The 72,089-nt window shown below is 46.2% G+C and overlaps 1 protein-coding gene and 1 pseudogene across 1 annotated transcript; both read right to left on the bottom strand.

The window, feature by feature from the left end:
• Nucleotides 1-5,372: 5,372 nt before the first annotated feature.
• LOC123172152 (peroxidase 1-like) lies at nt 5,373-6,374 on the bottom strand (annotated as a pseudogene).
• Nucleotides 6,375-45,056: 38,682 nt separating this feature from the next.
• LOC123172143 (peroxidase 1-like) lies at nt 45,057-46,308 on the bottom strand. Its single transcript, XM_044589165.1, has 3 exons — nt 46,140-46,308; nt 45,868-46,053; nt 45,057-45,774 (listed from the first exon to the last, which is right to left on the bottom strand). The coding sequence occupies exons 1-3, from the start codon at nt 46,215-46,217 to the stop codon at nt 45,187-45,189; spliced, it is 852 nt and encodes a 283-aa protein (XP_044445100.1). The 5' UTR covers nt 46,218-46,308; the 3' UTR covers nt 45,057-45,186.
• Between the last annotated feature and the right edge of the window lie 25,781 nt (nt 46,309-72,089).

Raw genomic sequence — 72,089 nt, 5'->3', positions numbered from 1 at the left:
CACAGGGTTGCACTCAATGCCGCGTTCGGAGACCAGAAAGCCTAGAAGCTGGCCGGCTGGTACTCCGAACACGCATTTCTCGGGGTTGAGCTTGATCTGGAATCGGCGCAAGTTGGCAAATGTTTCTTTGAGGTCTTCCAGCAGGGTGCCGCGCTTCTCTGTCTTCACCACAATATCGTCTACGTAGACGTGGGCATTTCTGCCGAGTTGCTTGAGGAGGCATTTCTGCATGCAACGCTGAAAAGTGGCACCGGCATTCCTCAAGCCGAATGTCATAGTCAGGTAACAGAAAGCTCCAAATGGTGTGATGAAGGCGGTCTTCAGGCGGTCTGCTGGGTCCAACTTAATCTGGTGGTATCCTGAGTAGGCATCCAAGAAACTCAACAGCTCGCATCCGGCTGTGGAGTCTATTACTTGATCAATCCGTGGCAGAGCAAACGGATCTTTGGGGCAGGCCTTGTTGAGGCTAGTGTAGTCTATACACATACGCCATTTGTTATTCTTCTTCAACACCAAGACTGGGTTGGCAAGCCACTCTGGGAAAAATACTTCCGTAATAAAGCCGGCGGCAAGGAGCCGGGCTATCTCTTCTCCTACGATTCTTCTCTTCTCTTCTGACAGTCGGCGGAGAGGCTGCTTGACCGGCTTCGCGTCGGCTCGGACGTGTAACTTGTGCTCGGCGAAATCCTTCGGAACACCCGGCATGTCCTTTGGGGACCATGCAAAGATGTCTCGATTCTCACGGAGGAAGTCGACGAGCTCGCCTTCCTATTTACTGTCCAGGTTTGCACCAATGACTGCAAACCTCTCCGGGTTCTCCGGGTCCAGAGGTATCTTCTTCGTCTCCTTGGCCGGCTGGAAGGAGCCCTGCGCATCATATTCCTTGGGGTTGGGGGACAAGGCCGGCTGCTTGCCGGCCATGGCCACAACTCGCTCCAGCATCTTCTTCTCTTCTGCCACTACGAGGGACTCGGGCAGCCGACTGCTGGCTGCAGCGCACTCGATGGACTTCTTGTAGTCGCCGGCTACAGTGATGATCCCCTTTGAGCTCGGCATCTTCATCTTCAGGTAGGCGTAGTGGGGCACAGCCATGAACTTGGCCAGAGCAGGTCGGCCAAGCAAGGCGTGGTAAGGGCTTTCCAGATCCACTACCTCGAACCAGATTGCTTCTCGGCGAAAGTGATCCTTGTCTCCGAAGAGAACATCCATCTTGATCTTGCCGATCGGGGAACAGGACAGGCTGGGTACGATGCCATGGAAAACGGTCCGGCTCGGCATGAGCTGCTTCACCTTGAGGTTCAGCTTCTCCATGGTGTCGCGGTACAGTATGTTGATACTGCTTCCGCCATCAATCAGAACGCGGGAGAATCGGGCAGCCCGCCTCTCTGTTGCGAGAGTGACATCCAACACTAGTGCGTAGGAGCCGGGGGACGGCATCACTTCTGGGTGGTCGGCCCGGCTCCAGTTGATAGGCCTTTCGGACCAATGCATGAACTCAGGGCTGCCGGAGGCGACTGCATTGACCTCTTGGTGCTGTCGGTGCCGACCGCGCCTGTCTTCAACCTGGCTTCTGAAGACGACGTAGGCGGCGTGCTCTTCAGGGAACTCATCTTGAATGGCTCCAACTGCTGGTCGAGCAGCCGGCTGCTGGGGGGCTGGAGGCGGCGGGCCGGGAGGCGGAGGCGGCACTAGCCCCTCGCCCTTGGAGATCCGGGTGAGCCAGTGGCACTTTCGGGTCGTGTGGTTGGATGGCTTCGCGCCGCTGTGGAACAGGCAGGGGGCATCGAGAGGCCGCTCGTAGGAGAAGGTCGGTTGCCAAGCCGGCCTGCCGCCCTTCTTCTTGGGAGTGGGCCGCTCTTCGGGCTGCTCGTCTTCGACCGTGGCCACCTGCCGACTGGTGGAAGGCGGCGTTGGGGCCTTGCGCTTGCGGTCGGTCTGGTAGGGGCGCCGATTGGAGTCGCCAGCTGGCGTCTTAGGAGCTGGAGCGAGCATCTTCCCAGAGGCGCCTATTCAGAGATCGGTCTTCATCGAGGAGTCGGCTGTGGCGTACTTGTCTGCAATGACCAGCAGCTCGTCGAGGGTAGCCGGCTCGTCGCAGAGGAGTCAGTGCTTGAGGAGGGTGCCCTCTCGGCACCCGGCGGTGAAGTATTCGATAGCTTGAACCTCGTGCACCCCCTCGCAGGAGTTGCGGAGCTCGGCCCACCGTGTGAGGTAGTCGCGGATCGACTCGTCGGGCCCTTGGACGCATAGGGAGCTGGCGGGGCTTGTGAGGCCGCTTGTACGTGCTGGTGAAGTTGCGGACGAAGACCTCCGTGAAGTCCAGCCAGCTGTTGACGCTGTAGGGCTTGAGGCTGTTGAGCCAGGTGCGCGCCGTGCCTTGCAGCATGAGAGGGACGTACTTCACGGCGATGCGCCTGTTGCCGTTCGCTATACTGACAGCAGTGGAGTAGTCGATGAGCCAATCTTCCGACTTCACAGAGCCGTTGTACTTGGGCGTGTCTCTGGGGAGCGAAAATCCTTTGGGGAAGGGCTCATCGCGGATGCGGGGGCCAAAGCAGGGCGGGCCGATATCGTCTTCTTCTTCTAGCGCCAGGGATCGAGCTAGGCGGTCGATCCGGTGGCGGGCGTCGTTCTCGCCGACTCCTTCGCGGTGGCCCAGTCGGCCACCGAGAGTCGGATGCGTGACAGGTGGAGGGGTGGGATATCTCTCCCCTCGAGGCGGGGGAGGAGGCGGATTGCCTTGGTGCTCCACTGCTTGAGGGCGGCCTTCCGCATTGCGCTCGATGGTGATCCGAGTCCGGCTGCGGCTAGCAGCCGGCTCCTTGTCTTTCCTTGCTCGGGCGCCGCTCGCAGTCGGTGACCGGGAAGTCGCGGCGTGCTCTCGGCGTGGGGGAGGACTCTCAGCGCGGGCGCCGGCTTCATGTCGTTCTGCGGCCGCGTCGATCAGCTGCTGGATGCGCCTTGTCATGCAGGGGAGCTCATCAACCCCCAGCCCATTTAGCTCTTCAGCGGCCACCTGAGCGGCTCGCAGATTCTCGAGCGGTGTGGCGTCGACGGGGCGATCTGCCCCCGGCATGCTGGCGATGGCCGCGCCGCGCTTTTTGACGAGGCCGGCTCGGCTCGGCCGCCGTGAGGCGTCGTACCGAAGGCAGCGCGGTCGACTTCGCGCTAGTGAGCCTCGGTGAGGCGTCTCACGGTGGCTATCTTCTGGCCCTCCGTGATGAGGGCAAGGCGGCGTGCCTCCAGGGTCTCGGCGTCGGCGTCGGCCGGGATAGGGGCGGACAAGTCACACATCGCCGCTTGCAGGGCGTCATGGGCGTTCTCGCCCGAGTCGGCGACGTGGCTGATGACCAGCACCTCAGTGACAGCGCTGCTGCCGCTGTCAGCTCGAGGGAGGGGGTCGTTGAAGACTACCACGTCGGAGGGGTAGGCGTCGAGCGATGCCGTGTCGGAGTCGACAAGCATCGGGTCGGTGGAGCCGACCGACTCCAAGTCTACCGCAAGCTCGCTGGAGATGTGAAGTTGGTCGAGGAGGCTGATGAGGCGGCTCTCGGGGCAGTCCGTGCCTGCGTCAGACGTGGGCTCGTCGGAGATGGGAGTCTCGCCAAGAAGATCGGCGAGGCAGCTCGCTGCGCAGGCGTCATCAACGCCTTGCAGCGCGTCGGGGCAAACACCATCGGGTGCAGCAGGCTGGTTGCGCTCGCGGGGGAGGAAAAGGGTTCCCGTCCAGAACAGGTCTCCGGACGACGGTGCACCTGGCCCCACGGTGGGCGCCAAATGTCGGGTGGTAGGTGCGACATATGCCAACGGGTGGCTTATCATTGTGGGAGCCAGTAAGACGTCGCCGGTGCCTGGAAACGGGATGAGGCGAAGACATGCACGCCGGCGGATCTTACCCAGGTTCGGGGCTCTCCGTGGAGATAACACCCCTAGTCCTGCTCTGCGGGGTCTCCGCATGATCACTAGATCAATACAAGTAGCTACAAGTGCTCCTTGAGCTGTTTGGCTAGAGGAAGAAGAAGGGCAAGGCTAGCTCTCCTTTTCTCTCTATGTGGTGTGTGGAATTCTATGAGATCAACCCTTTGCATGGGTGTCCCGGGGGGTTTATATAGGCCTACCCCCGGGGGTACAATGGTAATCCGGCTGGGCGCGGGTCCCAGCCGTCAGCGTCTATGCTCGCCGGCTTCTCCGCCGGTCAGTGGGGCCCGCCGACTGGTGGGTCCCGCCGGCTGCCGGCCTCTTGGCCGACAGACCGGCCCACCGCTTGGGGCTTTGTCGGCGGCTGGTTACTGTCGCCTCGCCTCTGATGACGAGGGCTTTGTCGAGGTAAGCGTGGCTACAGTGCCGCCGCCTCGCGGGCTCTCACTGTAGCCTTACCTCGTCTTGTCTTCTTAATGAGGCACATGTTTCGAGGGAGGGAGATGGCCGGCTATTGGGAGCCGGCCACACCCCTGGCCGACTAGAGGTGGCAGGCCGCCTTCGGACGTCTCTCTGCCAAAAGGGGCCCGCCACCTGCATGCCGTACTGGCACCTGTCGTGGGTGACAGCAAGGCCAACACGGCTACAGTGTTGCGCCGGACGGGGGATGGCTGGCCCGTACGGCGCCATGTGGCCATGCCTGCTCCAGGATTCGGGGGTAGTGGGCCGTACTGCGGCCACGCCCCGTCCTATCGCCGTTACGTAGGTACAGTCTTAGTAGGTGCAGTCTTGGCCGGTACCTGGGGGCCGGCTTTCTCCATGGCCGGCTTCTGGGAGTCGGCTTGCCTCATGGCCGGCTTCTGGGAGTCGGTCCTCTTCGGGCCGGCTTCCTGGAGTCGGCTATCTCGTATCTTCCTCTTGGGGAGGTTTATGTGGTTGGGTCGCCTTCTGGGGGTCGACCCTGGGGACAGCCGGTCGGGGGAAGGCGGCCCTATGCTTTGTATGCTTGAAGGTTTGAATGGCCTGATAATTGTTCGAAGAGTCAGGGGGAGTTGGTTAGGCTACCCGTGACCATTTACTCCGACAACGGCCCAAAAAGTAACTAAATAACAATATTCTGACTATAACTCTTCCTTTTACTAGCACATGTGAAACATTATGATATACTCTGAGATGAAACAAAGAACACTACAAAACATTATGTAACAATAAATAAAACAAAACAAACATAGACAGAACTAGTAAGTGTGACATGATCTCCAGGTGACAACGGATGGCATGTTGGGTGTGGCAATATTGAATTGTTCATCGTGTGTACAAGGAATTAACATGGTCGTAACGAAACAATAAATTAACAAAAGAAAAAGATTTGGGAGAGAAAGGAGCTATGACAATCTTACAGTAATTTACAGGGGGAAAAGATGTTCACAAATCAAAACAGCCTTGTACTTCGTCGGTGGTTTAATGGTTGACCACGCTGCACTTCTTCCTGATCTCACCCTGGCTTCCGGTGAGCGGGTTGGCGTTGCCCATCTTGATCATGGAGGCGGCGAAGTCCGCGAAGAACTCGTCCTTGAAGGTCCCGGTGGCATGGAGCTGGACGTAGGCGCGGGTGAAGGGGTCGGTGAGGAGGGCGCCGTCGGAGTGGAAGAGGCCCCGCCGCTTGCTCACCAGCTTGAAGTAGTCGGTGTCGAAGGTCTTGAAGCTACCGGGGTCCATCTCCAAGAGGGTGGTGTTGTCGTTGAGGCTGGCACACTTGCTCTTTAGCCGCATCATGTACTGCGGCTCCAGTGTGGGGTCGATGTCGCTGGGGTTCTCCATGCCGGTGAAGTTGTAGAGCCGGTCGGAGAAGGAGAAGCAGTGCGACGTCCCGATGGTGTGCCCGGCGGACAAGACGACAAGGTCCTTTGCGTCGAGGTTCACGGCGGCGAAGAGCTGGGTGAGTACGGTGAAGTTGGAGGTCGGGGGTGGCAGAGCGTCGGTCTCGTTGGAAATGGACACGCTGCCGTCTCGCCGGCCGAGAGGAACTGTCCAGAATGGACCCTTGCTCTGGAGAAACCATGATCGAGCAGCATTAGAATTTGGCTTCCACACGTATATACCGTGTCATTTGCAAAAGAGAACGGCCTAGTACTCTACTCACCAGCCATACTGCGTCCCGGGCAATGAGGGCGAGGATGTCACTGGTCAGGCCACAGCACACATCGGGGTACGGGCAGATACTGATGCATGCAAATGCAGCTTACCCTGACGAAGCAGTCGTGGAAGTGCATCCGGAGGAGCGGCCCGGCGAGGCTGGGCGCCAGTGACAGCGCCCTCACCATCTCCTTCCTCACGACGTCCTCCACGCTGGGGCACGACTCGCTGTAGGACTTGTCGTGCAGCTGCGCCCGCGCGCACGTCGCCGCCACCGCCGCGAGCAGCAGCGCCACCATCGTCGCAGCCCTAGACGCCATATTCTCGGCCAAGAAGGTTGTTTCTTGCTTGGCTATGCAAGAAACGACGATGGCTAGGTGGCTAGTTGATCAGGGGAAGCTTGAGCTGCTGCTGCTGCTGATGGACTGGCGCCGGGGAAATATATAGCGCCGGAGTGTCCCCACGCCTGCATGTGGTGGGCTGTCCTCCAGAGCAGCAGGTAAAATTCCCATGGTTTAATGAGTTGTTCCTTGTTTGCGCTCTTCGGCGGTCTCCGTACGTATAATGGAGGCGGACGGACAGCCAGACGGAAGCACATCATTAGATGAATTCACTAATTTTCTCTAGACAACAATCTGCTCACTAACTTACTAACTAGCCATCACGGAGCAAACTGCGGTGCCAAGTTCTAATCAACAAAGGATACGTGCAACAAATGAATGCCACCACCTACTGGTAGGTTGAAGATATGGAAATATCATGATCCGTATATTTATACCGGCACCACATGCTATCCCGAATCAGTTTTGCTAAGTCTGAGTCGATGCTATATTCGTTTGGTCTGAAATACTTGTAACCCCGGAATTTTGAGCCAGATTCAAACAAACTTGAAAATAAATTTAAATTATGTTAGAAGTCATTGAAAGGTAGTAATTTTTTTAAAGAATTTTCACACATGTCATCCAAAATTGCTTTGTTTTTTAGATTAAAAAGCTTGCCAAGAATTAGGCTAATCTGATGCCTTTGTCGAGGCCCTGGCCCAAAAGACCAGGAGAATTTAAATATCATGTTTTGATCAACATATAATTTGAATAATGACGTTTAAATTCCAAACATGGTTAAAATGATATTTATAAATTTGGAGATCTAGTTTTTATAAGTATCAAGCTTGGCACCTGATTCAGTATTTAAACCCGAATATTAATCTAGAGATCCTACACCTACGAAAATCTAGGTAAACCCGCCATAGCAATCATACAGACATTCTAGAACACAAGAAAAATAGTTGCCGAGGCAAGATCCTAAACATGCCCATTACCCGGTTGCATCTTATTGCTTGGTCATCTTGTCATCGACCGTCACCTAAGAAAATCATACACTATAGAAAATGGCTTATAGGTGAACACAAATTTGTGACGGGCGAGACGTGTCACCTGCCACAGCTAATTTGGAAATATAGCAGTGACGGGTACCAAAGCTTACCCGCCACTGCTAGTAACAGAGCAGTGGCAGGCAGGAATACGTGCCCGCCACTGGTAGACCGTTTCAGAGCTGGATGCGTAATGCGACCTAATTGTGATGAGCAGTAACAAAGTCCCGCCATTGCTTATCTGTACATCAGTGGCGAGTGTGACTGTTGCTTGCCACAGCTAAATTATGGTAAGCACTCTTACCAGGCACGAAGGAAGTACATATTATACACTTGTAGTAGTGGCCGGTCCAGTCGGCCGCCCGCCAGTGTTGTCCACTTACGTGTAGCAGGCGCCCTGCCGTGCCCGTCACACGTAGACCCACGACGCTAGCTGCAGTTCACTTTTCCCCCACCTGAAAAACGGTTCCAAAATTTGGCATTTCCCCCGCCCCTGCCCCCCCCCCCCCCCCCCGCCTTTCCCCCAAATCTTGCCCGACTCAGCGTCGCGCCCCTCGTTGCCGCCTCTCATCCTCGCTGCTGCTGCTCCCCTCGTTGCCGCCTCTCCTCCTCACCGGCACCGCCACACCCCTCGTTGTTGTCAGCCCCTTCGTCGATGCTGCGTCGCGGCCTTCCTCGCCGCCACGGGCATGGACTCCTTCTCCAACACTGGAGGCATCTCGCTGCCACCGCCACCGCGAAGCTCCTCCGCGATGGCTACAACTCCGACCATTGTGCCCTCCTCCGCCAACATCGGATACCTCGCGCCTCCTTCGGACGCCAAGCGAGCCACCTCTCTGGTATGGTCAAAGTTGTGTTTAGGGTCATTGCGGCGGCCCCTCGGCGAAAATGTTTTGGCAAAACGTCGATTCATTTCCGTTTTGCCGAGTTCCTGGACTCGTTATGTCCTCTTTTTAGCATAGGTCATGTCGAATTTTTCTTTCTTTTTTAACTAGGATCCATTGTAGTATCGTTGGCTTATATTTGCAGGTATTAACATGAGTGCCTATGTTTTGGCGAAATGTCGATCCATTTCTATTGGCCTTACTTTGAAACGTAAGTTCATTTCTTTATGCTTGCACATATACACCTGAGTACTTTGATTTCAACCTTATTAATTTACATTGTTCAATTGTTCCCCGAGACGGCCGAGCTTATTTCTTCGATTCCAGGAGAGACCCTAAGAAGCCATGGACCGATCTGAAGAAACTTATCAATGCTGCTCTTTTGATGTGTCATAAGTCCGACCGTAAGAACATGCCACATTCACAGTACAAATTTAACACTAGCTTCTATTGCCGGCAACAACCGAAAGGCGAAACCATGCACATGGCTGGCTACTATGCCATGGTCTTGATGGATGACTATGTGCGTGCAGGACCACTGTTGAGGAGTGATTCAATGTTGTAGAAATGGTCCAAAGAGAATGAGAAGGAACTTAAGCTAGCTCACTTTTGGACAGAGCACGAGCGCTTTCAGAGGGTGCTCATGAACATCATCAATCGCCATGTAGTAGGGGATGAGAGGAGATATTCTGCTGCGGGGCAGAGAGTCAAGAAGAACAAGAGATGAGAATGAAACATTGACATGGCCATATATATGCTCCTTTCTAGTCTAGCAAACCGTCAAAAACCATTAAACTATGTCATGACACAATGCTTGTTACCTTGTGATCTCTAGTTTATATGTACGCATGTCATATGTTTATATATTAACCTTGTGATCTTTTCCATATGTATATATTTTGAATTTTATTGTCTGCTAAAAATAACAGATGGGACCGCCAGAAGATTTGTGGGAGGGGGTCTCTGCGGCGGACATGGAGAAGCACTATCTATGAACGTGGGAAAAGTATCGGGCAGAGCACCTCAGGGAGGCGATGTTAGTTGGGTTAGAAGTATTCCAATGGCCAGGTGTTCTCTCCCAGCGATTGAGAAGATTGCAGAGAGGCCGTTTAGTGACCTCACGGCGTGCATATCCTTATGGAGGCAACCCTGGATGAGAGGCTAAGGATCTGGCCGGGTATGAGTCCAACCACCATACCCATAACCGCTGAGGTTGTTGTGGGCTCTTTGAGAGGCCAAATCTCCAATTCTAGAGCAAGCGGCCCGTTGGTCCCCATTCGTTCCATCAAGTAATAATTCATGTAGTATGTGCGGCTTCTACTAACAGTCTATGCGTTGAACATTGGCTGACACTCATTTCAATCCAGAACAACTCGTCAAAGCATTAATTATGTGATGAGCGACGGCATATATATGCTTATTAATTATTGTAATGCACTTGTTATATTTGCTTTATAACTACTACTTTTCATTAATCTAACATCATTGTAATGTGGTTCAAACCAGCATTTATGTATCAAATGCAATATGATGATATAATTGAGGTGCAATATGCTGCAATCCAATCAATTCGGCATGCGACAATAGCAGTGGCGAGCACAACACACTCTGGCAGATCATAGAAAAGGACCGCATTCACTACTCGGTACGGTCTTTATGAATATACAGTGATGTCCTTTGGTCTCACCAATGCCCCTGCTTTCTTCATGCGTATGATGAACAAAGTATTCATGGACTTCCTCGACAAATTCGTGGTAGTCTTCATCGATGACATCCTCATTTACTCCAAGGGTGAAGAAGAGCACAAGGATCACCTCCGAGCAGTGCTACAACGACTCCGCGACCATCAACTATACGCCAAATTCAGTAAATGCGAATTTCGGCTCAAGCAAGTTGGGTTTCTCGGACATGTACTATCCGCCGAAGGTATAGCCGTGGACCCGAGCAAAGTAAAGGATGTGCTCGATTGGTTGCCGCCCACGACCGTGACGCAGATCCAGAGTTTTCTCGGATTAGCTGTATATTACCGTCGTTTCATTCAAGGGTTTTCCAAGATTGCTAAACCCATGACGGAGCTGCTCAAAAAGGATAAGAAGTTTGAATGGACGGAGGACTGTGAGAAAAGTTTCAATGAGCCAAAGATACGGCTGACAACCGCACATGTATTGACTCTTCCAGACATTTATCGCAGTTTTGATGTGTATTGTGACGCCTCCAGGCAAGGCCTTGGTTGCGTACTTATGCAAGACAGCAAGGTAGTAGCATATGCATCACGACAGCTACGACCCCACGAGGGAAATTATCCTACTCGTGATTTGGAATTGGCTGCGGTGGTTCATCCGCTAAAAATTTGGAGACACTACCTGATTGGAAAAAGGTGCCAAAGTTTTATCGATCACAAAAATCTTAAATACATATTTACTCAGCCAGATTTAAATCTCCGTCAATGAAGATGGCTAGACTTGGTCAAGGATTATGATCTTGGAATAAATTACCACCCGGGTAAGGTCAACGTGGTTGCCGATGCACTCAGTCAAAAGCCTGTCAGCTTAAATGTCATATTGAAATCCTTGCCTCCCGAACTCCAAGAGGAGATCGCTCAGCTCAACCTAGTCATAGTGGATGCTGGCCTCGCTAATATTTTGGAAGTTACCCCCACACTTGAGGAAGAGATCCGCAGGGCCCAGCCAGCTGACATCAAGCTGCAAAAACGTGCCAAGAGCCCGATGGCTGAGCAGACCCCAGATTTCTCCAAGGACAAATTCGGTACCCTCCGATTCCGTAGAAGGATTTGTGTACCCAATCAGCCTAACTTAAAGCAGAAAATCTTGTCGGAAGCAAACGAATCCTCATATTCCGTTCACCCGGGAGGTACGGAAATGTATGAAGACCTTAGACAAATATTCTGGTGGGATGGAATGAAGAAAGACATTGCCTATTTTGTGGCCTGTTGCGACATATGCAACAAGGTGAAGGCAGAACATCATAAGCCAGCTGGACTTCTCCAACCGCTGCCAGTTTCGCAGTGGAAATGGGATGACGTTTGCATGGATTTCATTATAGGACTGCCTAAGACTCAGCGAGGGAAGGATGCAATCTGTGTCATAGTGGACACCTTAACCAAGGTTGCTCACTTCATTCCGATCAGCACCAGATACCGAGCAGATCAACTTGAACAGCTGTATGTATCCAGAATAGTCAGTCTGCATGGAGTACCCCGAACCATCACTTCCGACCGAGGTTCCCTATTTACGTCCGCTTTTTGGTCACGTCTCCATCAAGCCTTGGGGACAGCGCTGAAATATAGTACTGCTTATCATCCTCAGACAGATGGACAGACAGAGCGGGTAAATCAAATACTCGGAGATATGTTGCGAGCCTGTGCTTTAGCCCAGGGACCTAAATAGGAAGACTGCTTGCCATATGCCGAGTTTTCTTATAACAACAACTTCCAGACCAGTCTAAAGACGTCACCGTATGAAGCTCTGTATGGCCGTAAGTGCCGGACTCCTTTAAATTGGTCTCAAACTGAGAAACAAGTTAAGGAAATCAGAGACAGAGTGCAATTGGCCAAATCTCGACAGAAAAGTTATTATGATGCAAAGCACCGACAGATCAATTTTGAACCCGGAGAACACCTATACCTCCATGTAACTCCTATGAAAGGCGTCAAGAGATTCCAGACCCGTGGAAAATTGGCACCCAGATTTATTGGTCCATTCCCGGTTATGTCCCGAGTGGGTACTATTGCATATCAGTTGGAACTACCCGCTGAATTGGCAGACGTGCATAACGTGTTTCATGTTTCACAATTAAGACGTTGCATATCCCCGCCTGAGAAAAGGACTGCTATGGCTGAGGTAGAATTGGCAAATGATTTGACCTATGAAGAAAGACCGTTTAGAATTTTGGATCAGATGGAAAGGGTCACTCTCAGTAAAGTAAGAAAATTCTACAAGGTTCAGTGGGAGCATCACATAGAATTAGAATCAAGTTGGGAGCGGGAAGAATTCCTAAGGGCTCATTATCCAGAGTGGTTTTCCCAAGCAACCGAATCTCGAGGACGAGATTCATTCTAAGTGGGGGAGGTGTGTGACAGCCTGGTTTTTGCCCCCTCTTATTTGCCTGGTTTTTATTTGGAGTTATTCTGAAATTTGGAATATTTGAATCTTTTCATATGGATTTAAACACTTGGGTATCCTTGTCTTGCACCCAAGTGCTTCATTTCCCTCCCTAATCATCATTTCCCTTCTGATCCACCCCAAAAATAATCTTTGGAATATTTTTCTTAAATGAAAAATATTCATTTTTCCTCTCAAAAACCCTAGCCAGTTCAATATGCTCCAAAGCAACCCCAATTTTTATGGCCCAGAAAAATCTGAGATAATTCACAAATATTGTTTGAACCCTTGGAGAGCAAAAATATTTCATCACTTTTTGGAATATTTTTGCTACAGAAAATATTTTATGTTCTGGACAGAAATGGTGGTTTCTACAGCAACTACCATTTTACTTGCTCCATTGTGCCTGGACTTTCTTGTGCATCTTCACCTTAGTAGATCGTGGCTAACATCCAAAGCACAGCCCCCAACTCCCAGCCATTTGACCTTAGTAACCTCTCAAAGTTACTGATCAGAAACTTACTTGGCTTGTAAAAACTCCTCTACTGCACCTGAATCCAAACCAAAGCGTGGTAAACTTCAAAACCACCACGAACAACAAGCCAGACATGATTTTTGGACGTAGGCTGGTCTGAGGGAAGAGTTCGCGCGGTGACCACGCGTGTCCACCATGCCATGCCTACGTGTCGACGCGCTCTGAGTGCCGCCGAGCGCTCTGTTCGCGCGTGCTCGCTTCCCCCGTCTGCCCGAGCATGCCAAACTTCGCCACCATCCTTGTCTCAACGCCATTAACTCCCCCCTAGCGCTCGCCGACGCCGGAGCTCGCCGCAGCGAGCATGGGCACGGTCCGGCCAACACAATAGTGCGGTGCACACTGTGCTCGTCGCCTTCTCCTCGCTCCTGTGCTCGTCCTCGTTCGCCAACAGTCGCCGCGTGAGCTGCGTCGCCTTCTCCCCCTCACACTAACGCCACTCGTCGCCGGCGCCGTGGACAGGTGTCCACCGGCGGAGCCCGACCCCCCCCCCCCCTCTCCGCTCGCCTATAAATGGAGCCGCCCCCAGCCTCCTCGAGCACCATCCACCACTCCCACCCACTCCTCTAGCACGTAGGCAACCGTAGCCCGGCCGGGCAGGCCGCGGGTCACCGTCCCCGAGCTCGAGCTCGCCGGTGATCCCCTCTGGTCATCGCGGTAGCTCCAGCCCCTCTCAGGCCAGGGCGAACCTTCCAAAGCCTCCTCCTCTCGTCCGTGAAGCTATTCCGACCTCTTGGAGCCCCTGGAGTTGCCTCTGCTCGCCGTCTTCCTCATCTCCGGCGACCACCGAGTTCTTCCTCCACTTGCGAGGTCGATTCTGACGCCGTCCGACCACCCCTAGCTACGCTACGGGTACGGGTAGGTGCGCCTCCGTCCCCTCTCTCAATCCCTCCCTCTCGTTTTGGCCAAGGAGCCCTCGTCGCCGGCGAGAGCTCCGGCGAAGCCGCGACCCCCTCTGTTTCCTTCTCCCCCTCCTCCTCACCTGACTAGCGGGGCCCGCTAGTCAGCCACTCTATACGTGTGCGAAGCAGTACGACTGGTGGCGCCCCTGGGCTTTACGCCTTCGATGTCACCCCCAAGTTTGTTTTATTTTTGTTCAAATTCATTTGAATTTACAGAAAGCTTCAAACTGCCATAACTCTTCAACCATAAGTCCAAATGAATTGATTATGTTTGCATTGTGTTCTTTGCAAAGAAATCTAGCAGCTCACCAAAAATGAGATTTTTCTGTGATGCCTAGATTTTCTGGTGATTTTCAGAAGTGTTCTTGATATCTTCTTCTTGTATTTAAAATTATTTTCAGAGGGTGAGGCTTGTCTTGAGGATCACCAGAAGGCTTGTGAACCTCATCTGCACTAAGGCAAGCCACAGCAACATTTTCATGGTGTCATTTCAATATTTATGATTTTCTTACATGAATGAAATAATTAATCCATGCATTTAAATAACTATTATGTTATTTATATTCTGTTAAGCGTTTGTTAGTTATTATGCTTGATTTACAGAATGTTTTAAACTAGCTTAGTTGGTAAAGAAGCTAAGATCTACTTGTGGAAGTTATTTCCTTGCACAAATAAAATAGTAAAATTTGCTAGAAAGTATTCTGTTAAGTGCTTGTTTAGCCATTTTGCTTGATTTACAGAATGTTTGAACCTAACTTGGTTGGTACAGAAATTAGGATTTGCTTGTGGTGATGGTAGTATAATTTTTGCTATGCATATGAGAAATTAATCGAAGTTATTTTCTTGCATGAGAAAAATAATAAAACTTGCTACAAAATATCTTGTTAAAGTGAGAGTTACCCTGACCAGGAAAGTAATATAAGTTGTTGATGTTTATGCTTAGTGTGAATATGGTTGACATCATTCATTTTCGTTAATATGTGATGCATGTCTAGTATTGCATTTCATGGCATGCTATGACACCGGTCATTTTCATTTTAAGTTGAACCTGAATATAACTCAACTTGAATATATCGTTCACTCGGTCATGGTGACGCTGAATCGAGTTTTTGCCAGTGCAACCACATTTGCCTTTGTGGGAAGGCCTTGATTCGGTCCATTGACATGCCTCTGGTCGGTGCCTCCAACTAGGGAAGGTTATGGGCATGCTTACCCTGGCCCGGTAAGCAGGCATAATCTTGTGTGCCCGTTGTTGAGATTATGGTACCGGGTCCCTGAGTGGGACCGTTTTGGCCACGACGGTGGTCGTTGTGTCTTTGGTAGACACGGGGCCAAACAAGACTAGCCCGTTGGGGATTGGGTCGGAGTGGCCGGGAGAGTGTCATGGCAATGGAGGGGTTTTGTCGGAATGCCGTTGGTCCACGCAAATGGGAGTGCGAGGCCATGGGTTCCATGGTGTGGGTACAGTGTGGTACCTCTGCAGAGTATATAATCTATCGATAGCCGAGTCCACGGTCACGGACGCCTCGTAGTAGGTCCCACCATGAGTCAACGTTTAATAAATTTGCACACTAAGTTATGAACTTTCACTGTTGATGATGGCGGAAAGGCCATCAAGATGTTCGAGACCAAATATTGGTCGTGGTTGTGATCGCCGTAAGGATCACGAGTTACTCTTGTCAAGACCACGATGGTGATTTGTTTGTGATCCGTAAATGATCACGGTTGGTAAGTCCGTCCCAAGGGACGTTCGAGCATGATCACAGCATGTTGGATATATGGTGTTGCATTATTATTAATTGGTTAATTATCATGATATTGTTTGTCATTATGATTATGCCTGTTGTGAGCTTGCAAGTACATTCAATGTACTGACCTGGCGTATCATGCCAAATTTCAGGAAAGTCTCGTTGGAAAGGAGTGTTGTCCGGGTCTAGATCGTGTCCACATCGTTGTCCTTGTGCTATGGAGCTTTTGCTACGACGTTGTTCCGCTGCCGCGTAGTTTTCATGATCGAGGCCCCTTTATGTTCACTAAATAATGTACATATTGTTCAGCCGCACTGTGCGTGACGCTTGGCCTCGACATCTGTTGTAATATAAACTCTGATCCGCTAGCATCAATAAAGCGGTTGTTTTCTATACCAAGATGTTGTGTGTTGCTAGAAGACAGGGTCTATGGGCTGGCAATGCAGGGTAAACCGGTCGCTCTGAGCCGAGGTGCCACAACTACGATCAGAGACCCTTCGAAGAAACTATGTGCGATGGAATAATCGCAAACTGTGGTGTAAAAAACCCGTCAAAAAGGTGCAAAACATTTGCGATGACAGATGCATCAAACAAGGTTCAGATTTTAGTTGCGTGTGCGATGCACGGCATACGGTTCAGTTCAATGAACTGGTTGCGATGAGGAAGAAGAACAGAAATGGGCAGTCAGATGAAGGCGTGTGCGATATACGGCATACAGTTCAATCGGATTTACTGTTTGTGATGAGGCGGAACAAGAGAAATAGACAGCTAGATAAAGTGTGTGCGATTGAGGGCATACAATTCAGAAGGATTAACTGTTTGTGATTAGGCAATAGAACAGAAACGGTCTGCCAGATCAAAGGTGTGTGTGATTGATGGCATACACTTCATACAGATGAATTGTTTGCGATTAGCCACAACAAACCGAAACAATTAGATAGATCAACATGTGTCCGCTAGACGAGCACACATTCTAATTAAAAGAAGCGTGTGCGATGGTAATAACGAGCGCGGACGGTTCTTGGAACAAGATGTGTGCTGACATTGCCTATTGTGGTGCACCAAACGCCACGTACGCGACTGAGAAAGCGTGCCCACGTGTTGGTGTACAAAAGTAGGGGCACACCTTTGTACCCCTTAACTTGTGCACGGGCAGTCGGAGCCGCGCGCCATGACCACCCGTAGCAGGGCAAGGGAGGGAAGCTAGAGAAAAGCCGAAGTACAAGACAGCCAAGGCAACACCAGGGCCAAGAACACAAATAAACAGAGAGGCGAAGCAGGTTCCCCCCGGCAAGACCCTTGCCGGGGGCAGCCTCAGCGGCCCCGACAAGACCCTTACCGGGGCGGCTCGTCCTCATCAACAGAGTGAGCCACCCTCGAGCCCATGGGTTCCAACTCAACCAACCACGTTGGAACTAGGGCTCAGGAGGCACCTCTGTGGTAGCATGCAGATCTTTGTGAAGACAAGGAATATTCAAGATCATATGAGGATTAAAAGACAACGGTCCTCGGCAAGATCCTTGCCGAGGAGAGCCACAAGACCCCTGGCAGGATCCTTGCCGGGGACGACAGCGCGCCACGGCAAGACCCTTGCCGGGCCACCCGGCAAGGCCCTTGCCGAGGGCGTCAGCGGGGCCACTGCCAGGCCCGCACCAACCAAGCCTCCACCGCTGTTCGCATGCAGCTGCCAGCCCAACCAGCTGGACAGGCACCTGCGTGGCAACATGCAGCTTCTAGGCCAACTCAGCACACGCATGCGTGGCGGCATGCAGATCTTCGTGAAGGCTCCACCACCGCGCCACCTCAGCAGCCTGCCTGCCTACATGGCGCCGCATTTATCGCTGGCCCGGGCGCGTGTCGAAGCAAGGCAGAGCGGCGACGGACGGGACGGGCCTCGTTCCCATCCCCAATAAAGCAAGGGGACACCTAAGCGATGCATTAAATGCATGTTGTCCTGTAATACGAGCGATAAGCTCATAGCACTGTAGGCCTTTCCACCTCCTGTGTGCCACTGTGGCAGCCCCTTTCGACTATAAAAGGAGGCCCATGGCATACTGGAGAGGGATTCGGCTCTTTGAAACCACGCATCCACCATAGCTAGTTCGAGAGCCTAAGAACTCTCTGAAATACAGCCACCAAAGCAGGACTAGGGTATTACGCATCCTCGCGGCCCAAACCTAGGTAAACGAACCTTGTGTTGACTGCTAATCCTGCTCCTCTCACAACCCTGCACCCCGGCAACCGTAGTAGGGATTCTCGTGATCCCATAGGTGTCGTTTCTCACCGACATCTTTGGCGCGCCAGGTAGGGTACGCGATTGTGAGAATCTTGTTTAGTAGTTAGCCTAGCAGATATCCATCGACATGGCTCCCAAGAAGAAGACGGCCACAGCGATCGGCTTGTCGGGAGCCGAATGACCCGTGCCAGTGCGGGCAAGCAGCGGGCCGGTCGTGGACAGGACCCGGGCCGCGGTCCGTGAGCATCAGCATCGCCCTGGCAGTCAGTGCCTCAGGAGCGGCGTCGTTCGTGCACCAGACGACGGGCCGCACGCTGCCAGATCCAACGACGGGGCTGGGCCCCCTACAAGCGGCGCGGGGCCCTCCAAGAGTGTCGTTCTGCCACCCACGGGTGGCGCAGCAACCTCCAAGACGCCCACGTCGGCGCCCATGGCGCGCTCTTCCCACGGTGCACGCGACGAGCAGCATCACCACGCGGAAGACCCCGGACACCGCTGTGGGAAGAGCCCTGTGCATCGTCCGCGGGACGAAGGAGTCTAGCATGCTCGCCGAAGTACTGGCGAAAATGGCACGCAGCCGCTGGGCCATGGTAGAGCTCCTTCTAACGTAGTTAGAAGTCGAAGCGCGCCACGGTCCACATAGTTGAAACCACCGCCCACGCCAGCGGAAGCTTTGGCGCGCGCGCAGCTGCTCCTCGACTTCCCTCCGGCTGCGGAGAAGCTCGACGAGTGGAGATCCATCATCCAGAGCCTCGTCGCCATCGCCAATAAAGATGATCCGCGACCGGTGGGGCTCTCGGGCCGGCGCTCCATCGAGCCACCACATGTCGACGGTGGAAGGACCGGGGGTGCTGTGGTCACGGTGCACACTCCTCCTCCACACCAGCCATCGCGGGTGACAGCCCGTCGTGACGACGCTTGTGATAACATCTCCATAGCGTCGTCCGACCTGCGGGCTCACCGCGACCAACACCAAGTTCTTCGAGAACGAGCCCACGAAGATGCTCGAACCACCATCGAGCGCCGGCGCGACATGCGCCACCAGTCGGACAAGCGGGCGGGACCCGCTATGGACCACCCAGCGCCGGGGAGCTCCGGCGGCTTACCTTACGAGGTGGGGTGCCCAGCTTTTACCCATGAGCTGCGGCAGTTCCAGTGGCCGTCCCACCGCACATTCAAGCCCGACGTTGGTGAGAAGTACAATGGCAAGTCCCATCTGTCGGAGTTCCTCAGCATCTACACCATCGTGATGCAAGCTGCTGGAGCTCACGACGACAAGGTGCTTGCCAATTACTTCCCGTTGGCATTGAAGCCCAACGTCATGTCTTGGTTGATGCACTTGCCGGCGGATTCCATTTCCTCTTGGTCAGACCTGTGTCATGAGTTCATTGGTGCCTTCACTTGAGGCCACCAAGCTCACGGCCAGGTGAGTGATTTGCATATCATTCCCCAGAAGGATGGAGAAACCCTGTGCAAGTACATCCAGAGGTTCAGCCGGGTGCAGTACAACATCCCCGATGTTCATCCCGCCGCCCTGATCAGCGCGTTCCATCAGAACGTGCGCAACCGCAAGATGCACGAAGAGCTGGCGATGAACAAGGTTAAGGATGTGGCCGAACTTTATGTTCTGGCCGACAGGTGCGCCCGGGCTGAAGAGGGAAGGAAGTATCCCGGCGAGGATGCCGACGCGGAAACCGACTCTACTGATGAAGACACCGCCGCCCCGACGAAGAAGGGCCGGCATCGCAACAGGAAACGCAAGGGCAAGATCGTGCTTGCCGTCGAGGGATCCGACAGCACCGGCGCTGCCAAGAAGACCAAGGCAGACGACCCCGGCAAGGAGATTGCCGGGTGCACCACCTGCCGGGCCTTAGCGGCCGCCGACAAGACAGGGAGTTCCGACAACCAGTACTGCCAGATCCACCGCACCATGGGCCACGACCTCCAGAACTGCCGACAAGTCGAGCTGCTTGCCGAGAAGCAAAAAGCTGAGTACGAGAGGCGGGCAAGGAGAAGGGCCAGGATGGTGCCGAGGGATCCGGCAAGAAGCGCGGCGGCCAAGGAGGCTATCGCGGCAAGGATAATCAAAAAGAGAGGCCCGCTCGGGGCCGCGACAAGAAGCAAGAAGATGATGATCACAACGAGGACGACGAGTCCAGTGAGCAAGAGTTCCAGAAGGCTATAGAGGCCATGTGCGTCGACGGTGGCGCCTCGCTGCATACTTCTCACCGCCAGCTCAAACAGTGGGCGCGTGAGATTACAGCAGCGGAACCCTCGTTCGACGCTCAGAAGCCGCTGAGGTGGTCCAGCACGCCCCTCATCTTTGACGCCGAGGATCACCCTGACCGCACAACTGCGGTCGGGTGTTTGCCATTGTTGGTTTCACCAACGATACGCAACCTCAAGGTGAACAAGATGCTGGTTGACGGCGGGGCCGGTCTGAACTTGATGTCACCCGTTGTGATCAAAAGGCTGCAAATTCCTGATGAGGACCTCGAGGAAACGAGTACATTTCAAGAGGTAAACCCGGGGAGGAGCCAGCCAAAAGGGAAGGTCACGTTGCCCGTGACGTTTGGAGGTGAGCTGAACTACAGGACAGAGAGGATTGTCTTTGACGTAGCCGAGATCCCCTTGCCCTACAACGGGATCCTCGGCCGCCCGGCACTGGCCATGTTCATGGAGGCGTCGCACTACGCTTACAACACGCTGAAGATGCCTGGGCCGATGAACATCATCACCGTCCCCTCCGACAAGAAGGACGCGCTGATCTGCGCCGACCTACTCTACCGGGAGGCAGTCGCAGCAGCTGCTGCCAAGGCACTTGCTCCTGCTGCTGAAGCCCCGGGAGGAAAGAAGAAGACCGGCAAGACCTCTCACACCCACTTTGGCAAGCGCACCTCTTCGGAGTGTTGTGCTACCGTCGAGGACATGCTAGAGAGCTCCACCGGCAAGAGCAAGAAATGCAGAGCTACGCCACCAGAGACCAAGAGGGTGCCCATCAAGAAGGATGGCACGGGGAGGAGCTTTCACCATAAGCTCCACCCTTGACAGCAAATAGGAAAGCGCGCTCATCGCCTTCCTGCGGGTGAATGTCGATGTGTTTGCATGGCAAGCATCCGACATCCCCGGTGTTCCGAGGGAGGTGATTGAGCACCATCTTGCTGTCTGTCCTCATGCACGGACCGTCAAGCAGAAGGTCAGGAAGCAGGCTTTGGAACGACAGGAGTTCATCACAGAGGAGATCAGGAAATTGGAAGCGGCAGGTTTGGTGAGAGGAGTGCTCCATCCGACGTGGTTGGCCAATCCGGTGGTGGTGCGCAAGGAAAATGGGAAGTGTAGGCTGTGTATTGACTACATAAATATCAATAAGGCTTGTCCTAAGGACCCCTTCCTGTTGCCGCGCATCGACCAGATTGTTGACTCCACGCCCGGGTGTGATCTGTTATCATTCCTCGATGCCTATTCGTGCTACCACCAGATCTTCATGACAAGAGAAGATGAAGAGAAGACAACATTCATCACCCCATGTGGTACGTACTGCTTTTTACGGATGCCCTTCGGGTTGAAGAGTGCTGGTTCGACATTCGCAAGAGCGGTCCAAATTGGTTTTGAACCCCAGCTGCATAGAAATATGGAAGCATATATGGATGACATTGTGGTCAAAACCAAGGACATGGCAACTCTTGTGCAAGACTTAGAAGAGACGTTTGCCAACCTACGCAAGATCAACCTCAAGCTGAACCCTGAGAAGTGTGTCTTCGGCGTTCCGTCCGGCAAACTTCTCAGGTTCTTTGTGTCGCATCATGGGATCAAGGAAAACCCAGACAAGATCAAGGCTATCGAGCAGATTGAGGCGCCCAAGCGGATCAAGGACGTGCGTCGGCTAACTGGCTGCGCTGCCGCCATGAGCCGATTCATCTCCAAGTCTGCCGAGCGTGCCCTCCCCTTTTTCAAAATCCTGAAGAAGTCGGGCCCTATGGAGTGGACCCCAGAGGCTGAGGCGGCGTTGCAAGACCTGAAGAGATACCTTTCCTCTACACCGATACTAGTCGCGCCTAAACCACAAGAGCCGTTGCTGCTATATCTGGCGGCGACGAATCAAGTGGTCAGTGCCGCGCTAGTGGCGCAGATGGAGGTTGACGAAGAGGCAGTGGCAGCAGCAGGACCGATAGGCGACAAGTCAGAGGCTCCCCCGGAAGGACCTGGTGCCGGCAAGGCGAGGCCCCCCGCAGAATCTGATGCCATCGGCACAAAGCCCGCACCATTAAGCGGAGTGGTGCAGAAGAAGAAGATGATGCAGCACCTGGTTTACTTTGTAAGCTCCCTCTTGCAGGGGGCTAGATCAAGGTATTCCGGTGTGCAGAAATTTCTCTTCGGCCTCCTTATGGCCTCGAGGAAGCTGTGTCATTACTTCCAAGCCCACGAGATCACTGTCGTCACCCGCCTCCCGTTGCAACGGACACTGCACAACCCAGACGCGACCGGAAGGATTGTGGAGTGGGCCTTGGAGTTGTCAAGCTTTGGTTTGAGATTTTAAATTACCTCAACGATCCAGAGCAGAGTCTTGGCGGAGTTCATTGCAGAATGGACCTCAATGCCTGATGAAGAGATCCAGGAGACTACCCTCCCCGGTAAGGAAACAGTTCGCGACTGGGTTATGTACTTTGACGAGGCTTTCTCGCTGCAAGGCGCCGGTGCTGGTGTGCTGCCCGTCGTGACCACCGGGGAGCACCTCAAGTATGTGATCCAGATGCACTTTCCCAGGGAGATGTCCACCAACAACACTGCTGAGTACGAGGGGCTGCTTGCCGGTCTCAGGATCGCGACAGACCTCGGATTTAAAAAGCTCATCGTCAGGGGTGACTCGCAGCGTGTTGTTAGACAGGTCAACAAGGATTACCAGAGCTCGTTGATGGAGGCCTACGTAGATGAAGTGAGGAAGCTGGAGGAGCGCTTTGACGGTATCCAAGCGGAGCACTTTCCCCGAGCGGAGAACGAGATCACCGATTACCTGTCAAAGCGCGCTGCATTCAAGCTACCTGTGGAACCAGGTACCTTTTTGCTCCAGTTAATCAGCCATCTGTCGAACCATCAATGGAGCAGAACAAGCGGAGGAAATCAGGCCTCGGCAAGTACTTTCCCGCCGAGCCCCTGGGGCTGCCGGCAAGGATGTTGCCGTGGACACTGTGCCTGCCAAGGAGCAGCTGGCTCCGGCAGGGCGTCACGCCCTGGCCGTAGAGACAGCCGTTCCCATGGCAGAGGAAATGCCTTTGGTCCTTGTTGTCGAGCCCCAGGCTCCGGCATGGGCACAGCATACCGTCCGATTCCTCCAGACAGGGGAACTTCCTGAGGAGCAGGAAGAAGCGGAGAAAGTAGCCCGTCGGTCCGCCTTATACCAGTTCATCGATGACGTCCTGTATAGAAAGAGATCGAACGGTGTGAAATTTAAGTGCATCCCCCGGGAGGAAGGACTGGAGCTGTTGGCAGAGATACATGGAGGCATATGTGGCTCCCACATAAGGTTGAGGGCCCTTGCCGGCAAGGCGTTCCGGCAAGGTTTCTTCTGGCCCACTGCCCTCCAGGATGCAACGACACTAGTAACCAAGTGTGAAGAATGTCAGTTCCATTCAAAGAAGCTTCATCAACCAGCTCAAGCCCTTCAAATGATCCCTCTCTCCTGGCCATTCTCGGTCTGGGGGCTCGACATACTGGGCCCTTTCCCCCGTGCTATTGGGAGCTTTGAGTACTTGTACGTTGCAATCGACAAGTTCACAAAGTGGCCAGAGGTGGAACCAGTGAGGAAGGTGACAGCACAGTCAGCCATCAAGTTCTTTAAGGGACTAGTCTGCCGTTTTGGTGTGCCAAACAGAGTCATCACCCACAACGGCACGTAGTTCACAAGCCACACCTTCATGCAATACATTCAAGACCTCGACAGCAAGGTCTGTTTTGCTTCCGTGGCACACCCACGGAGCAACGACCAAGCGGAGAGGGCAAATGCTGAAGTGTTGCGAGGCCTGAGGACAAAGACTTTTGACAAGCTGCGCAAGAGCGGAAGGCGCTGGATTGATGAATTGCCGGCGGTTCTTTGGTCGATCAGGACGACGCCAAATCGAGCCACCAGCCAGACACCCTTTGCCCTGGTCTACGGGGCAGAAGCAGTTCTCCCCACGGAACTCATATACGGGTCGCCTCGAGTGCTTGCTTATGATGAGTTTGAGCAAGAGCAGTTGCGCCAAGATGACGCAATGCTCCTTGTGGAAGATCGTCTTCGGGCGGCTGTGAGGGAAGCACGCTACCAGCAAGCCTTGTGCCGCTACCATAGCCGCAAGGTTCATGCCCGAAGTTTTGAGGAAGGCGACCTTGTTCTTCAGCGCGTTCAGTCGGCCAAGAATACCAACAAGTTGATGCCGAAGTGGGAAGGCCCTTATCGAGTAATACGAGTCACCAGGCCCGGCGCAGTCTGCCTGGAGACCGAAGATGCCATCCTAGTGAGTAACTCCTAGAACATCGAGCATCTTCGCAAGTTTTACCCATAAGGCGCGGCTTGCTGGGCCCCCCGGCAAGCCACCTTTTGTACAAGCCTTGCTGACGAGGCATGTAACCCTCTGTACAAAGCCAGGCGCAGACCCTGAGCATAAATAAATGAAGCGCTAGCACCCTAAGTTATAGCATGCATGCTAGGTCGAGTCTCTTCCTTGGTTAGGGTTGATAGTGCTTAGCGGCGACTAACCCCTAGCCTAGAGGTCGAGTGCGCATCTCTCTGTTCTCTTCTGCCCTCCTTTGGTTCGCAGGGCACATGGGCACTTCTGCTGAGCTACTTGGAAGAAAGGGAATGGACCGGCGTCCCGACCCCGGCGAACCAAAGTTGCCGGGGGCTGCAAGTACAAGGATCCAACCGCGGCAGAACAAGGTTGCCGGAGGCTGCAGATCTAGATAAGTCTTTCATGCTCTGTCATGCATTTCGGTATGGAACTGGGACATGTGAAACCTCGTTTTATCTCCAGGCTACCGTGCTCCCCTTTTTCCTATACCTAAGGATTATCTCCTGGGTCCGGATTTGGTTGTAGCCGCGGAGCCTAAGCCCACTTCATCCCTGCCTCCACCAAGGGCGCGAGAATGGTCGAGCGAAGTGGGGGCGGCAAGGCCTGTTGCCGGGCGAAAAACGTTTATCTTAAATAGTAACAAGGATTCGCTCCTTGTCACAGGTTTCACCCATGAACGAAAAACCCGGCAAACATCCCTTTTTCATCAAAAACATCCCACACAGGTACAGTTCATACGGAATGAAAAACATGAGCAAGGGGATTACAAGTTCTAAATTTAACGAAGGCCCGAAGGCTTACAGACTAAAAAAGAGATGAGATGACCGTAATCCCTTTCTTGTCCCTCTACTCAGGAGGCAGGTCAAGAAGGCGAAAGGGCAAAAGGGGTGCCTAGGCGAGCTACGAGCAGCAGAAAGCACCAAGAGAACACCTCGGTCGCTGCCCAAGGATGGGCCGGTGTTGACGGTGCCGGGAAAGGAGCTGGAAGACGAGGCGGCAGGTCGCCAAACACGCGACGAAGGCGTCGGTGTCAGCGTACTCCAAGTTGAAGGCCTTGCCACCCGCCCTCTTCCTCTTCCGCAACCTCCCGACGCCAGCCACCCAAGGAGACGGCCCCGAGAAGTTCAAGGAGCTGGCCCCTCCCCCGGCAAAACTCCACCGGAGGAGCGGCCAGGTGCAGATGCTGCTGCTGCCGCACCCGCCCAGGCGTGGGGCATGATGTCTACTATGCAACCTTCTTCTTGTAGACGTTGTTGGGCCTCCAAGTGCAGAGGTTTGTAGGACAGTAGCAAATTTCCCTCAAGTGGATGACCTAAGGTTTATCAATCCATGGGAGGCGTAGGATGAAGATTGTCTCTCTCAAGCAACCCTGCAACCAAATAACAAAGAGTCTCTTGTGTCCCCAACACACCCAATACAATGGTAAATTGTATAGGTGCACTAGTTCGGCGAAGAGATGGTGATACAAGTGCAATATGGATGGTAGATATAGGTTTTTGTAATCTGAAAATATGAAAACAGCAAGATAACTAATGATAAAAGTGAGCACAAACGGTATTGCAATACATTGAAACAAGGCCTGGGGTTCATACTTTCACTAGTGCAAGTTCTCTCAACAATAATAACATAATTGGATCATATAACTATCCCTCAACGTGCAACAAAGAGTCACTCCAAAGTCACTAATAGCGGAGAACAAACGAAGAGATTATTGTAGGGTACGAAACCACCTCAAAGTCACATCTGCAAAAGAGAGCATCATCAAGAATATGACTAGCACATTTAAGTCTAACCCACTTCATATGCATAGGGATTTTGTGAGCAAACAATTTATGGGAACAAGAATCAACTAGCATAGGAAAGCAAAACAAGCATAACTTCAAGATTTTAAGTACATAGAGAGGAAACTTGATATTATTGCAATCCCCACAAGCATATATTCCTCCCTTATAATAATTTTCAGTAGCATCATGAATGAATTCAACAATATAACCAGCACCTAAAGCATTCTTTTCATGATCTACAAGCATAGAATTTTTATTACGTTCCACATAAGCAAATTTCTTCTCATGAATAGTAGTGGGAGCAAACTCAACAAAATAACTATTATGTGAGGCATAATCCAATGGAAAATTAAAATCAAGATGACAAGTTTCATGGTTATTATTATTCTTTATAGCATACGTGTCATCACAATAATCATCATAGATAGGAGGCTCATCATAATAAATTTGCATATCAAAACTTGGGGGACTAAACATATCATCTTCATCAAACATAGCATCCCCAAGCTTGTGGCTTTGCATATCATTAGCATCATGGGTATTCAAAGAATTCATACTAACAACATTGCAATCATGCTCATCATTCAAAGATTTAGTGCCAAACATTTTAATGCATTCTTCCTCTAGCAATTGAGTACAATTATCGGAATCCTTATTTTCACGGAAGACATTAAAAAGATGAAGCATATGAGACATCCTTAATTCCATTTTTTTGTAGTTTTATTTTATAAACTAAACTAGTGATAAAACAAGAAACTAAAAGATTCGATTGCAAGATCTAAAGATATACCTTCAAGCGCTCACCTCCCCGGCAACGGCGCCAGAAAAGAGCTTAGTTGACGGGGTGTGACTGCCGCTTACCTAGCCTCCCCGGCAACGGCGCCAGAAAAGAGCTTGATGTCTACTACGCAACCTTCTTCTTGTAGACGTTGTTGGGCCTCCAAGTGCAGAGGTTTGTAGGATATTAGCAAATTTCCCTCAAGTGTATGACCTAAGGTTTATCAATCCGTGGGAGGCGTAGGATGAAGATGGTCTCTCTTAAGCAACCCTGCAACCAAATAACAAAGAGTCTCTTGTGTCCCCAACACACCCAATACAATGGTAAATTGTATAGGTGCACTAGTTCGGCGAAGAGATGGTGATACAAGTGCAATATGGATGGTAGATATAGGTTTTTGTAATCTGAAAATATAAAAACAGCAAGGTAACTAATGATAAAAGTTGTTATTTATATTTCCTTATATCATGACAAATGTTTATTATTCATGCTAGAATTGTATTAACCGGAAACTTAGTCCATGTGTGAATACATAGACAAAACACAGTGTCCCTAGTATGCCTCTACTTGACTAGCTCATCAAAGATGGTTATGTTTCCTAACCATAGGCATGTGTTGTCATTTGATTAATGGGACAAGACCCATCCGTTAGCTTAGCATTATGATCGTTACAGTTTTATTGCTACTGCTTTCTTCATGACTTATACATGTCATCTGACTATGAGATTATGCAACTCCCGAATACCGGAGGAACACCTTGTGTGCTATCAAATGTCACAACGTAACTGGGTGATTATAAATATGATCTCGAGGTCTCCGTAGGTGTTTGTTGGGTTGGCATAGATCAAGATTAGGATTTGGCACCCCGTGTATCGGAGAGGTATCTTTGGGCCCTCTCGGTAATGCTCATCACTATTAAGCCTTGCAAGCAATGTAACTAATGAGTTAGTTACGGGATGAAGCATTACGGAACGAGTAAAGAGACTTGCCAGTAACGAGATTGAACTAGGTATGATGACACCAACGATCGAATCTCGGGTAAGTAACATACGGATGACAAAGGGAACAACGTATGTTGTTGTGCGGTTTGACCGATAAAGATCTTCGTAGAATATGTAGGAACCAATATGAGCATCCAGGTTCCGCTATTGGTTGATCGAAGATGTGTCTCGATCATGTCTACATAGTTCTCAAACCCGTAGGGTCCGCACGCTTAGCGTTCGATGACGATTTGTATTATGAGTTATGTGTTTTTGATGACCGAAGTTTGCTCAGAGTCCTGGATGAGATCAGGGACATGATGAGGAGTCTCTAAATGGTCGAGACATAAATATTGATATGTTGGAAGGTTATGTTCGGACACCGGAAAGGTTTGGACATTTTTTGGAGTACCGGGAGGTTACCGGAACCCCCCGGGGATTAATGGGCCTTCATGGGCCTTAGTGGAAGAGAGGAGGGTACGTGGATCGGTTGTATCGTGAAGACGTTCGACTACATCAACCGCGTTAACTAACGCTTCCGCTTTCGGTCTACAAGGGTACGTGGACACACTCTCCCCCTCTCGTTGCTATGCATCTCCTAGATAGATCTTTCGTGATCGTAGGATTTTTTTTTAAATTGCATAATACGTTCCCCAACAAGCTCTATGTAGGACTGCTTACATAGGAGAATATAACTAGTGTGAGTATGCAATGAGTTATCTACTCGATGCTATTACATATGCACAACAACAGATTCAGTCAAATAGTCCTGTCATATAGTTTTATGGCTGTCACTTCTTTCTACAAGTTAATTATCATGTGCGTCTCAATTACCATAATAAATGTTGGATGATTACATAATCATGTACATTATGTATGCCGATATTCTACCTAGATACTCATGACCAAATTGTACCAAAGAGACACACCAAACAGCCTAGGATTGTAGACTATGATAGGCGCCACATAAATCTTTTGATTCCATCTTGTAAGAAAACAAGAGATCGAGTCACAACATATGATGCATGCATAGTATGTAGTGTGTTGTTCAAGTAGCTTTGTGTGTTTAATTTTGTTATAATTAATCAAGAATACTTTATTTTACATTGCTTTGTAGATTGAAAGACCTAAAGTTGTATGTTATATGCAGAGTATGATTGATAGAAGTCTGACAATTTTGTTGTTGAAAAGTCTGAAAGGACAATTATTCCACAGAAATCTGAGTCAGTTGGATATGCCAGTCATATTTTGCCTAAAGAATCAATGAAGAACAATGAAAATATCACAGGGTTGAAGTTGTTTGAAAGAACGTGCAATTTTTCTTATCTTCAACAAATCCATAACGTATATCAAATGGAAAGTTTAGTGACAATATAAGAGATACTTATCCACAAATGGTACATTTTCATTTATATACTTTAGAAATTCTAAATGTTGTTAATTTTAGGGCGCCGATCTAAATTACATTTGAAGGTGCGACATTTTATAACTCAAGAATTCAAACTGAGGCATGCTAAAAGAGTTAGTGAACGAAACATGAAGAAGGATGACATAATTAGAGAAGATATTGAATTCATAGATAAAGTCTTCTTGTTGTCAAACCAAACTTGCATGTGTTGCACTCCAAGAGGCCGGAGTCCATGCTTTCTGTGAGAGATGAAATAAGGCGACATGTATTACCAAAATAAATGAGTTATGTATTATACTTGTCTTCTAAAATTATTGTTTGTAGATATGTATCTTACTTTATTGTGTTACATAATGAAATTCAGCCAAGCACTCTGAACAAGTTTCTGTTCTCAGAAATGTAGTAGCAAGATCATAAGGTAATATTTTTTGAATAACTTGTTTTGTTTGATCTGTTAATATAATTGTGATTATTTGCTGCTTGTACAAATGAAGGTTCTATTTGTAACAATGCAAGTCGGTCAAGTAGAAAATTTATTGACATAGTTAAATCAAATGTTGACATATGGTTGTTTTAACCTATCCAAATCTAATGAATATTTTTCATTGTGCAAAATACTTTTAGTTCATATTGTTGTGCCGATGCACCAGGCTTGGTCAACTTATGTGTGGGATATGAAGGAGAAAGTAAGTAACACTTTAGATCCACAGTGTGCAAATGGTACTGCATCATACATGAAAGAAAGGCATGAAGCATGTGCTTATATATAACATAATGTTTGACTGTACCGAAAAGTTCTTGAGTATTTAGAGTTGCTTTCATCATCTTGGATGGTCAAAGAAATTTCATCATCCAACGTACCACTCTAGAGGTATATTCCATTATTCACGTTTATCTGTAAAACTAATTTATTTCTTCTAATTATGGCAAATGCAGGGAAGATTCAGGAATTGCATCTCTGATGATAGCAATGTACTTTGATGGCACTGAAGTAAAATACAAACTAACTAAGGTACATTTGAATGTTAATGTGTCACTCTAATTTGTTTATCATCTCTATTGCTACTTACATAATTGAACATTTGTTTTTGTAGTACACATTTCCTATTTCACGAGTACTAATGTTATGGCAGTTACAAAAATTGGACTTTAATAAAGGAAAGCTGCCTTTACATCTTCAACAAATGATGTAGAAATTGTAGATCAAAATTCTAATGCATGAACTAAATATTTACTATTTGTAATAAGGATTAAGGTGTTGTGTGTTCACACATATAAGTTTGTATTGAATATTTTAATTATATGTAATGGTAGTATCTTAGAATGATTAGACGCAATATTTGAATTGTAATGCCATATTAAAGAGTTTGAACAATTTATATTAATTGATATTGTTGTCATGGTGACCCACTTACGGATACTTAATACTAACTGAATGCATACTAGAAGTGTTAACTCGCTGATATGATAAACTAATTATATGTATATATTGAGAAGAATTTATAGGATGAGAAACTATCGAATTAGTAAAGATTGCTCAATATAATTGAACAACATTTATATTTACTAGAAGATCAGTCGATTACATCATTGTCGATTGAAGTACAATCTTAGTAGAAAAGATGTGAAAACCTACAATATCCCTTGAATCGAAGGACGCAGAGTTCTACCGGGTCACTTACATGAATTTGCATAGTTGCATCAAAAAGTTTCTAGTTTAGTAACCTATTTCATCAAGTCTATTACGCTACACATTTTATTGCAATGTAATCGAAGTTTAATATAAGCTAAATAGGAGTAAATTAAATAAAGTATTGATATAATTGGAATTTCGGAAGCAAATACCAATTTACTAAAAAAGAATAATGTCTATTTTTCCGAAGATCCACTATGAAAATGAAAAAGATTTCAACATATCAGACCAAATCCCCCTTCCTTAAAGAAATCTTTGAGATAATGTAACACTTACTCTCAAACTTCTAGAATATTTTACTAAATTCTATCTATTAATTCAGAAACATCTACAAATCTAAGGATACTAGAATTATATTAACTGTATTAAGATAACATCACTCTCTAGATGTTCAGAATTCCAGTTCCCCTCTCGTTGATAAATTACGCATTGGAATCAGTTCCTCACTACAACTTTAATATTGTTCTACATCACTCAGAATCTCGACAACACCATGGTAACTAGGGCTTGTGTCAATAGTATATGGCCTAAAATAAGCATATCCTTCTTCAACATATAATTCTCGAACTGTAACTAATACCTAGATAACCAAGGATAAAGTTTATGTTGCTAGTACAACGAATAAATTTGTTGATGGACTAAAATTTTGACAATATCATCATCACTAACAATGGGATCTGCATATCACTTTGCTGACCTTGTCATCTGTCCGTTAACAGATAACTGCATATCAGATCAAAATAAACTAGTATAGAGAAAAATAAGAAATCCTAACTTGTGAACAGTGCAACAATGTTAACATACCAAATCTTGGGGTGTATCCAAGGTCAGCTTTCATAATTTAGTGTCATGGACCAGCATAGTGGAGTGAAAATCTTCAATAACATCAATCAAGGAGACTGAGCTTTATTTTTTGCTCGAGAACAACATTTAGGAGGACAGATTGATACAAATTTGTTGCTAAGAACAAAGAACATTAACTAATGTAAGTTCGAGATTGCAAACATGGATCTTGGGATAAGAAGCTACATATCCAAGCCCTGGCAATTTTGCCACCAAAGTTGTTTTGCTGATTGCCGCCGTTGAAGTTCGGTGAGAAGGTTGAGGTAAAAGAACCTGAGACTGGTGGGGAGAAGGAAACATGGCACAACTGGCATCTATTTAAATGGCTATGAAATGACTTTCCCGTGATTTTATGTAATTTCTTTCGGGTACTGGTTTTTTCATTTCTGAATGTTAGTCCAAGTTGTATAAAAATATAATTTTATATTGTAAAAACCAAATACCAAAGATTGTAGTTTATATTCATAGATATTTCCTTGGAAGGAATATTGTAAATATAGTATTTATGAACTGATAATGTATTATAGAGATTTTGTGGAGGGAAATTTAATAGAGAAACCCTAGAAAGTTTCAAGAGATGGAACTACACTACAAGAAATATGTCAACTTGTGACATTCTCTTAGTGACCCCAGCTGAATTGGTCGTAAATCCACGGCCATTTCGCTTGGAAGGGCTCAAACCCTGAAATTGCATACACCAAATGGTCACAAAGCAGACAAGAGTGGCCAATGACCTTATTTCTACCTGATTACGACCAATATAAATGGTCATGAGGTTGTAAACGTGGATGCATTGGTACTTATTGCTATGACTAGGTGCCACCTCAACAGTTTTGCCTAGGTGTCATGTCCATGTCTCAATTTTTGCCCTAGGTTGTGAAGCAACCAATATTTCTGTCATTCCCAAAATTCCCAAAAAAATGGGCATTCTTTACTATCCAAACCATTGCCTCATGACAATATTCAACTCCATTTGCGTGGTAAATCTTCCTCGGCAAATTTCCAAAGTTTTTGTTCAACTCGAACTGTTGTGAAGGAAGTACTAGCTTGGCATATCCTAATGAGCTAAAATTTTGCCACATCTTCTATATTCCCAAATCATTGCTCTCCACAAAATTTGAGCCCCATCTAACAATACATGTGAGTGTGGCTTCAGCATTCATATTTCTGTCTAGTGTGGTACGTTGCAAAGCAAGTGACACCTAGGCTCCTCCATTTGAGCTGCAAATTTTCCAAGATAGTGTCCTTAGTAGATGATCATCCTCGGCCAAAACTCAGGCCCATCGGCCATGTGCATTTTCCGTACCACTAATCAAACACTTGGGTGCTAATTCATGTTTGAGCATTGTTCGGTCTCCTCGTGACATTCTTCTGTTGTTATTTTCTTCCAAGCATCTACCTGGGGACTGCCAAACCTACTAGACATGCCAAGGCTTCCCAGAACGCATGGCAACGCCACGGTCATGCGGTGACCACGCCGCGGGCATGCGAGACTACGCGCTTTGGAGTTGGGGCCCTGGGCCACCGTCCAAAACTCAACGTATCACCACCAAACCATGTATTTATGCGTAAATAGATGCTTATGTACCTAGAAATTATTTTTGGAAAAAATAAAGAGCAAACTATAAGGTAGCTGCAGTTCAAATTTGACCCGCTTCCTACTGAATCGGCGGAAATTTGTCTTTTTCACAAGAGGTGGATAAATTTTTTTTACACCCAACCATTTTGTCAACTGTGCATTAAACAAGGCCTAGTATTTTATAAAATTGATTTAGTCCGTTTTTGCAACAATTATTTGGTAGCTCCTTCACAAAAAAACCTCATTGCGGGCACTCGAAAAATGGAAAATGAATTTTCCGTGCAAAGAAAATGAAAACTCCCTTAGGCAACATTGTTTGGAATTCCAAGATTCACCCTTGTGCACAATATGAGGTCATTTGAACAAACTATGCCATGAATGTGGCCATAAGATTGATCATTTGGCTTGAAAGCCATGAATCTTCACGCATGATAGCTCATTTCTGAGAACACTTTTTTAAAAAAATTGCCGTATTACAAGTTTATTATTTTTCCTGGAAACTCGGTCACATATGATGACACAATGCGAAGGTTTACCAATTTTTTGATTTTTTTGAATTTTTTATTCCCGTTTCAAAAATGCGGTCAAAACAGCGGGAATGACCGTTCCTAGCTAGTGGTTGAATCTTGGAAAACCATTTGTGTTTCTCTGATTAAATAGATACCTATGTACCTAGAAATGATTTTTGGAAAAAAATAATGAGCAAACTATGAGGCAGCCGTAGTTCAAATTTTACCCGCTTCCTACTGAATCGACGGAAATTTTTCTTTTTCACCAGAGGTGGATAAAACTTTTTTACACCCAACCATTTTGTCAATTGTGCATTAAACATGGCCTAATATTTTATAAAATTTATTTAGTCCATTTTTGCAACAACTATTTGGTAGTTCCTTCACAAAAAAACCTCACTACGGGCACTCGAAAAATAGAAAATGAATTTTTCGTCCAAAGAAAATGAAAACTCCCTTAGGCAACATTTTCGGAATTGCAAGACGCACCCTTGTGCACAATTTGAGGTCATTTGAACAAAATATGCCATGAATGTGGCCATAAGATTGATCATTTGGCTTGAAAGCCATGAATCTTCACGCATGATAGCTCGTTTCTGAGAACACTTTTTTTTTAATAATTTCTATATTACAAGTTCATTATTTTTTATGGTAACTTGGTCACATATGATGACACAATGTGAAGGTTTTCCAATTTTTTGATTGTTTTGAATTTTTTATGCCCGTTTCAAAATGCGGTCAAAACGGCGGGAATGACCGTTCCTAGCTAGTGGTTGAATCTTGGAATTTTTTGGTGTTTCTCTGATTAAATAGATACTTTTGTACCTATAAATGATTTTTGGAAAAAATAAATAGCAAACTATGAGGCAGGCGCAGTTCAAATTTGACCCGCTTCCAGCTGAAACGGCGGAAATTTGTCTTTTTCACCAGAGGCGGATCAAAACTTTTTACACCCAACCATTTGGTCAACTGTGCATTAAATATGGCCTAGTATTTTATAAAAATTATTTGATCCAATTTTGCAACAATTATTTGGTAGGTTCTTCACAAAAAACCATCATTTCGGGCACTCGAAAAATGGAAAATTGATTTTTTGTCCAAAGAAAATGAGAACTCCCTTAGGAAACATTGTTTGCCATTCCAATATGCACCCTTGTGTACAATATGAGATCATGTGCACAATATGAGATCATTTGAACAAACTGTGCCATGAATGTGGCCATAAGATTTATCATTTGGCTTGAAAGCCATTGATCTCCACACATGATAGCTCGTTTCTGAGAACACTTTTTTAAAATAATTGACATATTACAAATTTATTGTTTTTGCTGGTAACTTGGCCACATATAATGACACAATGCGAAGGTTTTCCAATTTTTTGATTTTTTTTCGAAATTTTCATGCCCGTTTCAAAATGCGGTCAAAACGGCGAGCATGACCGTTCCTAGCTAGTGGTTGAATCTTGAAAAACTTTTGGTCTTTCTCTGATTAAATAGATACTTATGTACCTAGAAATTATTTTTGGAAAAAATCTATAGCAAACTATGAGGCAGCTGCAGTTCAAATTTGACCCGCTTCCTGCTGAATCGACTGAAATTTGTCTTTTTCATGAGAGGTGGATCAAATCTTTTGACACCCAACCATTTGGTCAATTATGCATTAAATATGGCCTAATATTTTAGAAAATTGATTTGGTCCAATTTTGCAACAAATACATGGTAGGTCCTTCACAAAAAAACTCATTTTGGGCACTCCAAAAATGGAAAATTGATTTTTGTTATTCGAGGAATAACACTACTAATTATTTGGAAATTTAACAAACATTGTCATAAAAAGAGAAGAAAATTTACCACCGGGCGTCGTGGTGCTGCGTTGGAGCTCACCCTGCAATGGAGCTTCGCCGGCCGCCGTGGTGCTGCGTTGGTAGTGCCTATTGTTAATCAATTATGACCATTTTAGATAGTCATAACTTCATCAAAGCCTGCACTTCGTTCTGATTGGTCTATAGGCATGTCACGTGGATCAAGCATTAGAGACCGCCGGATACTGCCAGATCCAACGGCCCACACCCCTCACCCTCTTCCCCACCCACACCCAGCCGAAAGTAGCTCCCCTCACGTATACCACATGGCATTGAGGGAACTAACATATGGGCCTAATTCCTCGTGGGCCCACCTGTCAGTGGCCGAATGCCTCCCTCCCCCCCGCACACCACTCACCCACTGCACACCACTCCTCCCCCTCTCCCCCTCTCCCCCACACACCACTCCTCCCCCCACGACCCGCAGCCCAAACCCTAACCCCTCCCGTCGGACCGCCGCCACCTACGGCGCCAGATCCCACCTCAAGCCGCTCCTCATCGCCTCGCTCCTCACCTTCCCCGCCGACCACCCGCTCCGCGACCACCTCATCGCCACCGCCGCCTCCTCCCTCGCCTCCGCAATCTCCGCATCGCTCTCCGACCACCGCGTCCCTCTCTCCCTTGGCGCCAGATCCACGCCGTCGTCGAGCTGGATCCGCGCCTCATCGAGCTGGATGCGCGTCTCGTCGAGCCTCCACTGCCACAGCGGGCCTTCCGGATCCACGCCGTCGTCGAGTTGGATCCGCGCCTCGTCGCGCAGCCTCGTCTGCCTCCGCGGCTGCGTCACGGGCTTCTACTATATTGCCAACCCGCTCACCTTTCGCCGCGGTCGCCGTCCGTCTGACCTCCCCACGGCCTCGCCGGGAGGCCCGGCCCTCCCAGTCACGCCATGGCTGACTTCCTCAAGGTAACCCCTTCTCCCACTCGGCCAAATGTGTTATTTGATGTTTCTGAGGTAGTAACATAGTTTTGGGATGCAAGTGATGTTGATTCTGTTCATCTAGGTATGTGTAGTTGATTCATATTTCTCCTGTCCTTGTGCAGGGGAAGTTTTCATCCCTACAGCAGAGTAGAAGGGCTTCACTTCATCATACCAGCCAGGAAAGGTGCGTGGTGGTTGCTAGCCATGGAGGACAGGAGGTCCTGTTCAACATCGGTCACACAAACCACCACAGTGAGCTACTACTGCTCCTCTCCTTCCTCTCTATCGATGCTCTGTTTCATGCCATCGTACAATGGATGATTGAGGGTCAGTTAGGATTCTTAAAAAATGCCTTAGCTATCAATGGAACAAAGTATACTGGATTGAAGTTTGGCTAAATGAACCGAGGATTATAAATTACAGTCCTGCTCATTTATGTCTTTCATCATGTAACTTTGGACAATACATGATAAATAAGAAGTTATTAACTACAACCTTGTTGTGCATTGAGATGTCATCAAGAATTTTGATTAGGAAGAGCTACCAAGCTTAGAAGGCATAGTTTTGAATTTGAAGAAAATCAATGTATATGTTCTTTTCAATTGGTTGGTTACTTTCTATCATGCTTTGCTTATGTTATCATAAATGGTGATGTGTGTTTAGGTAGGCGGAGCATAAAGTTTTAAAAGAGCACAAATCATGTGGCTTGCTGCTTGACTAATTGAACACCTGCTGCTGCTACTGTGACACCGTGGCTGGGCTGTCTAGTGGGTCGTGCCTGCTTACCTGGCAGCAGTGGCGGCGGCTACAAGTTTTCTCCACTGCTGCAGCTCATCTCCAAATCCTACAGCCTAGATCATCTCTGTCACCAGCGCCTACAGCCTGGGTCTGAAGTCTGAACCTCTCTTCTGTACTCCATGTATATTGAATTTCACTGAATTTACTGAATGTGCATGTGCATCTCAAAAGTATCCATAGTGTGTGTGTGTGTGTGTGTGTGTGTGTGTGTGTTCGAGTGTAGGAGTGCAAATGGGCACCCTTTAGGGTATTCTGTGACCCTCTTTATTTCAACTAAATGAACTGAACTTTCAGAAGTCACATAACTTTTAAAAATTTAGTTTATTTGGATAAACTAAGGAGGTTGAGAGGGTACTCTAAGCGGCACAAAGTTGCATCCCTACTCAAGTGACTATTCTGGTTCTAGATATAAATAGTATATTGCAAACCGATAACTGTATTGTAGATAACTATAAAACAAAACCTATTGCGTGTACTTCTCTTGGGGAGTGCCTGTAGAGCTTATTATTCATGCCTATTTATGGTCAAATTAGAAATATATTCCAATGTGTCTTTATGTTTGGCATCCACCATTCACTGGCATCTGCCATTCTGGTTGTAGATATACTTACATCGCTTCATTCAAATTTGACGCCCAGCTTGTATTTTTGAAATGTTTCCTTCTGCTAGATTTGACGCCCAACTGGTATCTTTGAAATGTTTCCTTTTGCTTGATGAATCATTAGTTGTGCTTCTAATAATGTTTTCTGCCAGTACCTTAACTTCGGAGCTGGCTATTTACTATTTTCAGTGTACTAACCAATCCTCTTTTCAGATTGTCAATTTGGAGCTAGCTATTTACTGTCAGTGCATTCAACAACCTGACCTCCACGGCTCCACGCACGGTTGACTGGCTCAGCTCTGAGCTAGCATGACCATGGAGGCGGCTCTCGTCAACGTGGCGACGAGGGTCCTCAAACCTGTCATAGTGAAGCTGATCGTTCAGCTTGGCAATGAGTACAAGCGTCTGCACCCTCCCCTCCCCTCATCTGATATTTCCTTACCATCCCTGTGTCCATCTCTTACAAGTTGTATGATTACGCCATTTTGCTGTTATACTGGGTAGTAGCTACTGTCCTGCTCATGCTCCTATTTGGCTGGGGGTGTTGATGAAATGCTAGGGTTAATTAAAGGGTTCTTGGTTAGCACTCCTTTGAAGTTTAGTTGATTTTCTCACTGTCTATCATCATGGCTTAAGTTTGGTTGTTGTTCTGAAATTTACACGGCTTAGGTTTTAATCAATTGGCATGTTCATGTTAGTTGTTATGGAGTAAATATGATAAGAACAGTGGCAATTGAGCAACACCACTACTAGTATAACTCAGCTTTATTTACTAATCAGTAGGTATCTAGTTCTAGTAGATTCAGAATATGTAGTCCTAAAAATTAAAAGGAGCAACAGTAAATGAGTTAAACAAAAATATTCGTCTGCAAATATCGGTTTGTGTTCGATTTGATTTGGTTTGCTCTGTTGCTAAAGCTCCTCTTTGCTCTAACCATTTTCTCACCAAATGCAGAATGTTCTGTTTTTATTTTGTTCCTAATTGTTCTGTTTATAACCAGTAGACGTCCTTTGTTCATTGAAGTGCTGACTGCTGCAACAAGTCCCATGATTAAGAAGCTAGAATCCGCACCCAGCAAAGAGTACCTCACTGGAGCTTGTTATTGTTTGATCTTTTGTGTATTAGAAAACTTGATACTATGTACTATTATTGTAATGTACCAAGTTTGGCTGTATTGAGAAATATTCTGCATTTATAGCCTATATTTGAACTGGAAATTGACTGAAAATGACGAGTCCTAAATTAAAAGGCAATGGCTGAGTGCCAAAAAACTAGACTATAAAAGGACGAGGCAAAAAAAAAACAGGACTGTAAAAGGCCTTGGGCCAAAAAAAATACTAGACTGTAAAAGGGCGTGGCCCAACAAGAAATTGAATGTCAAATTTCAGAGAAATAAAAGAGGCCGAATTACTTGGCCAGGCCCATGTAGCTAGCGAAAATTAACAGAAAAAATATATATTAAAAAGGCTGAATTAATGGGCTCGGCCCATATAGACACCCAATTGGACCGGGCTGATTCTTATCCACGTCAACTTGCCACGCTCGATCCTACGTGGCCTGGGGAGGCTGCTAGTGACCAAAAATTTTGTCAAAGAACCAACGACCTTTTACATATCACGAAGAAGGTCGTTAATTTCAGTTTACGACCGCCAGCTTTTGACCTTCAGTTTTTGGTCACAAGTGACCAATAGTGATGGTCGCAAGTTGGCATATTTCTTGTAGTGCTAAGAGTTAGGTCTATTCCGTATAGAGGGAGATAGTAACAAAATGTGCGGAAATAGTAAGGTTCTGCGATGTGGTCATGTCCAAATAAGATATTTATTAACAGGGAGCCCACTACCTCGTAAAAACCGTCCGCTCCCCTTGGTCTCAAACTAAAAAGAAATACAACCAGACAACCAGATCACAGACCAGAATTCTTCTTCGTCTTGGGATGGCAGCTGGTAACCAAAGATTCAACCCTAGGTAGCTGTATTTGTTGTTCTTCCACACTGTTTCCTCGTAGTTTTACCTCGAGAAACTTGTATTAGGCACGAAATTTGACTCATATGTATCCGCGCTTTTGGTGAGAGAAGTGAAACTGTGGATAAGGAACTTTGGCAAAGAGCTAAAGGCACACATGATAAGGTGACACATCATTGAAACAGTTAGCTTGTAGGTATGATTGCATTTTGCCACAACACAAGTTTTTTATCATCAATTTGGATATTTAATATATGTTATGAGCATCTATGTTGGTATTGGTATGACTATGCGTTATTTAGTAGTGTCAACGTATCAACATATGACTAAAGAATGAGTTTAGATTTGAATAAACTTTATTTGTTAGCTTTAAGATGTGTACAATTATGTACTTTCAATTGAACTATTTTTTAAGGATTCACAACTGTGTAAGGTATGATAATGTGTTGATTTGTGCTCTATAGGATTTTAAAATCTAAAACTATTTATTGTGTTTGAAAATTTAAGTACTTCGATCAAAAACTTACATTTTTGCATTACAGAAAATATCAAGATTTTTGAGTATGAGTTAAACTTCTGATTTAGACTCTGCACATGAGAGAGAGAAACGACATAATTAAGAAGCTATCAAGTTACTAATTAAGGCATATGGTCAATACGTTAAGAAGGCATGTCAATATGTACAATGGAAATTGATTATCCTCTTTAGTCGTGGGAAGTAAAACATGTTGTTGCCGTAGCTCCGTCTCTCTAGCTCCCCCGGGCACTCTCTCTACTCTCCCTCACTTGCCGTGGCACGAACCAACGAAGAAGAAGGAGGTGGAGAAGAACACGAGCACAGAGATGACATGGTGTTGTTTTTTCCGGCGCACGAACGCCGCCAGCCGCACGAACAGCCGATGGATTTTCCTGAGCACGAACTCAGCCACACCACTGCGAGCTACACAGGCCGGGGAAGACCTTATACACGCGCGCACGCGTGCCACGCCGCGCCTACAGCGCGCCCACTCACCCCACTCGCCACGCTCCGCGCTCCACGGCTCCCGCGCCCGCCGCGCACACACACAACCGGACGCGACCGGGTCCAGCGCCCTGCGCAATCACCCTCCCGCACTTCTCGCTAACCAACACACGCACACGACCCCGCCGCGGACCCGACGTGCCCGACACGCCCGGCGCGCGCCCATACATGCGCCCGACGCGTCCGACCCGTCGCCGCGGCTTATTCCGGCCAACACTCATCCCCTAAGCCGCGGCTTAGAGGAGACCGACGTCCTCGATGCCGCCGTCCGCCAGCAGCGCGCGCTCCGCCGCGCCGTTGTCGTCGTCGTCGTTGTACCCGCCACCGCCCTGACGTCGCTGCCGCGCCTGCCACCGTGCCGCCCTGCCTCCTCGTCGTCGTCTCGGCGCCATGGAAGCCTCTGTTGCGCCTCCGGCACGAGCCGCCGCCGCTCGCTGCCGCTGCCGAAGCCCAGAGCTCTGTGCGCCGCCGTGCCGCGTCTCGGTGCCACGCGCCACTACGCCTCCACGGCCGTTGCGCCGAGCCTTTGCGGCCTCCTCGCCTCCGCGACCGCCGCTGCTCGACTCGCTACGCACCTCAGCCGAAGCCTCCATGTCGGCCGCGCTCGCCACGCGTACCGCGGACGCCGCCGCACGCCACGCCGCCCTGAACCCGATAGCTCTGATACCAATTGTTGTTGCCGTAGCTCCGTCTCTCTAGCTCCCCCGGGCACTCTTTCTGCTCTCCCTCACTTGTCGTGGCACGAACCAACGAAGAAGAAGGAGGTGGAGAAGAACACGAGCACAGAGATGACATGGTGGTGTTTTTTCCGGCACACGAACGCCGCCAGCCGCACGAACAGCCGATGGATTTTCCTGAGCATGAACTCAGCCACACCACTGCGAGCTACACAGGCCGGGGAAGACCTTATACACGCGCGCGTACGCGTGCCACGCCGCGCCTACAGCGCGCCCACTCACCCCACTCGCCACGCTCCGCGCTCCACGGCTCCCGCGCCCGCCGCGCACACACACGACCGGACGCGACCGGGTCCAGCGCCCAGCGCAGTCACCCTCCCGCACTTCTCGCTAACCAACACACGCACACGACCCCGCCGCGGACCCGACGTGCCCGACACGCCCGGCGCGCGCCCATACACGCGCCCGACGCGTCCGACCCGTCGCCGCGGCTTATTCCGGCCAACACTTCTAATACCAATTGTTGGTGTCTAGCCTACTCACTGAACCACGGCGATCACCGGAGACAAGGAAGAAACAAGAGAGAGAGAGAGGACACGAGGTTTCCCGGCGCACAAACGCCTCCGGCCGCACGAACAACCCCTTGTATTTCCGGCGTGCTCGAACTCTGCCACACACACACCACCAGCCACTTAAACATGCAAGGCCACACACAGCCTAGCCGCCTCCATCGGCCACTAACAGCACTTACTAACTACCACGACGCCACACCTCCATGCACTAACCAACTCAGCTAGCATGCATACTAGAATCGCTCACACCCAGCCTTGTAGCTAGCCCACTAACTAACCAGCCATGCATGTAGATGGAATCCCGGTCGCTACTCACACACGAACGTGACTCGGCCAGGTCGCTGCATGAGGCCGTGATCAAGATTACTGCTGACAAAACAATTGCACAAAGAATAGTCTTGAAAGCTCAGGGTGATCAACATGGAGGGTTTCAGATAACTCCATGACTCCTAGAAGGTTTGATAGATTCGGTTGAGAATTCATCCAATCCAGGTGCTTTATAATTAATACAACTTCGCTCACCATGTGTTTAGAAAAAAAGGGGTTGTGATGAGCTTATTTCGAGCATCCAAAACCTATGACTTTTCTTCTATTGAAACATTTAGAGAGAAAGTACTTGAATTGGGAGTTCCGAATAGACATATTATGTGATAATAAATGCCTTTAGGGAAGTCATGGGGGAGAGAGAGAGAGAGCAGCTGCACAGTTACTACTGCAAAAATGGTAGCCGCAAAAGGACACCACTCAAGTGTAATCATGAGAGTGCATAGTACATCTATTTATTTGAGTTGGCTAATCTAGATTGGATCGAGAGAAAGCCTTTTGAGAGATTGGATCTATTGTTATCCTCATATATCTCATGCAAATAAAGATTTAGTGTACAACCATCGCTAAATAATTGAAATAAATAGATGATGGAGATATAGGGGTGAAGGAAAAGCCCTCAGACGATCAAGCGCGGTTGGGCGGGGGTGGGGTGGGGGTACTATGTGGGTCATGCAATGAACCCACACAACAAGGTTGGACACATGGGCCAATTGCATGGACTCCCTAGAGGTCGTCATGAGTTGGCTTTTGTCCTATTCCTCATCTTGTCTCCTTGTCTCTTTGATCCCTAACCAACCTAAAAATGATTTTTTCTATATTTTAGCCCTTAACGCAATTAAATATATGAGAAAAACATTAAACTTCAAAAGAAATACATGCACTTCTGTGGTAGTAGTGAAAAAACAACATAAGAAGGTGTATACAAAGATCGTGTTAGACATCAAATTTAGTATAAGCTCTATTCCACTAAAACATGAAAGCCCTACTCTTCTAGTAAAGGATATCAAGGTAAAACCATCAAGAAGGGTGAACAAGAATTCCATTGATCAACAAGATCTCATAGAGAACCTCTTGCATCGACAAGAGGTGAGATAATTTTTCACCGAGAGGCAAGGTTGGAGAAAGCTCTAGGCATAAACGAGGAGTTGGGCCTTCTCCTAGCACCTAAGTGGTGCTTAAGCTCCTTAGGCGTAGCCTAGGTGCATGTATAGTTTTGGCTATTAGGGTGTATTTGAGGTAATATATGTGTATCAATATTAATTTAGAGCATATAAATGTGTAAACTACCATGTCTAGCCTTTAGAATATAGCCTAGGCCCATTTGGGCCATCTATGCAATGTATCATGATATCTCATTTGAGTAGATAATTTTTCTTTTGCATGCCTAGAGTTCCTCTTATGTCCTAGACGAGTCGTTTGGTCGTTGCCTAGCACCTAAGGGTGTCTATGCGCCTTTCGGCGTCGTCTTTTCCAGCACAACTAAGAGGAGATCTCTTCACACCACACTTGATATGAAATCCACCCCCCCCCCCCCCCCATAAGAATGAGATTCCTTACAAGCTACCACCGGACACTTTTTATAGGATTTTTTTTACTTCGACCATCACTGCTCTTGTGGAGGAGGAAAATTAAGGAGGCCTCGTATTCTAAGGTCTATAAACGCCTTGAAAAGAGGACACGAAGTATCTAGACATGAGCTCAAATGCACCCTAATGAACAGTAAAATCAAAAAAATAGTAAAAATATTAATAAAATTCTGAATTTTTTTTCTTAATGACTCCGCGTCTAGGTGTATAAGTCACCTTAGGAAAACCAAATAATCTAAAAACACTTAGGCACGGTGCATTAACTTCCACATCGTTTCTTATTTCTTGACATAAATAATGGAATCATCCAATAAAAAATGTAAGACATGTATGCTTTCAATGACATGACATATACACCTAGACCAAGGTAGTATACCTTGGATCTATCGTTCTTCGTGCTTGTGCACTTGGTGTTCACAGATACACAACTAAACATAAAGATAAACTTTCTAACAAGAAGAGACCAAATGCACGGCAGTGCCAACAGTCAATGCTGCAAAATTTGATGGTTGCTAGCCATCCTGCCCCAAATAACTAAATAAAGATAATCTGACAGTAACTCTTCTTTTTACTTGTACATGTGAAACATTATGATATGCTCTGAGGTAAAACAAATATCACAACAAAACATTATGTAACAATCTAAAATAAAACAAAGACAAACTTAGACAAAACTAGTAACCGTGACATGAATAATCTCCAGATGACAATGGACGACATGTCGGAGGTGGCAATACCAAAGTGTGTGTACAAGGAACTAACATGGTTGTAACGAAACAATAAATTAATGAAAGAAAAAGATTTGGGAGAGAAAGGAGCTATAACAATCTAACAGTAATTTACAAGGAAAAAGGATGTTACAAGTCAAAACAGCCTTGTATTTCGTCGGTGGTTTAATGGTTGACCACGCTGCACTTCTTCCTGATCTCACCTTGGCTTCCGGTGAGCGGGTTGGCGTTGCCCATCTTGATCATGGAGGCGGCGAAGTCGGCGAAGAACTCGTCCTTGAAGGCGCCGGTGGCATGGCGCTGGACGTAGGCGCGGGTGAAGGGGTCGGTGAGGAGGGCGCCGTCGGAGTGGAAGAGGCCCCTCCGCTTGCTCACCAGCTTGAAGTAGTCGGTGTCGAAGGTCTTGAAGCTGCCGGGGTCCATCTCCACGAGGGTGGTGTTGTCGTTGAGGCTGGCACACTTGCTCTTTAGCCGCATCATGTACTGCGGCTCCAGCGTGGGGTCGATGTCGCTGGGGTTCTCCATGCCGGTGAAGTTGTAGAGCCGGTCGGAGAAGGAGAAGCAGTGCGACGTCCCGATGGTGTGCCCGGCGGACAAGACGACAAGGTCCTTTGCGTCGAGGTTCACGGCGGCGAAGAGCTGGGTGAGCACGGTGAAGTTGGAGGTCGGGGGTGGCAGAGCGTCGGTCTCGTTGGAAATGGACACGCTGCCGTCTCGCCGGCCGAGAGGAACTGTCCAGAATGGACCCTTGCTCTGGAGAAACCATGATCGAGCAGCATTAGAATTTGGCTTCCACACGTATATACCGTGTCATTTGCAAAAGAGAATGGCTAGTACTCTACTCACCAGCCATACTGCGTCCCTGGCAATGAGGGCGAGGATGTCGGCGCAGGAGACGGTGTCGGGGCAGGCCTTCTCCACCGCGGCCTTCACCCTCTCGACAAAGCCGAAGCCTCGCAGCGTCTGGTTCGGCTGCGCGTCCTTCTCCGCCGTCTTGTTGGCCGAGTCCAGCAGAACCGAGCCGTCGCACCCCTGCATTCATGGCGCTCACTGGTCAGGCCAGAGCACAGCACACATCGGGGTACGGGCAGATACTGATGCATGCAAATGCAGCTTACCCTGACGAAGCAGTCGTGGAAGTGCATCCGGAGGAGCGGCCCGGCGAGGCTGGGCGCCAGTGACAGCGCCCTCACCATCTCCTTCCTCACGACGTCCTCCAGGCTGGGGCAGACTCGCTGTAGAACTTGTCGTGCAGCTGCGCCCGCGCGCACGTCGCCGCCACCATCGTCGCAGCCCTGCACGCCATATTCTCGGGCTCTCGGCCAAGAAGCTTGTTTCTTGCTTGGCTATGCAAGAAACGATGATGGCAGTTAGGTAGCTGATTAATCAGGGAAAGCTTGAGCTGCTGCTGCTGATGGACTGGCGCCGGGGAAATATATAGCGCCGGAGTGTCCCCACGCCTGCATGTGGTGGGCTGTCCTCCGGAGCAGCAGGTAAAATTCCCATGGTTTAATGAGTTGTTCCTTGTTTGCACTCTGCGGAATCTTTGCCATGGCAGGTACACCGGCGGCGCACCGCATGTATAATGTAGAGGCGGCCGGACGGCCAGACCAAGACAGAAGCACGTCGGTAGATCAACCCATTAAACAATTATTCATCACGGAGCGAAATTCGCTGCCAAGTTTACCACAAACACCTCTCTCCTTATTAAATATATGCCACAAATGCAAACTTGTCTTGGAATACGTTATGATACTAGCTAAGTTACTCCCATTATGACCAGCCTAAGTTTCATATCAATGCCATGCAGCCAACGACCAACCATGTTTTTGACATTATGCACCGGGTACAAATTAGAAGCTACTAAATGATTTATTAAGTACATACTCATTTCATATGTGGTCTGGTGGACCTATAAATAAAATGTAGGGTGCACACACTTTAACAACAATTAGGACCTATTTCAATTGGCTTGGATGGGCCTTGAAAATCAGCTATTTTTTATATGGTAAAAAAAAATATGTTTCAAAACTCTGGGTGTGCCATGGCACACCCACTAGGTACAAAGGGGGTACTAACTGCTGTTCAAGGAAGCGTGTATTCAGTTGGAGGGGGTGGCCAGGGAAGTTTTTGCCAAACATGGGTGGCAACGTAATCTCCGGCTCGCCACCACCTCCTTTGACATAGGCATAGTCTCGGTAATTTATGCCTCAACTGTTGCTGATACGTTGGTTGTAATTGATATGTTTGTCAGACTGTTGGTGTTTCTCTATGTGTATCTTAATTATGCATAGGTTGTGTGTTGTTCATCATGCTTTATATCCGCTTGATGCTATATTTTGAGTTAATAAAAACACCCTTTATAAAAAAAAGATGATTGACCATGTAGCCCGAGCAAATTGCAATTAAAGTAAATGTGCTTGATAGTTCCGTCTCTCTGAAATAAACAACATTGTCTACTTCAATACAAATTACATACGCTTTGCAAGAATGTTTTTGTTGTTGTTGAAATCACACTTCTCCCAAGATACCAATTACTTTTGAAGGAACTTTTTGATTTTCATGCTCTTTAAATGGCAATTGGCATATCACAATGAACACTAGGGAGGATAGAGATCATCTGTTTTTCAAGTGCAAATTCAGTACTAGAGTTTTGCAGATCTCTTGGACTAGTGACTCTCATATGTATGAGATCGCTTCCAAGGACAGGAAATAATTTGACAAACATTTTTCCTTAGGTTGTCTTCATAGCTTGGTGGAATATTTGGATAATAAGGAATGGCAAAATATTCAGTTCTGAAAGGCCCTGTTTTGCTAGGTGGAGAGTAGGATTGACTCAGGATATTTCTCTGCTTACACATAGGATCAAGGCTACATATAAGGATGCTCTGTTGAGATGGATTTCCTATTTGCCCTCTTTGGTTGTATTTTCTATTTTAGGTTTTTATGTTCTCTCCGTAAGTAAGTTTTTCTTTTCTCTTTGGGCTGTGGCCTTGAAATCACCTTTTGTATATCCTTGTATTTTCTTTTTGTGCTTCAATAAAGATCAAGGTTGTGGGGCCTTACCTTACAGTTACAAGCTTTAAAATTTTGCATGCGCGTCAAATTAATAAAACTATATATTATTTTCTACGAAGGTTCCATTGAAACTCGTATTTGCCTTGTGACAATGGCACAACCTCCAACCAAGTTAGAAGGGTGTTCCATGCCTCATCTTTGCCCAATAAAGGTCCTCTTAAAAGTCATGGTGTGGGTGAGACACTGAAGACTTGCTCAAAGGTATCTTGTTTGTTATAGAAAATATAAAACAAACTCAGATATTGGTCCTTGAGAGGGGCATTTTCCTAGCCACTAATCCTCCCAAAATCTAATTTATGAGATGTCCTTATGGTGAAGCTCCCAAAGCGGAAGAAAAAAATCTCCATTTTCATCGGGCCCACCGAAAAAATGAGAGTCTTCCATTTAACCGAAGAGGTGGTTTTAGAACGAGTGTAGTTATTTCACATGACGTCTTGTCATACACCTCCTTGGTAAGACGGAGCTTAAGCTGTCATTTCAGGAGAAGTGCAATGTTATTGGCCTCAACATCTTGTATTCCCAGACCCCCCCCCCTACTATTTTGGATGACTAATTATTACTTTGTCAACCTGCACCTTCTTCTTTCTCCGCTTCTCTACAAAAAAAACTGGTCTCGAAACAATCCAATATTTGCGTAACCCCTAGTGGAATTCGGAAGAAAGAAAATATATACAAGACCATAATGATAAGCACAGAGTTAATAAGGACCGACCATCCCCCAAAGGAACAAACTTTCCTTTCCAACTAAGAATGCGCTTCTCCATTCTCTCTACCACGTTACTATAGTCTCGTGCTTCAGATAATGAATCAGAATCCCCAAATAGTGAATGGGGAACTGGCCATGCTCACAAACATTTTTTTGTTATATCAAGCTTTAGCTTGCCGGCAAACCTCTAAGCATGCCAACTAGCTCTTGTGGAAGTTAATTTTAAGGCCCAAAACTTGCTCAAATACAAAAACCACTAACTTGAAGCTTTTAGCTTTTGAAGGTCATGTTCCATGTATAGGATTGCATCGTCAGTGTATTATAGGATGGACAATTGTACACTAGATGTGGCACTGCCCCAGTGATTTGACCATCTTCCTTGGCACACTCAATGAGGGTCGCCAACGTATCTTCAACAATATGAAATAACATAAGATATAAGCAATCCCAATGTCCCATACCTTTTCTTTGTCTCAAAATAGTGGGAATGTTGTCAAGGAACTAAATGGGTACACCAAAATGATCAATTAAGAATGACATTTATTTTAGAAGTGTTACACCATGAACCCCTCACTATTAGGAAAAGGCCTGCTAGTGGCGCACATGTTTTGGCTACTAATGGCGCACTACAGGTGCGCCACTAGCATCACACCATTAGAATTTTTTACTAATGGCGCACCACAGGTGCGCCATTAGTATCTGGTATACTAATGGCGCACCAGGGAGTGTGCCATTAGTATATCTCACGGTGCGCCATTACTATCTAACTTAGTAATGGCGCACCACATAGAAGTGCACCATTACTAACAATTTTTTTTCAAATTTTTTTCAGAATTTTTTTTTCAATTTTTTTTTAATTCACAATTTTTTTTCTTTTTTTTCTTAATCTCGGGTCACTATGGCTTAATCTCAAGCCAATATGCTTAATCTCAAATCAAATCGCACTCCGTGGTCAAACTTCCCGGAAGGTCAGCCATCCTCACACTACTCCAGCCCGAGCACGCTTAACTTCGCAGTTCTATCCAACCCCAGCACTAGCTCACTTCACAGGCACTTGTTGATATATCTATCATATCAATCCTATTAAACCTTGTTGATGTCTAAGACTTTGTTCATATTCATGAGTGATGAAATTTTGAAAAAATATTTCAAACTTCCCGGTCATATTACGTATCATATTTTGAAAAAAAATTCAAAAAAAAGTTTTTCTGAAACCAATTTTTTTTCTGTTACTAGTGGCGCACCTAGCAAATGGTGCGCCGCTAGTAAGTTTGAATTTTTTTTCATTTTTCCCCCTCTAGATCTTAAAAGCCTCGTATCTTTCGTTTTGTTAGGTTTTTGGGGATTTTGAAGATGTTGAACGCGGTTCCCCCGTTCAAATCGTATGCAACTTTTCGAGTAGATGATTTTTTATATAAAAAACTTTTTAATCCGAGTTCGCATGCAAAAGTTATGCCCATTTTACAAATTCCACAGAGATTTTGCAAATAAAGTCGAAATTCATATTTATAAATTTTCCCAACAACTAGACCATATATCACATGGGAAACTTTTTTTTTTGACATTTCCATCATTTTCTTTTATTTTTTCTAAAACTGAAAAGGCGGTCCGGGGGGGTGCATTCGGTGGAATTTTTGGGCAAAGTTAGTAATGGCGCACCGTGGGTGTGGTGCGCCATTACTAACTTTGAGAAAAAAAATTGTTAGTAGTGGCGCACCGAGGATGTGGTGCGCCATTATTACTAGTTAAAACTAGTAATGGCGCACTGTCCCCTCGGTGCGCCATTACTAGTTTTGAAAAAAAATTAAAAAAAAATTGTTAGTAGTGGCGCACCGAGGGTGTGGTGCGCCATTACTAGTTAAACTAGTAATGGCGTACTATCCCCTGGTGCGCCATTACTAGTTTTGAAAAAAATAAAACAAATTTATTAGTAGTGACGCACCGTGGATGTGGTGCGCCATTAGTATTTGGACACTAATGGCGTACCAACACATGGTGCGCCATTAGTATATAGTAGTGGCGCACCACATGTGTGGTGCGCCATTAGTGTCCATATTATCTATAGGCCTTTTCCTAGTAATGCCTATTAAAGAAAGGGCCACTTGACTTGTTGTGTGTTGAGTGAAATTCGCCACTAGTCCATTAACTCAATTTGATTGCACGCTTTAGACCAACAACTCGGGAAGTGATCAGTTAGGGCCGTAAACTAGTTGATTGAATCAAATAAGGTCAAACTCAATTCGAGAGAAAACTCCGGCCAACTGGCTGCCATGTCATCATTCCTTTGACCGCTTGTGAACTAATTATTTAATAGGGAATTGTTTGCAAATTGGCTATTTTTTCTCACAAACCGTGCTAACCGTGTATTGAGCAAAAAATATTTAAAACCTTGAGTTGCATGGGACTCAAACCCACACCCTTAGGGGTGGCAAGCATCTTGCTAATGGCATGAACATCAACCAGTTTGTGTACCAAGATGCAACCCACTCAATATATTAAAATTCAAAAAAAGCTAAGCAACAAAAATCATATGAGCTCAGAACAATAACAAATATATTTCTAGGAACACTTTAGTAGATTGTAACACAATATATACAATGGAGAATTTAGAAGAAAAACCTGAAAAAAATGATAGATGGAGAGGAGAGATCACAACACATTATTTTTTATGATTGTTGCATAATATTTCAGGCTATCACATCATAGCATTTTCAAAGACATGCATCATAGTATCTGCAGAATCCTGTAACCACCTCCCGGGTCATTCTATAGGGCGACTCCGGAGGCCACCCGAACCCAGCAGAACAACTTATTTCTCATGCGCCTCGTGCCACTGCCGCCGATGGCGGCATCGGATCGCCCTAGGCACAGAGCTTGCTACGGGCTTCTCATGCAAGAGGGGGTGCGGTCGTCCGAGCTCGTTGTTTCTTGCGGCGGTGCAAGGCGGCACGCGGGTGGTAATTTAAGTCATCGATCAAGTGTCCGGTGTTGTGCGAGCGGAGGTCTTTAGTGATCAGTTGGACTGTGGCTAATCCGCGGGGGTTCCATCATGCGCTGGCCATGGGTCATTCTTCCGGCAGCCACCGGACATGGAGCCGGTCATGTTGGTCGAATGGATTCATCTCAATATCTTTGGGCGGTTTGCTGGGTCCTTGGTTGTGTTGCATCTTGATGGCGGCTTGGTGTGAGGGTTCCACTCCGACGACTGGATGGGTCATGGATGGTTTCGTTGGAGTAGGTGTGTGGCACTCTGGGTGAAAACCCTACCCGACCTCTGTCGGTGCTATTTACAATGTCGCCTTTGGGTGTGGTTATTCCTCCATGGAGGTGATGACCCACAAGTATAGGGGATCTATCGTAGTCCTTTCGACAAGTAAGAGTGTCGAACCCAACGAGGAGCAGAAGGAAATGACAAGCGGTTTTCAGTAAGGTATTCTCTGCAAGCACTGAAATTATCGGTAACAGATAGTTTTGTGATAAGGTAATTTTTAACGGGTAACAAGTAATGAAAGTAAACAAGGTGCAACAAAATGGCCCAATCCTTTTTGTAGCAAAGGACAAGCCTGGACAAACTCTCATATAGAGAAAGGCGCTCCCGAGGACACATAGGAATTATCGTCAAGCTAGTTTTCATCACGCTCATATGATTCGCGTTTGTTACTTTGATAATTTGGTATGTGGGTGGACCAGTGCTTGGGTGCTGCCCTTTCTTGGACAAGCAACCCACTTATCATTAACCCCTATTGCAAGCATTCGCAACTACAAAAGAAGTATTAAGGTAAACCTAACCATAGCATGAAACATATGGATCCAAATCAGCCCCTTACAAAGCAACTCATAAACTAGGGTTTAAGCTTTTGTCACTTTAGCAACCCATCATCTACTTATTACTTCCCAATGCCTTCCTCTAGGCCCAAAAATGGTGAAGTGTCATGTAGTCGACGTCCACATAACACCACTAGAGGAAAGACAACATACATCTCATCAAAATATCGAATGAATACCAAATTCACATAACTACTTATAGCAAGACTTCTCCCATGTCCTCAGGAACAAACGTAACTACTCACAAATCATATTCATGTTGATAATCAGAGGGGTATTAATATGCATAAAGGATCTGAACATATGATCTTCCACCAAATAAACCAACTACCATCAACTACAAGGAGTAATGAACACTATTAGCAACCCACAGGTACCAGTCTGAGGCTTTGGGACAAAGATTGGATACAAGAGATGAACTAGGGTTTTAGAGGAGATGGTGCTGGTGAAGATGTTGATGGAGATTGACCCCCTCCCGATGAGAGGATCGTTGGTGATGACGATGGCGATGATTTCCCCCTCCCGGATGGAAGTTTCCCCGGCAGAACAGTTCTGCCGGAGCCCTAGATTGGTTCGGCCTCGTGGCGGCGGAGTTTCTTCCCGAAAGCTTGCTTCTGATTTTTTCCAGGGTAAAAGACTTCATATAGCAGAAGATGGGCACCGGAGGCCTGCCAGGGGGGGCACGAGGCAGGGGGGCGCGCCCCCGACCCTCGTGGATGGTGGGTGGCCCCCTCTGGTACTTTCTTTGCTCAGTACTTTTTATTAATTCCAAAAATAACTTCCGTGAAGTTTCAGGGCTTTTGGAGTTGTGCAGAATAGGTCTCTAATATTTGCTCCTTTTCCAGCCCAGAATTCCAGCTGCCGGCATTCTCCCTCTTCATGTAAACCTTGTAAAATGAGAGAGAATATGCATAAGTATTGTGACATAACGTGTAATAACAGCCCATAATGTAATAAATATCGATATAAAAGCATGATGCAAAATGGACGTATCAACTCCCCCAAGCTTATACCTCGCTTGTCCTCAAGTGGAAGTCGATAATGATAAATATGTCCACATGTTTAGAGATAGAGGTGTCGATAAAATAAAATACGAACATGAGGGCATCATGATCATTCTTATAACTGCAACATATATGGATATTATCATATGATTTCTTATGCTCAAGTAATAATCTATTCACAAAGTCAAGTATGAATCAGAAACTTCATTAAGAACTAACAAACTATGATCTCGGTCATTGAAGCAATTGCAATTTATCATAACATCAGAAAGAGTCAATATAAGAGCTTTTCAGCAAGTCCACATACTCAACTATCATTTAGTCTTTCACAATTGCTAACACTCACGCAATACTTATGGGTATGGAGTTTTAATTGGACACAGAGAAAGATAGGGGCTTATAGTGTTGCCTCCCAACCTTTTACCTCAAGGGTAATGTCAACAATAATAATTCATGCTAACTTACATCCAGTTGGATATATATATCAGGATCTTTCCAACACAAGGTGCTTGCCAAAGGATAAAATGAAAAAGGAAAGGTGAAGATCACCATGACTCTTGTATAAGGTAAAAGACAAAAGTAAAAGATAGGCCCTTCGCATAGGGAAGCAGAGGTTGTCATGTGATTTTATGGTTGGATGCACGAAATCTTAATGCAAAAGAACGTCACTTTATATTTCCACTTGTGATATGGACCTTTATTATGCAGTCCGTCGCTTTTATTGCTTCCATATCACAAGATCGTCTAAAGTTTATTTTCTCCACACTAATAGATCATACATATTTAGAGAGCAATTTTTATTGCATGCAACATGACAACTCACTTGAAGGATCTTACTCAATTAATAGGTAGATATGGTGGACACTCATGGCAAAACTGGGTTTAAGGGTATTTGGAAGCACAAGTAGTATCTCTACTTGGTGCAAAGAATTAGACTAGCATGAGGGGGAAAGGCAAGCCCAACATGTTGTATGATCCATGACAATATACTTTATTTCAGATATAAGAAAACATAACCCATTACGTTGTCTTCCTTGGCCAACATCAACTCTTTAGCATGTCATATTTTAATGAGTGCTCACAATCATAAAAGATGTCCAAGATAGTATATTTATATGTGAAAACCTCTCTTTCTTAATTACTTCCTATTAATTGCAACGATGACCAAAACTATGTTTGTCAACTCTCAACAACTTTTATTCATCATACTCTTTATATGTAAAGTCATTACTCTCCGTAAGATCGATATGATCTCTTTTATTTCTTTTTATTCTTTCTCTTTTCTTTTATTCCCTCACGATCATAGTAAGATAATCAGGCCCGTGACTCAACACTAATCTTTATTATATATAGCTCGCGGACTCGATTACATAGAAGGGTCATAGAGCAAAACTCAAAACTAAATGATACTAAAACTTTATTCTACTAGATCAAGATATTACCAAAAGGATCGAACTAAGAAAAACGGTAAAGATAGGAGTGTGATGGTGATACGATACCGGGGCACCTCCCCCAAGCTTGGCAGTTGTCAAGGGGAGTGCCCATACCCATGTGATTATGTCTCCTTTGCTGGTGAAGGAGATGGTGGTGATGATGGATAGTCGCACGTCGAGCGTAGGAGATCCTGCAATTTGCGAATAATGCCCTTGAGTGCGGTGATATGCTCCTTCAACAAAATATTTTCACGTGTGAGATACTTATTTTGTATGCGAGCTAACTCAATCATCTTGAAAGCTTCAATCTCCGTTGGGGTAAGAAGATTGTGATGAGGCTGGAGGATGTCTTCATCTTCTGCTGCCAGAACTTGGTCCTCCATGGCCTTCTTGATCCCATCATCCTTGTTGATCTCCCCGGGTTCTTCTCTCTTCAGCTCTATCTTCATTAGCCAAGAATCATTGTCACCATTGTTGCAGGAGGGGGACAACATGATGCCTGGCCTTGACAACTCTGGCAGAAAACAGCTCGAAACGGAAACAGAGGATATTTGCGTGATACGGTGGTCAAAACCTTCAGGAGATTATATAATGAATTTTTACCAACCAAAAGAAGTATCGTGCAAGAAAACGGAGTCCGGAGGGCACACGAGGTGCCCACGAGGCAGGGGGCGCGCCCTCCACCCTCGTGGAAGCCTCGTGTCCTTCCCGGACTACTTCTTATTTTCCTATTTTCTTAAATATTCCAAAACTGTTTTGGAGTCGGTTTACTTACCGTACCACATACCTATTCCTTTTCGGAGTCTGAAACGTTCTGGAAAGTGTCTCTCATGTATTCCTCCGGGGTTACGGTTTCAATAACATTAGTTTCAACATTTATAGGATTACCTGAGATATAATGTTTGATTCTTTGACCGTTCACCACCTTCGGATTTGTGCCTTCGAAGTTGTTGATTTTTATGGCACCGGAACGATACACCTCCTCGATAACGTAAGGACCTTCCCATTTAGAGAGAAGTTTTCTTGTAAAAAATCTTAAACGAGAGTTGAATAGCAACACATAATCACCTACATTAAACTCACGCTTTTGTATCCTTTTGTCATGCCATCTTTAACTTTTACTTTAAATAGTTTGGCATTCTTATAGGTTTGAGTTCTCCATTCATCATGTGAGCTAATGTCATATAGCCTCTTCTCACCGGCAAGTTTGAAATCATAATTGAGCTCTTTAATGGCCAAATATGCCTTATGTTCTAATTCGAGAGGTAACTGACATGCTTTGCCATAAACCATTTATACGGAGACATACCCCTAGGATTTTTATATGCAGTTCTATAGGCCCATAATGCATCATCAAGTTTCTTGGACCAATTCTTTCTAGATCTATTGACAGTCTTTTGTAAAATTAATTTGAGCTCTCTACTACTCAATTCTACTTGACCACTAGACTGTGGGTGATATGGGGATGCAATTCTATGATTAACATCATACTAAGCAAGCATTTTATGAAAAGCACCATGAATAAAATGTGAATCACCATCAATCATTAAATATCTAGGGACTCCAAACCTCGGAAAAATAACTTCTTTAAGCATCTTAATAGAAGTGTTATGATCAACACTACTAGTTGGAATAGCTTCTACCCACTTAGTAACATAATCAACAGCAACTAAAATATGTGTATACCCATTAGAGGAAGGAAACGGTCCCATATATTCAAAGCCCCAACCATCAAATGGTTCAATAACAAGTGAATAATTCATAGGCATTTCTTGACGTCTACTAATATAACCAATTCTTTGACATTCATCACAAGATAAGAAAAACCTACGGGCATCTTTGAAGAGAGTAGGCCAATAAAAACCGGATTGCAATACCTTATGCGCAGTTCTATCTCCAGCGTGGTGTCCTCCATAAGCTTCGGAGTGACACTTGCGTAGGATATGTTCCTGTTCATGCTCAGGTATACAACGTCTAATAACACCATCTACTCCTTCTTTATAAAGGTGTGGGTCATCCCAGAAGTAATGTCTTAAATCATAGAAAAACTTTTTCTTTTGCTGGTATGTGAAACTAGGTGGTATAAATTTAGCAACAATGTAATTAGCATAATCAGCATACCATGGAGCAGTACGAGAAGCATTTATGACAGCTAATTGTTCATCAGTAAAGCTATCATCAATAGGTAGTGGGTCATCAAGAACATTCTCTAACCTAGACAAGTTGTGTGCAAGGGGGTTCTCAGCTCCCTTTCTATCAATAATATGCAAATCAAATTCTTTTAGCAAGAAAAGCCATCTAATAAGTCTAGGTTTATCATCTTTCTTGTCCATAATGTATTTAATATCAGCATGATCAGTGTGAACAGTTACTTTAGAATCAACAATATAAGGTCTGAACTTATCACAAGCAAATACAACTGCTAAAAATTCTTTTTCAGTAGTAGCATAATTTCTCTGGGCATTGTCTAGAGTTTTACTAGCATATTGGATAACATTTAATTTCTTATCAACTCTTTGTCCTAGAGCAGCACCTACAGCATAATCACTAGCATCACACATAATTTCAAAGGGTAAATTCCAATCAGGTGGCTGAACAATAGGTGCAAAAATCAAAGCTTTCTTAAGTATTTCAAATGCTTCTACACAATCATCATCAAAGATAAAAGGAATATCTTTTTGTAAGAGATTAGTCAGAGGCCTGGAGATTCTAGAGAAGTCCTTAATGAACCTCCTATAAAAACCGGCATGACCAAGGAAACTTCTTATACCTTTAATGTCCTTGGGACACGACATCTTTTCAATAGCATCAACTTTAGCTTTGTCAACTTCAATACCTCTTTCAGAAATTTTACGCCCCAAGACAATACCTACATTAACCATAAAGTGGCACTTCTCCCAATTCAAGACAAGATTAGTTTCTGCACATCTCTGCAAAACTCGATCAAGGTTGCTCAAGCAATCATCAAAAGAAGTTCCATATACGGGGAAATCATCCATGAAAACCTCAACAATCTTTTCACAAAAATTAGAGAATATAGCCATCATGCATCTTTGAAAGGTAGCAGGTGCATTACATAAACCAAAAGGCATACGTCTATAAGCAAAGGTACCGAAAGGACAAGTAAAAGTGGTCTTTTCTTGATCCTCTTTTGACACATGTATTTGGGAGAAACCAGAATAACAATCTAGAAAGCAAAAATGCGTATGTTTGGATAATATTTCTAGCATTTGATCGATAAAAGGTAAAGGGTAGTGATCCTTTTTAGTAGCTTTATTTAATTTGCGGAAATCAATTACCATTCTATAACCTGTAACAATTTTTTGTGGGATCAATTCATCTTTATCATTAGGAACAACAGTAATACCTCCCTTCTTAGGGACACAATGGACAGGACTTACCCACTGACTATCTGGAACGTGATAAATTATACCTGCCTCTAGAAGCTTTAGTATTTCTTTCCTTACCACTTCTTTCATCTTAGGATTTAACCGTCGTTGGTGATCAACAACTGGTTTAGCGTCTTTCTCCAATTTTATTTTGTGTTGGCATAGAGTGGGACTAATGCCCTTAAGATCATCAAGAGGATATATCTTCTTCTCATCAAGATAAGCATATTTAAGAGTATCAGGTAATGGTTTAAGCTCAAACACGGGATACCCTTGGGTGGAGGAGGACCCCCTATGATTTCAACAGGCAAGTTGTGTTTCAAAACAGGTCCCTGTTTAAAGAATACTTCATCTATTTATCTTCTTTCATTCATAAACATATCATTTTCATGGTCGAGCAAATATTGTTCTAAAGGGTCATTAGGAGGCACGGCAATAGAAGCAAGACCAATAATTTCATCTTTACTAGGCAATTCCTCGTCACGGGGTTGTCTACGAAATTTAGCAAACTTAAACTCATGAGACATATCCCCCAAACCAATATTAACAACATCCTTTTCGCAGTCTATCCTAGCATTAACAGTATTCAAGAAGGGTCTACCAAATATGATGGGACAAAAGCTATCTTGTGGGGAACCAAGAACGAGAAAATCAGCAGGATATTTAATTTTCCCACACAGGACTTCAACATCTCTAACAATCCCGACTCGTGAAATAGTGTCTCTATTGGCAAGCTTAATTGTAACATCAATTTCCTCTAACTCAGCAGGTGCAATATCATGCATAATTTCTTTGTGTAAGGAATGGGATATTGCACTTGCACTAGCACCCATATCACATAAGCCATGATAGCAATGATCTCCTATTTTAACAGAGATAACAGGCATGCCTACAACAGGTCTATGTTTATTTTTAGCATCAGGTCTAGCAATTCTAGCAGCTTCATTGCAGAAGTAAATAACATACCCATCGATATTATCAGCCAAGAGATCTTTAACCATAGCAACACTAGGTTCAACTTTAATTTGCTCAGGGGGTTTGGGTGTCTTAATGTTACTTTTGTTGACCACAGTTGAAGCTTTAGCATGATCCTTTATTCTAACAGGGAAAGGTGGTTTCTCAATATAAGCAGTAGGAATGACAGGATCATTATAAGTGATAGTCTTTTCTTCAACTTTAATAGGTGCAACTACTTTTACTTCAATGGGAGGATTATATTTAAACAACTTCTCCTTTGGGAGATCAACATGAGTAGCAAAGGATTCACAAAAAGAAGCAACTATCTCAAAGTCAAGTCCATATTTAGTGCTAAATTCACGGAAAACATCAGAATCCATAAAAGATTTAACACAATCAAACTTAGGTGTTATACCTGACTCCTTACCTTCTTCGAGATCCCAATATTTAGAGTTGCGTTTAATTCTTTCCAATAAATCCCATTTGAATTCTATAGTCTTCATCATAAAAGAGTCAGTACAAGAAGTATCTAGCATGGAGTGATTATTGAGAGAAAGCCGAGCATACAATTTTTGAATAATCATTTCTCTTGAGAGCTCATGATTGGGTCATGAATATAACATTGACTTAACCCTCCCCCAAGCTTGAGCGATGCTTTCTCCTTCGCGAGGCCAAAAATTATATAGATAATTACGATCACGATGAACAAGATGCATAGGATAAAACTTCTGATGAAATTTCAATTTCAATCGGTTGTAGTTCCATGATCCCATATCATCACATAGCCTAAACCATGTCAATGCCTCTCCCTTCAAAGATAAAGGGAAGACCTTCTTCTTGATAACATCCTCGGGCATACGTGCAAGCTTAAATAATCCACAAACTTCATCCACATAGATTAGGTGCAAATCGGGATGTAATGTTCCATCTCTTGTAAAAGGATTAGCTAGCAGTTTTTCTATCATACCCAAAGGAATTTCAAAGTAAACATTTTCAGTAGGTTCAGTAGGTTGAGGAGCAACTCTTTGCTCTACTGGTCAGGGTGAAGATACCCCGAACAAGCCCCTCAGAGGATTACTTTCCATAGTAACAAGTGACAGTAAATTTCAGCACACTATATAAATTTTTCCTTACCAAATTCCACCTACCAAAGGCGCTTCACTCCCCGGCAACGGCGCCAGAAAAGAGTCTTGATGACCCACAAGTATAGGGGATCTATCGTAGTCCTTTCGATAGTTTTGTGATAAGGTAATTTTTAACGGGTAACAAGTAATGAAAGTAAACAAGGTGCAGCAAGATGGCACAATCCTTTTTGTAGCAAAGGAAAAGCCTGGACAAACTCTTATATAGAGAAAAGCGCTCCCGAGGACACATGGGAATTATTGTCAAGCTAGTTTTCATCACGCTCATATGATTCGCGTTCGTTACTTTGATAATTTGCTATGTGGGTGGACCGGTGCTTGGGTGCTGCCCTTTCTTGGACAAGCAACCCACTTATCATTAACCCCTATTGCAAGCATCCGCAACTACAAAAGAAGTATTAAGGTAAACCTAACCATAGCATGAAACATATGGATCCAAATTAGCCCTTACGAAGCAACTCATAAACTAGGGTTTAAGCTTCTGTCACTCTAGCAACCCATCATCTACTTATTACTTCCCAATGCCTTCCTCTAGGGCCAAACAATGGTGAAGTGTCATGTAGTCGACGTTCACATAACACCACTAGAGGAAAGACAACATACAGCTCATCAAAATATCGAACGAATACCAAATTCACATGACTACTTATAGCAAGACTTCTCCCATGTCCTCAGGAACAAACGTAACTACTCACAAATCATATTCATGTTCATAATCAGAGGGGTATTAATATGCATAAAGGATCTGAACATATGATCTTCCACCAAATAAACCAACTAGCATCAACTACAAGGAGTAATCAACACTACTAGCAACCCACAGGTACCAATCTGAGGCTTTGGGACAAAGATTGGATACAAGAGATGAACTAGGGTTTTAGAGGAGATGGTGCTGGTGAAGATGTTGATGGAGATTGACCCCCTCCCGATGAGAGGATCGTTGGTGATGACGATGGCGATGATTTCCCCCTCTCGGAGGGAAGTTTCCCCGGCAGAACAGCTCTGCCGGAGCCCTAGATTGGTTCCGCCTCGTGACATAACATGTAATAACAGCCCATAATGCAATAAATATCGATATAAAATCATGATGCAAAATGGACGTATCAGGAGGCGTCACCGAGGAGCTCTAACACCTATTTCAATCTCGTGATCTTATCTCCCAGTGAAAACCGTGATCCGGCTTCCCAGATTAGCGATGTTAATGCCCTCTATGAGCATGTGTTTACTTGAATGCATCATTTCATAGACTTGACAGGTTGGAGCACCTCATGGGGAGTTGTTGGTGGAGGGCATGCAGTGGCGTGGTTGGTGTGGTGCTGGCTGGTGCGGCTTTCCTGTCTCTCAGGTGCACTGCTTTGGGTAGTTGAGGCATGGAGGTGATGCTTCGTGGTGGATAGTAATGATTCTTTCGGCAGTGTGGTGATGCGGAGATGGTGCACGGTAACAGTGTTGATGATGTGCCGGTGGTTCCATGGAGCCAGATGATTGACGAAGTTAGTGGTTGAAGATCTTGGTCATGGCGGTTCAATGAGGGCTCGTAATGTATTGTCTGGTGGCAGGTAGCTATGCTCAGATTGACCACTGATCTGCACTTGCGACGGAGGCGTGAGATCGCCAAAGTGGCCCTTATGGAGGATTTTGGTGGCATCGTTGTCTCTAGTCTGTGGATCTATGACCTGCATCACATGTGCGTTGATTTTGGTGGCAGCTGCTCGACATAGATCATCGTTGCTCTTTTTTTCATTTTGTCTAGGCATAACTTCGGTCTTATATGACTTTGCTCTTTACCACTATGATTTTTGTGTGTGTTGGTATTGGCTGTGTGGACCCTAGTTATGCGGAGGCCAGATGTATATTCATTATGTTTGTATGCACTTGATGCCGCATTCTGAATCAATAAAAAAGACTCTTCATAAGAAAATGTAAGATGTGTAGTTCGCGGACAGAGAGAAATAAGTCACAAGGATGTGGATGGATGATATATAAATGAGTGTTAGGTGCATTAATGCATGGGTGTGAGCAGCCCACTATATGCAGTCGGTTTGTAGGGCAAGATAAAAACTGATCGAACGGATGTTAACCCATGTCGCGCGTGAATCCAACGCTAAGGAGAGTGACTGATTTCTAGGTAATATAAGTCGGTGTATACAATCATTTCCCAAAGGAAATCGATCTATAAAGTGAGAAGATTCCATATAACCTTACAAAGGTTAATGTCAAAGGTATCATTAAAGTATATAGAGTAGGTCTTACTTCACAAACTGATCGGATGTTCTAGTGGTCAGCGGGACGTTGGAGAACGATAAAGGGGTGTGGTTTTGAGTCCCAAAGAATGCAAGGTCTAAAAAAAACCTTGGTGCACCCTTAGCATGGTTTGTGAGAAAACTAGGCAATTTTCAAACAAATTCCTGTAAAAAATAGTTAGTTTGCCATCGGTCGAAGGAACGCTGCGTGGTAGCTACCTGACCGATTATTTTCCTCTCAAACCAGTTTTGGTCTTATTTGATCAAATCAACGAGTTTGCGACCTAAACTGATCACTTTCCAAGTTGTTGGCCTAAAGCATGCAATCAGTTTGAGCTAAGGAGCTAATGACACATTTCACTCTTGTATGCCTTCTCGAAGTGTACTTGGAAACAATACCAACCCTTTTCATGCTGCGATTCACGAACATATTCATGGAGGACCACTACCCTGTCCAGGATAATCCTACCATGCATTAACGACGTTTGTGTGGGCTGAACCACTTGGTTGACAACCCCATTGAGTCAATTATTTGTCACCTTTGTAAAAATAAAGCTAACGTTAAGAAGGCATGTCAATATGTGCAATGGAAATGGATTAGCCTCATTAGTCATGAGCAGTAAAATAATTTCACAAAAGATAGTCTTAAAAGATTAGGGTGCTCAACATGGAGGTCCTCAAACAACTCCACAACCTTCCAGGATGTTTGATAGACCCGGTTGAGAAGTCGGCCCAGGTGCTTTATTATGAATACAACTTCTCTCACCCTATGTTCAGGAAAAGGGGTTGCGAGGACCATGTTTGGAGCATCCAAAACCTATTGAGATGTCATCTACTGAATTGTTTAGAGAGAAATTACTCTAATTGGGAGTTCCAAATAGACATATTATTTGGTAATATAAGTGTTTAGGGATGTCAGAGAGAGAGAGAGAGAGATGATGGATCATGGATGGGCTTAGGCCCATATAAGACAATAATCCCAAGTTAATCTCTAAGGCCCATGCATGTGTACGGCAAGTGGTGGGAAGTGTGGGAATTTTAGTCCCATACTGCTACAGTAAGAAGAGTGAGACCTCTTTATAAGGGCTGCTCTACCACTTGCTATTGGGAGCTTGGGAATAGGAGTTGTACACGCGCGCTCCTCCTCCTCCGCCGCCCGCCTCGCCTCGCCATGCCTCGCCTCGTCACGAAGCGCGCGCGCGCCGCGGGCTGCGGGAATGAGCCGAGCCGAAGCTTATTTTTGCCGCTCAGGAATGGTTAATTAATTAACGAGTCGTGTACAGAAGCGCCACTGTCTGAGACGTTGGACTGTGGGCTGTTCGCGGACTCAGTCGTGGGCCTGGCCCAGGCCCATCTACCTGACGGCCTATATAAAAAGGCACTGGCCAGTGGAGTGAACCCTAACTCAGTTCACTCACTCCCTCTCGTACAACCCTAGCCGTCATCTAATGTTCCTCTCCTTGTGCTGCTTCTGGTGATCCCATCCCGACGACCGCGTGCACGGTTGGTCGGGAGAGCAGGTGCCTCCGGAACCCTGTCGTTCGAGATCCTGCCCGGGAGAACGGCAATAAGGTTTTTGGGGAGCGTCTCGACGCGACTGCTCCCGATCGGTCCCCGTCTCCGTCCGCCTCTGCTTCCACTACTTCCCCTGCATCGACCCCATGGCTGACGACGCCGCCGCAAAGAAGAAGGCCTCAGCCGATGCCGAGGTTGCCGCTGCCGCCGCCGCGTTGGCCTGTTCAATCGGAGGGTATGACTCGTTCATCCCCTATTTGCTCGTTCATGCGCTAGCCATATATATGCTGTTCATAGGTGTTTCGGTTTTATGTACTGTACGTGCTCACATGCTTAGATATCGGTATGAGATGCATACCGTATTTGCCATGATTATTGTTTACTCGTGGATTAGATTAGTCGGAAAAGTGCTAATATTTCCAACAATCCAAAAACCTTATTTTAGGCACTTTTCGACTCATGGCTTCGCCGCTACTCTGAAACCGGAAAAGTTTACTGGAACGCATTTTAAGCGTTGGCAGACGAGGACTACCTTGTGGCTCACAACAATGAACGTGTTCTGGGTTGGTGGTGTGTCTCCCACGGTAACGATTGCTCCAGAACAGGAGAATGCGTTTAGGGAGGCAACCACCATCTTTGTTGGAGCCGTTCTTACTGTGATCGGAGACAAGCTAGTCGACGCATATCTCCATATGCGCGTTGCCAAGAATTTGTGGGATGCGCTCGAAGCTAAGTTCGGCGCAACCGATGCTGGCAGTGAGTTGTATGCCATGGAGCAGTTCCATGATTACAGGATGGTTGATAACCGTCTGTATTGGACCAGGCTCATGAGATACAATGCATTCGCTAAGGAGCTGGAGCTCCTGAAGTGTGAGTTACCGGACAAGTTTGTCGCGGGTTGCATTATTGCAAAACTCCCTCCTCGATGGAGGAACTTTGCTACTTCTCTCAAGCACTTGAGACGTGAATTCTCTGTTGAGGATGTCATCGGTCATCTAAGTGTTGAGCAGAACTCGAGAGCAAAGGACTCACACGTGAAAGGGGCAGAGGGTTCTTCTAGCGCCAATGTGGTGCAGAAGAACTCCACAAGTTCAAGGGAAAGAACTCTGTCCAGCAGAATACTACCTTCAAGAAGAAGGGTAAGAAGAAAGATAAGAAGAGAGATGGCTGCTTCACTTGTGGTTCAGAGGAACATTGGGCAAACAAGTGCCCAAACAAGTATAAGAAGCCAGGACAGGACGCAAAGTCTGTCAATGTGACTCTGAGCAACAATGATGCGGCATCAGGGTATGGTAATCTGTTTACCGTACTTTCAGTTTGTCAGTCCACCGATTGGTGGGTTGACACTGGGGCCAATATTCATGTGTGTGCTGATGTGTCTTTGTTTTCTTCTTACCAGGTCACACGAGATTGTTCCGTCCTGATGGGAAACGGCTCGCATGCTTCTGTTCATGGTGTTGGCACGGTAGATCTGAAGTTTACTTCGGGAAAGATCGTGCAACTGAAGAACGTGCAGCATGTCCCCGCTATCAAGAAGAATCTCGTTAGTGGCTCCCTTCTATGTAAAGAAGGGTTTAAGTTAGTATTCGAGTCTAACAAAGTAGTCGTATCTCGATATGGACTATTTGTTGGAAAAGGATATGATTGTGGTGGTTTGTTCCACCTTTCCCTGGAGGATTTCTATAATAAAGTTATGAACCAAATTCATTCTAATGTGAACGAATGTAAGGTTTGGCATTCACGTCTTTGTCACATAAATTTCGGTTGTATGACGCGGCTAGCTAAGATGAATCTAATCCCGAGTTTCACTTTAGCCAAAGGCTCTAAGTGCCATGCGTGTGTGCAAGCAAAGCAACCTCGTAAGCCTCACAAGCCTGCGAAGGAGAGACACCTGGCACCACTAGAGCTCATACATTCAGATCTCTATGAGATGAATGGTGTGTTGACTAAAGGTGGAAAGAAATACTTCATGACTTTGATTGATGATTCCACTAGATTCTGTTATGTGTATTTGTTAAATACAAAGGATGAGGCTCTACACTACTTTAAAATCTATAAGGCTGAAGTTGAGAACCAACTTGAGAAGAAAATAAAACGAGTCCGGTCTGATCGTGGTGGAGAGTACTTTTCTAGTGAGTTTGATTTATCCTGTGCGGAACATGGTATTATTCATGAAAGGACGCCTCCCTATTCACCCCAGTCAAACGGGGTTGCCGAACGAAAAAATCGTACTCTAACAGATTTGGCTAACGCCATGTTAGATACATCGGGTTTATCCAAGGCATGGTGGGGGGAGGCTATATTAACATCATGTCATGTCCCGAATAAAGTTCCCGTGAAGGGTAATGAGACTACTCCCTATGAGCAATGGGAAAATAAAAGAACTACACTCTCTTACTTGCGCACTTGGGGCTGTTTGGCGAAAGTCAATGTGTCGATCCCCAAAAAGCGTAAGCTTGGACCAAAGACCGTGGACTGCATTAATTTGGGCTACACTAAGAATAGTGTTGGCTATAGATTTCTAGTAGTGAAATCTGAGGTACCTGACCAGAAGGTCGGTACAATTATAGAGTCCAAGGATGCTACATTCTTTGAGGATATTTTTCCCATGAGAGATATGCAAAGCAGTTCTAGACTGGAATCTGATGAGACTCCTAAACCTGCCATTCCGATGGAATATTTGAACACAAAAGTGATGAAAGTTCATCAGAGGATGACGAGAAAGCTCCTGTTAGGAGCAAGAGACAAAGGACTGCAAAGTCTTTTGGTGATTATTTCCTCGTGTACCTCGTGGATGATGACACTCCCAGTTCCATTTCAGAAGCTTATGCATCTCCGGATGCTGACTACTGGAAGGATGCGGTCCGTAGCGAGATGGATTCCATCATGGCTAACGGGACATGGGAGATCACTGATCGTCCTTATGGTTGCCAACCATTGGGATGTAAGTGGGTGTTCAAGAGGAAGCTAAGGCCCGATGGTACTGTTGAGAAGTACAAGGCTAGGCTTGTGGCCAAGGGTTATACCCAAAAGGAAGAAGAGGATTTCTTCGACACTTACTCACCTGTGGCTAGGCTGACAACCATTCGAGTGTTACTCGCTTTGGCTGCCTCGCATGGTCTTCTCGTTCATCAGATGGACGTTAAGACGGCTTTCCTTAACGGAGAGCTAGACGAGGAAATTTACATGCAATAGCCGGATGGCTTTGTTGTAAATGGTCAGGAAAGAAAGGTGTGTAAGCTAGTGAAATCTTTGTATGGCCTGAAACAAGCGCCTAAGCAATGGCATGAGAAGTTCAATACAACTTTGACATCTGCTGGCTTTGTTGTTAATGAAGCTGACAAATGTGTATACTATCGCTATGGTGGGGGCGAAGGAGTTATACTGTGTCTGTATGTCGATGACATACTGATATTTGGGACCCACCTCAAGGTCATTGAGGAGGTCAAGGCTTTTCTATCTCATAATTTGAGATGAAAGACCTGGGTGTGGCTGATGTTATCTTGAACATCAAGCTACTGAGAAATACTGAGGGTGGAATTACACTTTTGCAATCCCACTATGTTGAGAAGATTTTGAGCCGTTTTGGATATTTGGACTGCAACACCATATGATCCTAGCGTGCGGATTCAAAAATTCGAAGGCACGGTTGTAGATCAATTGAGATATTCTCAAGTGGTTGGTTCACTCATGTACCTAGCTTGTGCTACTCGCCCTGACATCTCATTTGTTGTGTGCAAACTGAGCCGGTTTGTTTCCAATCCGGGAGATGTGCATTGGCATGCTGTTGAGCGAGTGATGCGCTATTTGCAAGGTACTGTGAACTACGGATTCACTATTCTGGGTACCCGACGGTACTTGAGGGGTATAGTGATTCTAACTGGATATCTGATGCTGATGAGATGAAAGCCACAAGTGGATATGTCTTCACACTTGGTGGTGGTGCTGTTTCCTGGAAGTCTTGCAAGCAGACGATCTTAACCAGATCAACTATGGAAGCAGAACTCACAGCATTAGACACATCATGCGTCGAAGCAGAATGGCTTCGAGAGCTTTTGATGGATTTGCCGGTGGTTGATAAACCAGTCCCGCATGTCCTTATGAACTGTGACAATCAAACAGTGATTGCCAAGGCTAAGAGTTCAAAGGACAACTTGAAATCCACAAAGCACATAAGAAGAAGATTAAAATCTGTCAGAAAATCAAGAAACTCCGGAGTAATAGCGTTGGATTATATCCAGACGGCTAAGAATCTGGCAGACCCTTTTACGAAAGGGCTATCACGGATTGTGATAGAAAATGCATCGAGGGAGATGGGTATGAGACCCACGTAAGTTGCCATGGGGGTAACCCAACCTATGTGATCGGAGATCCCGTGAATTAGGACCTGGGAAAACAATCCAGCGGTCAACTGAGGAGAGTATCCTTAATTAACCCACTCCGTTGGAGATGCAATAATACTCTCAATTCTGTAAGGCAGGCTGACTTTTGTCTTAATGTGTTCCAAAGCTTATGTAAGCAAGATGCTAACCTACAGAGCATTCTTTGGAGGAACACACCTATGTGAGCCCGACTGCTGGTCACAGTCTATGAGATTGGGTGATCTCTAGGAAGCTCATGAGAAGGTACGGAGTATGACTAATAAGCTCCACCCGTGGGGTTTAGCCTTCGGCAGCCACGTATCAGCTGACAATAGGCGAAACTTCTACACGCCAAACTGACAATTCAAGGCATAGTCCATTGTTCAGTTGTGAAGAAGTCTAATCCTATTGCTCTAGGTGGAAGTTCAACTTAACAGTCTCCACTGAAAATTCTGGTATATCAAACATTGTTTGGAACAGTTGACAAACTTATGTGCCTCGAGATCTGGTGGGGGATTGATGGATTATGGATGGGCTTAGGCCCATATAAGACAATAATCCCTAGTTAATCTCTAAGGCCCATGCATGTGTACGGCAAGTGGTGGGAAGTGTGGGAAATTTAGTCCCATACTGCTACAGTAAGAAGAGTGAGACCTCTTTATAAGGGCTGCTCTACCACTTGCTATTGGGAGCTTGGGAATAGGAGCTGTACACGCGCGCTCCTCCTCCTCCGCCGCCCGCCTCGCCTCACCACGCCTCGCCTGTCACGACGCGCGCGCGCGCCGCGGGTTGCGGGAATGAGCCGAGCCGAAGCTTATTTTTGCCGCTCAGGAATGGTTAATTAATTGTTAATTAATTAACGAGTCGTGTACGGAAGCGCCACTGTCCGAGACGTTGGACTATGGGCTGTTCGCGGACTCGGTCGTGGGCCTGGCCCAGGCCCATCTACTTGACGGCCTATATAAGAAGGCACTGGCCAGTGGAGTGAACCCTAACTCAGTTCACTCACTCCCTCTCGTACAACCCTAGCCGTCATCTAATGTTCCTCTCCTTGTGCTGCTTCCGGCGATCCCATCCCGACGACCGCGTGCACGGTTGGTCGGGAGAGCAGGTGCCTTCGGAACCCTGTCGTTCGAGATCCTGCCCGGGAGAACAGCAATAAGGTTTTTGGGGAGCGTCTCGACGCGACTGCTCCCGATCCGTCCCCGTCTCCTTCCGCCTCTGCTTCCACTACTTCCCCTGCATCGACCCCATGGCTGACGACGCCGCCGCAAAGAAGAAGGCCTCGGCCGATGCTGAGGCTGTCGCTGCCGCCGCTGCGTTGGCCTGGCCAACCGGAGGGTATGACTCGTTCATCCCCTATTTGCTCGTTCATGCGCTAGCCGTATATATGTTGTTCATAGATGTTTCGGTTCTATGTACTGTACGTGCTCACATGCTTAGATATCGGTATGAGACGCATACCGTATTTGCCATGATTACAGTTTACTCGTGGATTAGATTAGTTGGAAAAGTGCTAATATTTCCAACAAGAGAGAGAGAGAGAGATGTTGCTACACTACTCCACTGTAATCATTAAAATGCATGGAACATCTATTAATTCGAGCTGGCTAATCTAGACTAGATCTAAAGGAAGCCTTTCAGGGATTAGAGCAATTGTTATCCTCTTCTATCCCATGAAAAGAAAAATTTAGTGTATAGACACCGCTAAAACATCGTAATAAAGAGGCAAAGGAGATATAGGGGTGAAGGCAAAGCCCTCGAATGAGCCGCCACGGTTAGTGGTACTATGTGGATCATATGAGAAAAAAATAACCTTAAAAGGAATATATGCACTTCTGTTGTAGTAGTGAAAAAATAACATAAGAAGTGCTATACAATGACCATTTTAGACATCAAAATTTTAATATAAGCTCCGTTCCACCAAAATATGAAAGTCATACTCTTATTGTCAAGGATATCAAGCTAAACCATCGAGAAGGGTGAAGGAGAATTTCATTGAGGAAAAACTCCGGACACAAGATTTGATGATAGAGAACCTCTTACTTGCCTCGGCAAGAGCTGAGATAAATTTTCAGTAGAGGCAAGGTTGGAGAAAGCGCAGGCGTAATTAAAATCTTGGGATATGTGAAAATGTTTTTCTACTTTGGATCCATCATTCTTTGTGCCTGTGCACTTGGTGTTCACTGGTACACAACAAAACATAAGGATACACTCCCTCACAAGAAGAGACAATACGCACGCCAATGCCCAGATTCAATGCTGAAAAGTTGGAAACACGGTTGATGGCTGCTATCAAAATGGCCCAAAAAGTAACTAAATAACAATATTCTGACTATAACTCTTCCTTTTACTAGCACATGTGAAACATTATGATATGCTCTGAGATGAAACAAAGAACACAACAAAACATTATGTAACAATAAATAAAACAAAACAAACATAGACAGAACTAGTAAGCGTGACATGAATCTCCAGGTGACAACGGACGGCATGTCGGATGTGGCAATATTGAATTGTTCATCATGTGTACAAGGAATTAACATGGTCGTAACGAAATAATAAATTAACGAAAGAAAAAGATTTGAGAGAGAAAAGAGATATGACAATCTTACAGTAATTTACAGGGGAAAAGATGTTCACAAATCAAAACAGCCTTGTATTTCGTCGGTGGTTTAATGGTTGACCACGTTGCACTTCTTCCTGATCTCACCCTGGCTTCCGGTGAGCGGGTTGGCGTTGCCCATCTTGATCATGGAGGCGGCGAAGTCCGCGAAGAACTCGTCCTTGAAGGTAAGCGTGACATGAATCTCCCGGTGACAACAGACGGCATGTCGGATGTGGCAATATTGAATTGTTCGTCGTGTGTACAAGGAATTAACATGGTCATAACGAAACAATAAATTAACGAAAAGTCTAACGCCCACATGTGTGGGCGTTTGCATCTCGCCCACACGCGTGGAGCCCCGTCCGTTTGTTAGCGCACGAATCTTGGCATGTTTTTAGTGCCACGTAGGACTGGGCTGGTGTGTGGGCATTCACCCGGTCGCCCACACGGCCGTTTCACCACACGGGAGGGGCTGGTGTGTGGGCGTTCAGCAGTTCCCCCATACGCCACTTTCCACTCACGCACAAGGGCTAGTGTGTGGGCATTTGCCATCTCGCCCACACGCCCGTCTCATCTCCCACACCCAAGTTGCCACTTGCCATGTGTTTTGCACTGTACATGGCAACTGCCCAAGTGTGCTTTATAAGCAGGTGGCAACTCTCTTTTTTTTTTACCCGAACATGTCAGTTGTCATGTATTTTTGCAGGGTACACAACAACTACCCTAGTGTGCTTCTAAGCAGATGGCAACTCTCTTTTTTTACCCGAACATGTTGTTTTGCCATGTCTTTTTGTATCACTACACGGC

Source organism: Triticum aestivum, chromosome 1D (assembly GCF_018294505.1).
Source record: "Triticum aestivum cultivar Chinese Spring chromosome 1D, IWGSC CS RefSeq v2.1, whole genome shotgun sequence".
Lineage (NCBI taxonomy): Eukaryota > Viridiplantae > Streptophyta > Magnoliopsida > Poales > Poaceae > Triticum > Triticum aestivum.
This window is presented reverse-complemented; position numbering and strand designations above follow the sequence as displayed.

Bases quoted from the DNA above. Each gene is read 5' to 3' on its own strand.
- LOC123172143 (XM_044589165.1), bottom strand. From the start codon at position 46,217: ATGGTGAGGGCGCTGTCACTGGCGCCCAGCCTCGCCGGGCCGCTCCTC. The intron at 46,054-46,139 runs GTAAGCTGCATT...CCATGAATGCAG, and splicing joins TCCACGACTGCTTCGTCAGG to GGGTGCGACGGCTCGGTTCT. The intron at 45,775-45,867 runs GTGAGTAGAGTA...TGGTTTCTCCAG, and splicing joins CCAGGGACGCAGTATGGCTG to AGCAAGGGTCCATTCTGGAC.